The sequence below is a fragment of the Myotis yumanensis genome, unplaced genomic scaffold (assembly GCF_028538775.1).
Source record: "Myotis yumanensis isolate MYYU_CA2020_CCGP unplaced genomic scaffold, mMyoYum1.0.hap1 SCAF_11, whole genome shotgun sequence".
NCBI classification, from domain to species: Eukaryota; Metazoa; Chordata; class Mammalia; order Chiroptera; family Vespertilionidae; genus Myotis; species Myotis yumanensis.
The window spans coordinates 6,586,083-6,658,171 of NW_027223762.1; positions in this window are offsets into that span (position 1 = coordinate 6,586,083).

Here is a 72,089-nt window from a genome sequence, read left to right on the forward strand (position 1 = left end):
ACTCACCTACAGTCCCAAACAACCAAATGTGCAAACCTGGCAGCATCCTCCATCGCCAGTATAACTCTTTCCAACTGAGAGCTGGAAAGTCAGCTGACATGTCAACCTAAACCCCATCAACCTTCACAAGAAGGCCTGGTGTCCTCCAAAGGGGAGTCACTCCTGCCTAGACACACCTGCTCTGCTCCTGCCCAGGCCACTGAAATGACCCCATGAGCTCTCACAGCCAGAGTGTTACCTTTACATGCCCTGACTTTCTAGACAAGAACTCTCAGAAAAGTGAAAATATATCTTGGTCACTTTGCAATCTCCATACATTCAGGACTAGCTCATAGTTGTGACCAGCAAATTTTGTGGAATGAATGAGGAGCCATGTGGGCCATGTTCCTCCCTCACACAGATTTCTTACTTCCTCTACCTTACGAGCCCTTCAAACTCATGCTCTGCAAGCCATGACTGGCTTCTTGTCCTACCCTCTCCCCATTCTGCTCTCACTGCCTGCTGTAATAATATTTGTGAACTACAAGTTACCCCTCCAGGATTTAAACTAAGCAGTACCAATTTCTTTTGCCTTTCTTCACAAAACTTGCCTTTTCACCATTATCTCCCTTCTATTTGGACTGTCTCCAAATGGTCCACCTCCCTTCTGAGTTGTAAAGCTGAGATAGAGGTTAGGTTTATAAGGCCAACCCATTAGGTGTTATCTACTCAGATGGGAGCTCCTGAGAGTTTGGCTTTTTGCTCCCGGAGGGTATCATAAGTTTTAATTAGCCAGAATGACAAAATTACCCCAAGAACAGCCACTCTGGGCACTGGCCATAGTTGCAGTGGGGTGTGAACACTGCTCATGGCTGCATGGGCATATTCTAGGAGGTCTGTGTCTTTACCATCAAGGGGGGGATTAATTGGCAAGAGCATGATGATCCAGGATACTCTTGTGGTCTCTGCACTTCCACTGGGAAGCTTATCATCCTCTTCTGTTTACCAAGGCCTTTTAAAAATTATTATTATTATTAAACACCTAGGATTGTAGGGTTCATGAGCTGCATGATAGGAAGGCTTAAGCTCAAGTTGTCTGAGTTGCTCTTGGAAGAGGATCAAAACCCAGACTGAAGCTCCTTCCCGCCTGACTCACAAGGCCATTGTTATTGTATTTAGCTTTGGATAAACTTTCCTATGGAAGGTGATTGCTCACAGCAGTTCATTTTCAACGTGCGGGCTTAGATCTGGCTTCATGTGTGAGCGCGGGCCTGTCATCGTGCATTCCAGGTCACTCTCCGAAATGAATTTGTCTTTCCTCAGTGTTTCTCTGAGCCGGGGAGCAGACATTCCTTCGGCTCTGCATTAATCCAATTACTAAACACCTGCAGACATGCAATAACAGTTTGGGTGCCAAGAGCCTTAGAAATGGTTTTATAGACGAATGTAATCGGCTGTCCTGCTATCAGGAGTCACGTTACACACCTGCCAAGATCCAAGCCGAAAAAATAACATTCACGCTTCTCACTCCGGGCAGGAATGTTCGGAGCACATTAGAGAGACCAAGTGACAGGCATGTTAGCCTGACTGCCACAGAGCCCATTAAACATGTTCAACTTCTTAGTAACAGTATTCGAAGTCATTTTAGCACTAAAATATTTACAAGAAAAGTACGACAAAACAGGACTTTTTTCCTCCCAGGGACTGTTAAGGCAGACCCCTTTCCCACCCAAAACCCTTGAGCACGAGGATGCGTGCTGATCCCCTGAGCCTCAGACACGTCAGAGGGGGCTTCCCAGGGGATAATCCCCAGGATGCCCCGTGGCCAGGAGGATGCCTGAAAGGGGAAAATAATCCCCTCCGACCTACTCCTTCTACCTCGCAGCATAGCTTCTCAGTAACTGAGATATTCAGAAACCACAGACTTGCTTTTCCTCGAGATCCTGAGCTTGGGCCTAAAACAGTGATGTGTGGAGAGCCATGCTAACACCTTTCTCCAAAGACAGCCCCTCTAAGAGCAACAAAAGGAGACTGGGGGGCTCCTCTCCCCCCCCCCCCATATTAGAGCAGGAAGTATGTTTATTTTTTGATTGTTTCTTTTTCCTTTTTTTCCCTCTTTTAATTGAATTTATCAGGGGTGACATTGGCTCACAAAACCATATAGGTTTCAAGTGTACAACTCAACAAAATAGCATCTGTACACTGCATGGTGCATCCATCACCCCAAGCAAAGTCTCTTTCCGTCCCCTTTCCCCCCTTTTTCCAACTCCTCTTTCCCTCTGATATATATATATAGCTTCATTTTTAATTTTTTTAAATTAGTTTATGTTCAATATTATTTTGTATTAGTTTCAGGTGTATGCACAGTGGTTAGACGGCCGGATGGAAGAGCTCTTTTTGAGAGATTATCAGAACAACCCAACTCAAGCTTGATAGAGAATTACTCTTTTGTGTGTGTGTGTCCTGAATTGGCATTAGGAAAGTCTATTGCTGCCTAGGGTGGGAGTTAAAGAAATCAGCAGAAATCCCTTAGTTCAGTATTTTCATGAGAAGTCAATTTCTCTACAACCGGGCCGCCATGTTAGTTAAATTGCACCCACCTGCTCAGAAAGGTGGAGCCGAACTCTCCTTTCTGTGGGCGCAGGGCCTGCAGAGACCCCCCCGAGGTGCAGTGGGCCCTGGGGGTGGTTGGCCGAATTAATCCTGGGTGATGGGTCACCTCCCAGGATGCCCGCGCTGGGCCGTGCACGCTCCAGGTAAACGCAGGGAGCCCTTTCCCTCTGCCGTTCACTACATTTGCAAAAGGAACCTCTGGAAACGTGGGTGACGGCGAGTAGGAGGGGTCCGGGCAGGAGAGCACGCTGCCCTCCACAGGCCTCCTCTGCGCTGACCACATTGCCTTTGAACAGCCTCACTTTGTGTGTGTGTTTTTCATCTTTGGAAAAATGTATTGAGACCTCATATAATATAGGATACACAAATCCCTTTAATTTACCACAGAGCTTTCCATGTAACAATTGCTCATTAAAATTATTCTAAACAAATGAGGGCACATTGTATTTCTGCTGTACCATGAACCAAAGTCAAATTGCACACCTAGACATGTGTAACAGCAAGCGAGTGACTTGACAAGGGATGCCTTCTGCAATAAGAAGAGCTTCTCTTATTAAGAAAAGAGAAATCTTACTTTGAAGCAGGATTTCCAAACCGCCTCGGACAGCCCGCTGCTTCGCACGGCCCAGCGCTCGCAGTTGGTACCCCGCGTGGGCGCTTCAGCAGCAATGAGCTCGAACACCTGATTGATGGCTGCCTGCGTGGGTCCTGTCTTCCCGACAACCCCTGCGAGCCTGAGCTCTCCAGGGCAGGCGGTGGCATTAGATTTCTCCTCCTCTCAGGTTTTGTCCCACGCAGCGCCAAGGCCCAGGACGCAGCATAGAGAGAGGGCCCCTTGGAGTTTACGCTCCTTGGATTTTCTTTCTAAAAAAATACGCCGCTTAGAGGCCTCCTCCAACCCGGCTTCCAGCTGAGCGCCTGCTGGCCAAATGTGGCCCCTGCACCAGCAGCATTAGCATCACCTGGGAGCTGGTTAACACTACAGAAGCTGAAGCCTCATATTAAACCCACTGACTCAGCACCTGCATTTTAGGGAGATTCCCCGGGACATTCAAACGCAGAGTCAAGGTTGGGCGCCTTTAAGCGATGACCCTTCTCAGAAGGAGGCCCTGAGCGCCCTGAGAATTCGCTAGCTCTGGCAGAGATCTCAAAGCAGACTTGCCTGTGTGCCCCATGAGCCACACAGTTCAATGCAGCCCCTATAATGGACAAGATGCTGAGGATCCCAGAGGTCTGTGTGGGAAGAGGAGGGGACAAACGGCAGCATCACCACCAGGTGCTGGAGAGGACGATGGGGCCCAGAGCGAGGGATCCCCCAGCCAGAGGCAGGGCAGCCAGAAGCTAGTTCCCGGGGAGCCTCGGGAGGCTGGGGCTCCTTCTGCCAGCCCCTCCCACAGCCCAGCGTCGTCAGGGCCCACATGTAACCTTCAGCCCCGGCCCAGAGCAGTCAGCATGACAGTAATAACAGTAGTCACAAGAAAATGCAACCTCTGTCACGCTAACAGCTTTTGAAAAGTAAAATGCTGGGGATATGATTTCAATTAAAACTCACATTGTCTGACTTGTCTCTCTGCATAGCAAAGGTTCACCTCCTTTCGCCCTCTTAGCTCCTCTTTTCAAAACTAAGGCAGACAGGAGGAGCTGGGCCAATGCCTGCTCTCACATGGAGGTGCGGGGTCTGTGTGCCTGGCATCACTTCCCGTGCCCAGTTTGTGCTAACTCACCCCAAATAAATCCGAAGGGTTACAAGCAAAGTCCGAGCCCCCCCGCCCCCCCTCTCTCCTTCTCCCTCTGTCTTGGTTTAGGAATAAGCAATTCTGAACTTAAAAGGAAATTGCTCTTGCACAAATGGAAGGAGCCTAAATTCCTTCCCAGAGCTTGTCTCATGCAGACAGCCTAAATCAGTGATGGCGAACCTTTTGAGCTCAGCGTGTCAGCATTTTGAAAAACCCTAACTTAACTCTGGTGCCGTGTCACATATAGAAATTTTTTTATATTTGCCACCATAGTAAAACAAAGACTTATATTTTTGATATTTATTTTATATATTTAAATGCCATTTAACAAAGAAAAATCCACCAAAAAAATGAGTTCGCGTGTCACCTCTGACATGCGTGTCATAGGTTCGCCATCACTGGCCTAAATGATCTACTTCATTTGTGCTGAAAGTGGCTTTTTCTAAATCACTTCTCCTCACCTAGCAGGTGAGGGCTAGAGAGCCAAGTGGAGATGGGGAGACACTGGCCTGGTGCATAATCTCCCCAAGGAAAGGATTGCTGTCGTCCTGGAGGAGGTCTCCAGTGCTCCCAACAAGATGCTAAATGACTACAACAAACAAGGAAGCATCAAAGCCATTTGGCTGTGAGCAGACAAACGTATGCTTCCTATGAAATTCATGAACCAATGCAACAAGTATCTGTTGAGTGTTGGAGCCTCTTTCTGAATCTTCATTTCATTCTTTCTTACCTAAGTCATGCCTGTTCATTTCTTCCAATTACATCAAATGCAATCTACACCAAAACTTTTCCAAATCCTTCCAAATTTCCTAAATGCTCTCCCATTCTGCTTGAGATCAGTATCCTCCTCTGATGGGACTTTTCAGGAAAAACAAAATTGGCCATTATTATTGAAACAGTATCTGTCTATTACTGTGAGGTGGATTAACTGTGGCTTTGAAATGCAAATGAAGCTATTTCTGTTATAATGTCACATATATGTTCCTGATAGACTCACATTTCAGAAAACCACACATTAAAAGCAGCAGGGCTTTGGGGAAAATAGGTTAAGGGCAGACCACTCAAAACGTGAAATTTTAACCAGAGAACTGACAAAAATAGTAACAATTAGTTACTATTATACAAATAGAGTTGTTAAATTGCCACTGGTATTTGCTACTGGCATCAAAGCATTCCATCCTTTCCATCTTAAATTTTTAATTTAATTTCTGCTTTTGAGATATAGATTGCATCTAAACAGAGATCAGTTTCATCAAAATGAAATTCATAATCCAAGATGTAAACTCTCTTCATCAGTTAATATGTTGTTTTTAACAGTAGGGGAAATCTGCTTGCAGGTTCTCTATTTGACCTTACAGCTCCCCAAAAGAGCTTAAAACAAAATAAAGTGTATTGGTATTTACAGCCCTCATATTGGTCACATTTTGCTCTAAAATAAAGCATTCTGTGGGAATTTCAGTTTTTTAATTAAAGTCTTCATATTTCACAAAGTTTTTCTCTTTACTTTGGGACAAGCTTGCCCCCCTTAAAAAAAAACACACACTAAAATGTTCAGTTAAAAATCATCATTACATTAATGCCACTTTTCCTATTGAAAGAAACATGTAGCAGAACAGACTGTATAAACACTTGCCACTAATACTATGTGAGAATAATGTCCCTTAAATAGCAAGAGCCTTGACTTCACAGGTGTAATTAAGTTAATGATCTTACAATGGAAAGATTATCCTGGATTATCTAGGTCGGCCCGAGGTATCAACAACGATCCTCATAAGAGAGAGACGTGATGACAGCAGCAGAGGCTGGAGTGATGTGCGACCACAAGCCAAGGAGTGCAGGCAGCCTTATCAGCTGGAAAAGACAGCGATGGATTCTTCTCTAGGGCCTCCATGGGAGCACATTCCTGCTGACCCATTTTATACTTCTGACTTCCAGAACTATATGAGAATAAGTTTGTGCTGTTTTAAGCCACTACATTAATGATAATTTGTGATAGCAGCAATGGGAAACTAATACAAGCAGTAAGACCGCCACAGTAAGGTCAACATTAGTCAGTATTACTTCATCTATCTTATTTACAACCATCACCTCCCCAATTTTTCAACTGGGGAACCATTATAAAACTTTACTGTGGGTATACCACCTTAAGAATTCTGCAAGTATTGTTTCATAGCAGGTCTTCATGCACTCAAAGATTGAGATATTGAAGTGATAATCAAAAAGTCCTTTGTCACCTGGCCAGTGTGGTTCAGTGGTTAAGCATAGACCTATGAACTAGGAAGTCAAGGTTCAATTCCCAGTCAGGGCACATGCTAGTGTTGCGGGCTCAGTCCCCAGTAAGCGGGGGGGGGGGGGGGGGGGGGGGGGGGGGGGGGGGTGCATGAGGCAACCAATCAATGATTCTCTCTCATCACTGATGTTTCTAACTCTCTCTCCCTCTCCCTTCCTGAACTCTGAAATATATTTTTAAAGGCCTTTGTCAAATATTCAACATAAACTAAATAAATTCTTACACTTACTTTATAAAGCCCCAAATTCAATAATTCCTCAAAGTACTGCACTGAACAATATTTAAACCAAAAGAGTTTATCTAGTTATTGATTTCAAGGTCTTGGAATCAATTATGTGAATAATAGTATAATGAGGCTTGAACTTGATGTAATCCAGTCTGGGAGAACTATGTATTACACATGCAAATGCATTGCTGTTACCAAGAAGCCTGTAAAGCAGGCATAAGTGGGAGCCTCATCCCCAGACTAGGGACACAGGAGACCCCATGCCCTGAGCCAACACCAGGGAGCAGTGCCTCAACCTCTCCTCCTTCCTCCAAGCCTAGCCCACATCTTCAGATGCCTTTTTCCCCCCAAGACCAGAAGCAAACAGTTTAGAAAAGTATATAAAATGCCATGCACACCACAAAATATAATTCTCAAAGCAACCCCAGCAATTCTCTACCGGACCTCTTCCCAATGAACAGAGAGAAAAGAGAAATGGCCAGAGACCTTTAGCACCTCCGCAGGGAGCTCCAAGGCCACCCTGACTGAGGGCAGATTTCACAGCATTCACAGCCTGTGCTGCTCCAGGGTTTCAGCATGGAGTTTCCTCTCCGGTCTTTCTACCACTCTTTCCAGTCCAAGTATCATGCTCATGTTATCACCTCTCAATGTGGGACAGAAAAGCCTCAGTGCTTCATGTTTCCTGTGCTCATTCAACACATTTCCAGATCAAAAATAGACTTAGGGAGATATGGCAACCAATAGTCACTCAACAAACATAAAAAGCAGCCCCGGGATTTTTAGCAAAATCCAAATAGAAACATGAACTTGGCTTATTTGATAGGTCAGAGTGGTGCCTGGCAGAACTCAAAATACATGTCCCCTTCTCATCTCACCCCAATTTCTCATCTCTGCTCCCCTCTCACTTCCTAATATTTTCAGATTAGTCTTAAAGGGAACTTCAATTCTTTCCTCAAAAGTAGGAAAAGTGGGTGATTTCCTTCTGGGAGCAGGAGCCCCAACCATGTTGCCAATTCATTGGGTCACTCGTTGTTACAGGAGCCCAATCGCAGCTCTGTCCAGTATGGAGTGTGGTGGGTCATCTGTGAGATGGTGCCACTCATCTCCTCCATTCCTGCAACCTCATGCACTCCTCCCACCAAGAGATGAAGTCTGCTTCCTCTCCTTTAAATTGCCCAGCTGCCCTCTGACTTGCTTTAACCAACAGAATACTTTGTCTCTCAGAAGCCAGCTTGCATACAGACACTGAGGTTGACAATGAAATGGTGAGTGACCATATGGGGAGAGAATGGCCACATGGAGGGGAACCCAGGCTCCCAGCCAAACCCACCTGGCACAGAAAGCGACACATCACCACATGCCACTACATCGCACAATCATGAGTGAATAAATGTTGGTGATTATTTAGCCAACACCTTCTGGGGAGATGGGTGATGTAGCAATGGAAAACTGAAATAGGGAGTCTGGAGTGGGTGATGGCTAAGACCTCTTCTTGTCCTAAAATCCTTTGCTTTTCATTGTTTCCCTGAAGTTGCCCAAACTAAGATGTGAGAAGTTGAGAGGACATTATTTCAGGAGACATCCTCCTACCTCTACCCCAGAGGGGCTCTGCAATTATCCCCCCAGTCACAGCTGAGAGTTCAGAGGCTAAGCTGGCCTCCACCAGGCTTTGGCCCCTGGAATCTTACCAGGAACCGGGATCTGGAGATGAGATGCCCACGCCTTGATGCCAGAGCCCCTGACAGCGAAAGGGAGGAAGAAGTGAACCTGTTAGGAACGGTTGGGAGGGTAACTGAAAGAGGATTACACTATAACAACAATGAGGATTGGATTTCATACAATCCTCAGTTCGTAAGTTCATGGCTGGGAACAAGGTCTCCCACCGCCGAAGCAGTTGGTTCAGCAGTCTCAAAGAGGAGCGCAGCGCAGCGTTTACATCTCTGCTCCCTCCACTCCGCTAATGAGACCTGGTCTCCAACTGCAGTCCAGCCGGACAACAGGTGAGAAAACACGGGTTGGCCGGATGATGTGGAAAAATAGCTGCCCACCTGGTGTGGCTTAGACACACCATGCAAAGAGAGGAGGCAGAGGGTGCGACCTATCCTGGGCGCCTGTGACAGAGGAGATAAAGGGGGGAGGCCAGTCAGATGCTGGGGAAGGGGGGGAGAGAAACAAAATGAGCCTTGACAAAAAGAGGTCATGAGAGCGTTCCAGAAAACCCCCCAATGCACGCTTACGGTTCAGTGATTTCTGCGTTTAATGATGTCAGAGGTTGTTTCACAGGTTACCTGGCAGAGGTGGGAAGCCTGTGATTTGGGTAATAACAACCACATTGCTCAGGCTCTCCTCACAAGAGGAGCAGAGGCCAGCAGCCGAGGAGTCCCCTGGGAGCAGGCAGCCTCGGCTCTGCAGGCGAGTGAGCACACCAGGGTCACTCCAGCTGGAACCGAGCCCACAGCCCACACGTGCAATGTCAGCCCCAGGACTTGCTTTAGGAGAAACTTGGAGAGCAGCAGAAAGGCACAGAGCTGTGGCCCTACCAGGAGACTCAGGCCCCAGCCAGATTTTGTTTGCTGCACAACCTGGAACAAATCCACAGGAATTCTTTTTTGTTTTTAAATATATTTTTACTAGAGGTCCAGTGCACAAATTCATGCACAGGTGAAGTCCCTCTGGCCTGGCCAGCAATCAAGGCCTGTCTCACAGTCCTGATCGGGCTGATTGGGGTAGGGAGGTTGGCTGGTCAGCCTTGATTGTGGCCAATCGGGCCGTTGGCCAGGGGGAGGGAGAGCGGGAGGTTTGCTGTGGGAGAGCACTGACCACCTCAGGGGGCAGCTCCTGCATTAAGCGTCTGCCCCCTGGTGGTCAGTGCATCATCATAGCGACCAGTCGACCAGTCATAATGGCCACTTAGGCTTTTATATATATAGGTTGATTTCAGACAAGGGAGAGAGAAATATCAATGATGAGAGAGAATCATTGATCAGCTGCCTCCTGCAGGCCCCCTACTGGAGATAAACCCCCCAACTGGGGCATGTGCCCTGACCAGGAATTGAACCATGACCTCCAGATTCATAGGTTGATGCTCAACCACTGAGCCACACCAGCTGGGCTCCACAGGAATTCTTACTGGAGATCTATGTCCCTGTTCTCCATTCCTTCATCTGTAAGAGGAGAGAGTTAGGCAGGATGATGGCTGAAGAATCTTTCTAACTCCATTGTTCTTGTTCTTTTCTTTGTCATTTGATTGATCTCTTTCTTTCCAAAAACTAACATGAAGTTGCCTGCAGTAAATTTCGATGGTCCCCTGCTGGGGGATATTATTTCATGTTGATCCTCTTGTTGTGGAAAGTCTAACAGCACAGAATACATACTGCCTGTCTTCAAAGGCAAGGCCGTGATTGTCTGAGTGGAAAGGCTGGGGGTTCACATAGGGCCCCATCCAATGACTGAACATTGATTAGTTACCTTTTATTACAGCTTTTTGGTCAGACACTGTGGTCAGTACAATGTTTTCTATTGAGATATTCTTTGCAGCATAGAAGAGGAATAACTCAATGCAGAACATGTCCCAAAGATACTTGCAAAGAAGGGATTTTATCTGTAAAGACATAAAGGGGATTGCTAATGTAGAATTTCAAGGTTGTTTATTAACCCAGACCTCTTTGTCCTAATTCATGGCTTCCTGTTATATTTTTTATTATTTCCTAAACTATTAGACATTGGTAGGGTTATGTCTAAGAGCACAATTGTCTTATTGTTGATGTTTCCTCAGGTTTATAAGTATTAGCAATATCTATGTGAATGCTATGTTATTGATAACACACACATTCATGACTGCATGTTTTCATTATGAATTGGTCCATTGGCCAATATAGAATTACCCTTTGGGACACACACACACCCCACCACCCTAAATGCTTTTGGCCTTAATTTCTACTTTATCTGATATCAATGTCAGACACCTGATTTCTTTTGGTTTATTTCCCTGATACATTGTTGCTTACCATTTTAATTTTTAAATCCTTTCTTGTTATTTTTGCCTTGAATGGTCTCTTATTAACATTCAGTTTAATTTAAACCAATCTGAGTGATTTTTCCCCTGGTAATACAAATCTGTTATATTCTTTCTTATTTCTGTCATACTATTGCATACTTTTTTTTCTTTTTCTTGCCATCTCTTTCAACCAAGGAGTTTCTTCTATTTCTTTATTTTCTTCCCTGCTACATACTTACTGTTTCTCCTTTAAGAATTCTTACTGTGCAGAGTTTCGTCTCCACAATCTATTTCCCACATCTTTTCATCAATCTCTTATCATTTTCTTTTCAGTTTTTCCTTAGTGTTCCAGAAGACTTGTTCCAGCTCTTGTCTTCTCATTAATTGTATTCTACAACATCAGGCTAACTACTTGCTGTGGCAAAATTAATTTTAAATTTTTGATAAAGTACTTCCCCCAGATAAGGTACATACCTGGACTTGCTCCTTTCCTGATGTAGTCCACAGCCCCTGATCCCCACTGAGTTTAAGAATATTCACCAAATACTCTCTCAAATGCTCTTGTTTTCTTACAGTGGAGTTATATCAGAGCAAGCAGTTCTGAATTGCCAGGGACTTTGGCAGCCGCCTCCTGACATGCAGAAAGCTCTCGAAGGTCTGCGGTGTTTCCCTGTCTCATGACCTCAGAGAAATCTCTCATTTCCTCTTGTGGATGGTACTCACTTCTCCACCTGAAGCATTCAGGGAGGTCTTCCCAGGTCTCCTCCTAGTTGCTCCTTAGTCAAGACTTATTGGTTCAAAGTGGAAAGTGGCCAAAAATTCAGCTCAGACTGCATTAAGGAGGGCAGCAGAATGGGAAGGCAGCAGAATGGACGAGGTTAGCATGGAGGCTTTGGGGATGACGAAGCCCCCGAATCTCAGGGCTCTCTTGGGACCATTGTCTCCTCCTTTATTCATAGTGTTGCCCACAGTTAGAAGTCAGGCTGCCTGGGTTCAAATGCTTTCTCCACCACTTGTTTGCTCCATGACCTCTTCTCACCTCAGTTTCTGTATCCATGAAATAGTTGGAAAACCTCATAAACTTGTTGCATGGATTACATGAGGTGACATGAGCACATTACAGTGTCTAGCACACAATTAGTGTGATTACGTGTCCTGGCATTGGCTCCTCCCATTCAGGTAGGATAGAAGTTGGGATTTGTGAGAAACTGGTCTGCACTCTCTTGGTGGAAAATTTAACAGGAAAAACTCCATACAGGTTCAAGAGACCAAAACAGAAAAAAAGCTCAACTTTTGAACAATAATAGATACAGAGGCAGAGCTGCCTCAAACAGATTGTCAAACTGCAGCGGGAAGGCCGGGGAGGGCTGGGGGGCAGGAGGGAGGGGAGTAAGAGATCAACCGAAGGACTTGTATGCATGCATATGAGCATAACCAATGGACATAAGACACTGGGGGTTAGGGGAGGCCAGGGGATTGTCAAGGGCAGGGGGGAAAAAAGGACACATATGTAATACCCTTTGTAATACTTTAATCAATAAAAAAAAAAGAAAAAAGCTCAACCAAACAATGGATTGAGCACCCTGAGCAGGTGGAGTCAGGAAGTAGATAGAGTCACACCTGAATGATAGCTGGGACCTTCATCTCAGCACAGATGGTGAAGACAGGATGCCCTGGCCAGGTGTCGGGTGGGTGTGACCACTTCCGCCAGGAACTACAGAAGCTCTGGGCTTTCTTCTACTGCTAATGAGGAACCAACACCATCTCCCCAAGGAGTGCTCGCTGCTCTGTTCCCTCTCCACCCAGACTACTCACGGGATTAGCTCTCATTTACTTCCTGTCTTAAATCAAGACTCTGGTTGAAAGTAACAATAATCCAAATTACACCCTATCAAGGGGATAGTAAAGAGCAAAAAGGATGAGATAGATGGGGAGCTTCATAAGCAAATGGACTCAGGGACTCAGCACCCTGAGGACTTCCACAGGATCTCTATCTGTCTCTGCTACCCCTTCTGTACTTTTCTTTCTCTTAGACAAGTTCCCCCATGTGGCAGGGGCATGTTGTGGAAACTTCTACTTTCTAACTTAAGAGTGTCAACTCCCAATAAAAAAAATAATAGTCCAGCTGGCATGGCTTAGTGATTGAGCATCAACCTATGAACCAGGAGATCAGAGTTCAAATCCTGGTCAGGGCATATGCCCAGGTTGCAGCTCAATTCCCGGTTGTAGGTGAGAATCAATGATTCTCTCTCATCATTCATGCTTCTGCGTCTCTCTCCCTCTTCCTTCATCTCTGAAATCAATAAAAATATATATATAAAAATAATCTATATATATAAAAGCCTAAGCAACCAGCCGACCGGGCTACTGGCCAGTAGCTATGATGCACACTGACCATCAGGGGGCAGACGTTCAATGCAGGAGCTGCTGAGATGCAGTCACTTGGCAGCAGTGGTTCTCGGGTGATGTACCCGAAACCAGAGAGGAGGGAGCCTGATTCCAAGGTGCATCACCTGAGAACCGCCCTCTCGCAATCCAGGACCCCTTGGGGGATGTCAGAGAGCCAGTTTCAACCCAATTCCTGCAGGCCAGGCCAAGGGACCCTACCAGTGCATGAATCCGTGCACCGGGCCTCTAGTAATAATAATAATAAACGATCTGACTGACATGGCTTGAGGTACCTGTTCATCCCCGAACCAATCTCTAAAGCCAAGGCAATGAGTGTTCTTTTTCATCCCTCATCAGAACCACATGGTTGTTGTAGGAAAGGAGCAGGTCCCAAAAAGAAAGGAATTCTATTTTGAGAAGATAAACACTAAATGACAATAATACTTTCCTCATACACCATCTCAGCTGACAAATCAACAATGCTGGCATTCTAAATATTTAACAAGCAAGTCAGTGTCTAGCACACAATTAGTGGCTATCACAATGGCTACTGAGGTCAGATTCTGGAGACCCCTCCCGGCCCCCATTATCCTAGCATCTGCTGAATTATGGGGAAACTGAAGGGTTCCCAGAGGAGGGATCCACCTGGACAGCATGAGAGCACTCAAGAGGCTCTGGGAAGTGGCTTTCTACCAATCAACATGGAAGTATTTCAACATTTTCACAGTTGGTTTGGTCATTCCACCGTATGCTTGCTGCATTCGGTCCCATGGACGTGGCCTCTAACAAAATTCTCCAAGTGTCTAGCATGTTCATTATCTCAATGGAGATTTCTTCTCCATTTTTAATATATTCTGTTGCTTGTTCCAAAGTGAATTTGAGAGGGAATAGTTAAATGTCAGTTCTCATGTTAACAGCTTGCCTAGAAATCTCTGGAATTTTTAAGATAATCATTTTCATTAAAAACCAAACCTCGTGGAAGCCTGGAAACTCAGGAAACTGGTCTGGTCCCTGCAGCTGAATGTGTCTCTGCTCCCAGGATACCCAGGGACACCAGAGAGAAATATAAATTCAACATTTGAGAGCAAGTGTTCTTTGCATCATGAGTCAGAAAATTGAGTCCCAAATATTTGATGTTTCTGCCTCTAAAGTCTAGTAAAAACACAGATATGGGTTTTTTTTTAAGGTTTTGTTATGTTTATGTTGTCATTGTTAGTTCATGATTTTGCTTAAGATTTACCAAAACTGACAACCAGAACTAAATATTCCTCACATCCCACTAATTGTTCTACAGACAAACCTTTCTGTTCCTTTCTAATCTCAATTGGACTCAGCCCAACTGGACTGGAGTATTGAGCTATCAAGCCGATTGGACCCTCCTGCCACACACAGATGTTCCCTCTTCATTCCCCAAATGACCACATACTTTCAAGAAAAAACACCACAACTGATATCTCTGAGATATTTCAACTTGTTTAAAAACATATAATATCCTTTCCAGGAGTCATTATTTTTCTGTTTCTCTTTCTCTTTCAGAGCTATCAGAATTCTCTGAATTTTTTCCCATAAAGACACCTTTAGTATGAATAAGCGTTTTTTTTCTCCCCTACTGAGCCATAGACTGTAGAATCAGTCCAATTTTAAAGTAATAAAAAGTAGTCTTTGTTAGCAAATCATTGAGGTGCCTGGAGGTTATTTCAGGCATATTGTGGAATTCCTATTTAAAAGTCGAGGAAGTCCAGATGCTTTAGGAAACATGTGGATTATAGTGGAAAAGAATTCCTCATCTGAGAAAGCATCACCCTTGTCTTCCTTGGTCCATGATGCACTGGCCATCCTTTGTTAATGATGCCTGCTGGGCCCGCACCAAATTCATCTTTCCTGGAGTCATCAAAAGCCTAGGTTCAAGGCCTCTCCTTCATAAACCTCAGGAGAAAGTTCTGCTGCAGGCCATGCAGTTCCAGAGAATGTGTCCCAGGGTTTAAGAGGAGAGGTGCACATACCACAGGCCTGTCCTGCTAAGCTTAATGGGGTCAGCTTCCCACACAAGTATCCAGAGAGCTTTAGGTGTGACTCGGAGAGAATTTGGAGCTCTTTGCTCATGTGATCCCTGCTCCTCTTCCTATCTTCCCTCTACTGCAGCCCTCCATGTAACCCTGGGCCTTGAACACACTATTCTGCACACGCAAACACATGTTTCTTCTCAGGCTTTTTTTGCCATCTGAAATCCCCTCCTTCCACTTTACCCACTGAAACATTAACACAGAGTCTGTTTGGCAAATAATATAGAGTCAGGTAAACCATCAGCATTCAAGAACTGGGAACTCTCTTCTTTATCTTCAGAGTCATCTGTCATCACCATCATCATCACCACCACAACTACCCACCATCATGCTTACAAGTATTATCCTCAAAGATGTAGTTCAAATGCCTCCTTTTCTGGAAAAAAAAAAGCAAACAAACAACGTTTCTGATTCTCTTTCCAGAATTAAACCACCTCTTCATACTCGGTGCTTCTTTGTCTCAGCTCATTACTTATTTCATTTTATTTTGTATTATAGTCAGTCTATTGTTGTCCCTGATATTGTTATCTTTATAAATAAGCTCACCCATCAATGTCTACTCTCCCTGGGAACAGGAATCATGTCTGATTTCTTAGAACATCCACCCACATCCCTGTCATGCTTTATGCTTTCCCTTAATGAGCACTTGGTAAACATTAGTTTAAATAAATTGTTTTCAGTAAGATTATCTTATTTTGTTGATGTTAATTCTTGTTCTGGGTTCATAGTTTTGCTGTACTACATCACATATTCTGTAACTTGCAAAGTTAAACATGCTTATCTTTTCAAATATTTACTTCAGAAATTGATTCTGAGATTGGTACATCAATGTTCTCAATCAATAATATAATTGGGATACTCTAAAAATGAGCTTCATGCTGTGAAAATGTGATTTCCTTTTGGATCTATGTAGAAATAAAGGCGAGGCTGTTCTCAATATTTTCACAGGATATCCTCTGACCCCTAAATTAATTTAAGTGTACTGTAGGAAGCAGCAAAAGGTTTGTTTGGGTTTCAAATCCCAAAACCTGACCCCCTAATGCTCAGCACCAAACTACACAGGAAATTTCTAACAGTAAATCAAGAGGCAAAAGTGCATTTATGACAGCCAAAAAGAAGGAAACCGAAGACTGGGATGACCAATAGGATCATTTTTATTAGCGTTTAAAGATAACCTGTCAGCATAGCAGAAATCTAGTCATTGGCTGCACAGTGTAACTATGTAATTCTTTACAAGAAAACTCAGTTGCCCACCTTTATCCTCAGCCACTTCAGCAAGGACTCATACTCCCTAGAGTTGGAGGTACAGAGAATACACAGATCACATGGGCCATTTCCTAACCAAAGAATTCATCACCCAAGGTCCAGATATCAGTTCTTTGCTTGTATCCACTCTACCTTGATCCAATACCCACAGTTAGATCGTAACTCTATGCAGTTGATTCTCAGATTTGCCGTTTAAATCCGGCCTCATAAAATTTAAGACCATATACTAATTCAATACCTTCTCCTGAATAATCCAGAAGGGTTCACAATCACATGTCCAAAGCCACTGTCCAAAACTCAGTCTTCAAAGTAGCCCCCTCCACTGACTGACTCCATTAACATCATGCCACGTCTCCCAGATGGATGTTGCTAAGCCCCTGCAGAGATGTTTTTCTTCTTCACATCAATTAATTGCCATAAGTTTATAATTCTTGGACTATACTTCTCAAACTCTGCAGCAGTTCTCTACCCACATCTTCAAAATAGCATGTGTGGCTACCCTTAAAACATAGCTCTGGCCATGTTATTCCCCTGCTCAAAAACTTTCCATAGCTCCTCATTCTCTCTTCAGTCTAGCATCCCAGACTCGCCCATCATCCTAATCTCCAACCTAATCTCTATTCACACTAAACACAGGTGCCTTTCATGATAGTTACATACATTGTCTACAAAGGTGTTTGCTTCACACCCTCACACTGAGTACATAGTAGATGTCATTACATATTTATGAACTGAATCACATGCCTATATTGATTCCAGAGCCCTATGTCTGGACTCCATTCAAATGAAACCTTCCTTTCGTCACATACAATTTTGTACCTGATCCAGATTCCCCTAATTGAAATTTCTGATAATTTGGGCATAAGTCAGGCTAGGTTTTATCTTTGTGATAGCTACTTGAAAAGTAAATTAATCATGTAAATTAGCTAGCATGAACATATGTTTCACCTCCATAAAAATAAACATTGTCAAGCATTGAGAAGGACTTTTTACACTCAGGTAGTATTCTTTTTAATATATATTTCACCTATATAACCCTGAATGCATCTTAAATTGATCAAGATGCATTTCTTGTTAAATATTTTATAACCAGACCAATCCCACTCCAGTGACTCAAATCAGTGAGGCTTTACTGCATGTATAACGATTACACAACTGTCCCTATTCCTTGATGTCCTACTTTTCAGTAATAAATGTAACGGGAGTCTCCTCTGCATGACATCAAGATTGACTACCCTTTCTACCTTAAATTCATGTCAAACTATCACTGCAAGACTGTGATGTCCTTCTGGAGGAAAGAGCAGCAGCTGCACGATCACGAGCCCCTATGCTTTGGACACTGGCTGTCCTGTGCCTTGTGGGCTCCTCTGAAAAGGATAATGATGGTTGGTGCTCTGTGTCTAGGCTCCAGCATGGCCTGGCCACATGAAGCGAAGCCATGCTAGCTTTGTCCAAGCAATAAGGACTGGTTAGCTGAGTTGCAAAGAATAAATTCTTACTCCCTGCTTCCTGCCAGGTGGACGGAACTGGCTCTGGAACCAACCTGAAATCAGATTTTACCTTTTTACCCCCCAACTTGCTGTCCATGCCTCCTCCACAGACCAATGAGGTTTCTATTATCCCAACTGCCCCCAGCAAACAGGACTCAATCATTGCTGCATCCAGCACAACATGGGAGTAATTTGGAGAATTCTAGGTTACAATGACCACAGACATCATCGAACCGGGGGAAAATGCTGTGGTTGGATGCTTCATATGGCATTAATTAAAAACAACCTGCATTCTTACAATGCAGCTGTGCTGCCCACTTCACTCCTCTACAGTTTCCAGTTAGCAACCACAAAAAACTTCACAGAAACCACTCATAATTCACTCCAAGGCACAGAATTCCAAAGGATCGGTTTTTAATTCATCTGTGTACGGGAGACATTTTCCCAAGCAAGCATGTGAGTGATAACCCGGTGTTGCAATATCCCACCCCATTTGCCTTCATATTCACACAAGCAAGGAACTTGAGACCTAAGGAGATCAGCAACTCCTTGGAAGACTGCCATCTCCTCTCAGGTTACTTCAGCCCAGAGACTGCCCTTCAGGATATATTACATTAGGAAGGGCTTTCCTGGGAAAGAGGAGGTTCAGGACAAATTATTCAGTGCAGGCTCATGTCTACATACCCAGATACTCAGGCAAGACCTTGATGTGTTAATTTAACTCTCTAGGCCTTTGTTTTCTCATATGCTCCATAGGGATCATCATTTCCACCCACTTCTCAAGGTCATTTTAAAACAAAAGGACATCATTCCTAAACAGCAACTCAATATGTGATGTAAGTCAAGGGAAGCAAGCACAATGCCTTCTTTGAAAACATGAGTACCTCACTATCTACCACCAGAACCCAGTCTTCTTTCTCCCTTCAGACATAAGCATGCAACATAAATGACAAGCGAATGGCACCAGATGCTTCCATAAGAAGAAAATGAAAAATTAAAAGTAATTGCTTTTCAGGCACCCATATGTTTAGCATACTTAAGAGAGAGATAAAGAGGGTCAGCCTACAGATAGGAAAAACATTGTTCTTTCTAAATCAAATCATCAAGGTGGAAATGGTCATATACTTGTACCAACATGATTCAACATTACCTCGAAAAAGATATATATAGTAGGACACATGCACACACAGTGGTAAATGGTTTTACTGGGTAAAAATTGGTTACAGTGAACATTAAGGACAGCTTTAGAAGGTAAAGCAATCAGAAAATGGCAAAATGGCAACCTGAAGGCTGGGCATGGAAGAGTACAGAGCAACTCAGCCTTTATGGTTTATTATGGAAGTTATTAGAGTTTATAGGATTACTGTTGGGGTAGTTTCTGTTACTTTCACTACCTAACTATAGGGCCACCTCTTTTGTTCATAATCAGAAGCATCTCTGTGTCCTGCCTTGACTGTCACTTTGGTGGTTTAGGGACTAGTGGTTTCATGATTAAAATGATCCTTGGCTGGTAGAAAGAACAGAAGAGAATGTGACCAACAAAGTTATATGTGAGTGGTTTGGGGATTGATGGTGCATAGGAGTGTTTGAACTCAGAAATGGTAAGAATTATAAGGGTCCTCTCAGAACACATGGTCCAAATCCCTCATTCTGAATTTTAGGGTGGAGGCATTAAAGCTTAAAGAGGCAAAGCAAGTGAAGGAGAAAGATCATTGGATCCCATTGAGTAAGGCTGGCCTCACATCACAGATGAACAGAAGGAATCTCCACAATTTTCCCAAGAATTAATGCACAGCTGGACTAATGCCATTGTTACTCCATTGAGCAACTGATAATTTAATTGAAAGTAAGTACTTCAAAAGGAAAATTGGTAGAAATAAAATTCTTATCACTAGTTTTTCTCTTCTTAGAAATTTTGGCGCATGTATGAGCAATTTCTCAAAATTTCATTTTTTAAAGGCAGTATCATATATTTCATGGAATCCTTGGTTTGAGGTGATAAGGTTTCCTACTTTTTATTTTATATTAGAGGCCTAGTGCACAAATTCATGCATGGGTGGGGTCCAGCTGCCCCGCCCCAATGGGGGCCAATCAGGTCGGGCAGATGGTGGGGGAAGGGAAGCAAAAGGTTGGCCACCAGCCCTGCCCCCGATAGGGGTAGGGGGCTAATAGGGGGTGGGACCAGCTGGGGGGAGGGGCTGCAGGCGATTGACTGGCCATCCTGCCCCCAACTGGGGTGGGGGGGATGGATTAGGGGCCAGGCTGGCTGGGGAGAGGGGCCACAGGCAGTTAGCCAGCTGGCCGTGCCCCCATTCAGGGTTGGAGGGCTGAATGGGGGCTGGTCCAGCCAGGGGGAGGGGCCATAGGAGGTTGGCCGGCCAGCCCCGCCCCCGACCCGGTCAGGGCTGGCCAGGGGGAGGGGCTGCCCCCAGATTGGACTGGTTGGCAGGCCGCAGTATGCATCATAGTGACCGGTCGTTCCAGTCATTCTGGTCCTTCCAGCGTTCCAGTTGCTTGGCTTTTATATATAGACTAGAGGCCCATTGCACGAAGAGATTCGTGCAATAGGCCTTCCCTTCCCCTCGCTGCCGGCACCAGTTTTCCTCCAGCACCCAGGACCCAGGCCTTCGCTCTGGCTGGAGCCTTCAGTCATTGTCGCTCCACTGCTTCGGCCTATGTATGCAAATTAAACGCCATCTTCGTTGGGTTAATTTGCATACTCTCCTGATTGGCTGGTGCGTGTAGCGGAGGGATGGTCAATCTACATGTTTGTCTATTATTAGGTAAGATGTATTTTTCAGACATGCATTCCTGTTATTCTTGCCTACCAGTGTGTGTGTGTGTGTTTAATATAGCTTCTTTGTCCAAATGAATCATCTAAAACAAATTTGTCAGAAATGAATGTTTGTAATCATCACTTCACACTCTTTAATTCTGTATGCAATGAGGAGTAATCTGCCAATCTTGTCATACATTTCTGGCAATTCTATTCATTCCCTCAGTAATTTTGCCTTTTTCCTAAATTTAAATTAATTCCTGTCAGTATGTCCTACTTTACAACATTAGTGATTTTATCACCTTGCTTTTATGCTTTAGAAGCTCTCATTTGACCCACTGCAGCATTAACTATGATCACTGGATGTACTGGTGTTTTCTATGTTTTATTTCTTAAAACTCGAGGCTTTGAGGAAAAGTGAGCAAAACCTCACTAAATATTTAGGGACTCGCCCTATATGAGCTTTAGGATTTGTTGGCATTAACAAACAAAGGCAGAGGAGTGTGATGTGCCCAGCCAGCTGTCCTCTGAGTGGAGGGCAGGTCAACAGCGAGGATCCTAAAGACTCCCATTGTCACCAGCCTGGGCCCAGAAATCTACATGGGACATTTGCTGTGAACCTAAAACTGCTCTTAATAAGTAAAATCTATTACAAAAAACCCACATTGATTCTCTTTATTAATAGTAACAGCTAACACTGAGTGTTCACTCAGTGCCAGACATCACTTAGTCCTTTGTATGTCAATCCTCAAAAGAACCCTAAAAGGTAAGTACTAGTAGGACCTGCAAGTCACTGATGAAGAAGCTTAGTGACTCACACAAGGTCACATGGCTAGTTTTCACATGCAGGGGGTCAGGCTCCAGATTCCAGTGTCTTCCCTTGTCTCCAAGGTAGTATACTGAACCTCATGTCCAAATAGCAGTTGTAATATGAATGGGAATGAGGGAATCATGCAAAGCCTGGATTGTGAAATCTGTCCAGAGCAGAGATGAGGAGACCCCCCCACCCCCCCACCCCCCACCAGTCATAGCTGCACTGTGGCCTGTGCTAAGGGCCCTGATCCCTCTCCCCACACAGCATGGCTACAGGAGGAGCCCTATACAAGTACGCTGCCCATGGGAACCTGCTCGCAGCCCATGGTGAACTCTGCAATTATGTGCAGGTCCTTGCCCCTGCAGAAGGACCTGATTCAAGTCGGGGCATGCACGGGAAGCTCATGGCGATTTCACGGCCCCCTCTTCCAACTTGGGCAAAGGGCACCACTGTTTGTTTTCATGAGAACTGAGCTGGAGGAGCAGAAGGTGTTTCCAATGAAGGCCCACCTGCATCATGTTAAGGAACACACAGGAACCATGGCTTTGAACTTCGGCACTGATGACTATTTGTTTTTCATGCAAGAAAAGGAAGAGCAGCCTGAGAGTATCCACAGGACCCTAGTGGGCTGAGGATCACTGCTGCCCCCCGACCCTTCAGACATACCCATCATGCTGGCTCCAGACAGACCTTGCCATGCTGGGGACCTGTCCTTCGGCACAGGAGGCCATCCTTTCCCAAATCAAGAGGGATTGCTTCCCCCAGAGTAACCACACACCACGCAGCCCAGCATCCCTCTCCCACAGCATGCCTCAGCTACACTCTTTCCTGCCTGCCTGACACTCCCCTTCTCAGGAAGGTCAACAGGAAGGAAGCCCTCATCCTGCTTTGCTTCCTCCCAGAGCAGCCTCAGACATGGGGGTGAAGTCTGAGCTGCCCAGGATCAGATGGACCTCAAAGCATCCCAGCCAGAAGCACAAGGATCTAGAGGAGGGGTGGGCAAACTTTTTGACTCGAGGGCCACAATGGGTTCTTAAACTGGACCGGAGGGCCGGAACAAAAGCATGGATGGGGTGTTTGTGTGAACTAATATAAATTGAAAGTAAACATCATTACATAAAAGGGTACGGTCTTTTTTTTTTTTTTTTTTAGTTTTATTCATTTCAAACGGGCCGGATTCGGCCCACGGGCTATAGTTTGCCAACGGCTGATCTAGAGGCAAAGCTTTCCTACGCTCCCCTAGTGTCCCCCTCTGCTTCCTCACCACAGTGAGGCCAACTGGTCTACTCTCCTGAATCACATAGTAGGCATCAAAGTCTTCTATGGCAAACAGGCAAACAAAACAAATTACATCACTTTAGGATTGGAGCCTTTCCCTGAGATCCCAAAGGAGAGTAACTGATAACCCAACCGACACTACAGTGATATTAATTGGTGGCTTCCACTTAATGTCTTCCACTCCTATAGGCATCTCTGGCTTAAACAGAAAACTGAGGCAGGCAATGTTTAGCCTGACAGATGGCTTTGCCATCAGTGGGATTTCTGGCACTGTGATCTTTGACCGGTGTTTGGCAACATGGAAGTCCTCTCTAGGGCCCTCTGGAGCCCTAATGGCTCCAGACTTGTCAACTTTCCACTCAAGCTGCCCCGAGCCCACAGGCCAAGCTGATGAAAATTGAAGGAGCCCTGCACCAGCTCAGGGCCAAGAGAACTGCTTCTGTGTCATTATCAAGTCACAGTGGACAAGGCTTGAGTTCCAGTCTTCCCAGGGACAGCTCTGCTGTCTTGGATGATTAAATGCCTGAGCTTCAAATGTGTCTGCACTAACATAAAACTGTAATGCTGACACTGATATCTGCCTCCAAATTTCATGGTAAAGATCCAGGGAAGTACTGGTAAATGTTTTGTGAACTATAAATACTGCAAAGATAAGCATTTCTAGGACGTGAAGATGTTAAACAGAACATTAAAAAGGCTATTAGAAATGTAACTTCATGTGTAAATGTCCATTCACAATTTTATTTTAATTCCTCCAGCCAGCGGCACTGCACTTAGATGAAGGCCTCCATGACCAGAATCGTGCTCTGTGCCACGGGAAAGGTATCACGGATGGGAGGCACAGTTCCTGCTCTCTGTGTACTTACTGTCTGGTTGGAGGCCAGGACATGCATGTGAAGTAATGACAACGCAGGACCGGCATCCTCAGTGCTGGTACCTCTTTTACAAATACAGACTTGGAAAGAATTCATACTCAACAGTTGTTGCCCCTCTGACTCTTTCAGCAGCTCAGTTGTCCAGGACTCTGTGCTGCCACCATTGTCCCACCCCTGAGGCAGAGCCCTCTATTCTGCCCCTGCTGCTCCTGCCTCTATGCCAGAGCCCCCCTCCCCACCCTGCACCTGGGACAGACATGTGGGTTTTGAATCATCCTGAATTGGGACTTGGGACATGTTCTTCTAGAGGAGCAATGAGCCCGGGGGTATTAACAGGGCCGTCCCTCCAGGCTGGTCTAGATGCCCCTTGTCTGGGCCTCCAGAGCCCTCTCTCACTGCACTAAGTACACGAACTTGTAACTCCCTGAGGTCAGGATCTGTATCCAATTCATCTTTATACCTACAATGGGTAGTACAGAACTTGAAACAAAATATTTGTGGAAAGAATGAATAAAGAAATAAACCACATCATGGACTAAAAAAGTTTGGAGAGACCAGCATGAGAACCAACCCCATATGCTACCCTGGGAATTCATGTCAAACTGGTAATATACAGAAAAGAGGGTTAAAAATAACACAAAAATAGTAAAAATATATATGGGTATACATGTTTGTATATAAGTATATAGCATAAAGAAAATGGGTGGGTGGGGGGGGGGACATACTGTTATTAACATAGGGGACAAAAAAAGGATGCCCAGAAAGAAGAGAGAGAGCCAAAGATAAAAAAGAACTAAGAGAAAAAATCTCCAGTATTTATAATAGAACCACATATATGTATCCATATAAAATAAGGGGAATGATAATTCTCCAGTAGAAGCCAAATAAGAACTAATCCAAGTAAGGAGTTGAGATAAATATTCCCAAACACACATGAGAAGAAATGAGAACTGAGGCCAGGAACCCAATGGGCACCTTCAGAGCAGCAATGCTTGGACCAGGGGGCTTCCTAAAAGATACAGGCCCCCAGACTACAGGCCCCAGGCTTTCCCAATAGCATGTCCAACTCCAGCCAAGGATGGGTCCAAGTAAAATGGTCCACATAGCTATTCCTGCATCATATGAGCTGAACTAATATCAACAATTACATCAGGAAAAATGTGTTTACCTTGGTTTTCCGCCATAGGAAATGGGTCCAAAATGATGTTAAACATACGCCTTTCATTCCTGCTTCTATTAGAAGGACAAATAATTTAACAGGTGGGACTCAGAATTTCATGGTTCTGTTTTTTCTTTATTCCTTTTTTTTTTTTACTATGGAATATTAAACATTCCATTTTTGGTCAATGGAATCTGGAACCCTTCTTAGCAGACCTTGGAAAGCTCTATTTATTTTGCAAAAGCCCTCCTAATGCTCACATGAGCAGTGAGTTGGAAAGGCCTGGTGAGTCCAATCAGACTCTACTTTCACATGTTATCAGTACAATATGTTGCTTCAATTGAGAGACCAAATTCTCTAACTCCTCCAAGAATTGATCCAGACAGCAAAAAGAGAGGAAATCCATTCTCCTTTAATAAGGCAATCGGTCCAGACTGCATACAGTATCGTTTCAGTCTAGAATTTTCATCATCACTGCCAAAAACATCAAACAGAAACATTGCAGGACTCACTCAGCTTTCATTCTCTGAAGAATAGCCATCTTGTTCTAGGCCTGAGTGGTAAGAAAGGAATTCAAGGGAGATGGTGGGGGTAGTCACAGGGAGCATTGAACTCTTTCTCACTGCCTGATTTCTAAGCTTCACAGTTATGAATAAAAGTTCATGAAGTATGGCAATTAAGGACAACCCGAAGTTTCCCCAAATCTCAAATGCTCAGCCTCTTAAAGACTCTCCGACCATACTCATCAGATTATCTAACTCACCTTTCTCTTTTACTCATCTATCCTATATAATCCTTTAAGAGGTTACTCAAAGAACTGTAATGTTTATGCTATGTATTAGTTGGAAAGTATCCCAATGATACTCCCAAATTAGAGTGCATTAGTTAAGGTAATCCTAACTACTATAATGAACAAGCCCAAAAATACACAAGGTGTTAAGCATAACATGCAAAAATAATGTGTTCACATAAAATCCAAAACAGGCAGTAGAGACTGGAGGTGGGTCTTCGCATGACCTTTCTGCCATGCTAGTTCTCTGCTAGGACCATGGAATCCTCTGTGTTTAGCCAGCAGACGGGGGACCAAGAAGTAGAAAAGCTAAATTCGCTTCCTAAAAACATCAGCCCTGAATGATACCTAACTATGAAGAAAGTTGAGGAATATTGTCTAGCTGTGTGTTCTGAAAAAAGAAGAAACACGTTTCATAAAAAGCCAGCCAATGTCTGCCATAGACAACCAAATAATACATACTCTAAATTCTGCTGTGTTAAAATTACCATAGTAATTGGGGAATCATATTTCAGGAGACAGAGAGAGAGAGAGAACCAGATAGCTGGACTATAATGACCTACCTTCAGAATCAGACATAAAGTTCAATACCTGCTACCTGCCACAGATAATCCTGGAGTGGTGCCTTACTGTAAAATTCAAGTCCAAAGTGACTCAGATACACTTATGAGAATCCAAACTGTGAGGCAGAGGGATTGTCTAAGCGAGAATTTGGGGAGTGATACAGAAGTATGCCAAGCACTGTGCCTTCACTGTACACATGAGCCAGACTGGACACTCCTGGGCTCTGGGTCTACTGTTCAGACTCCAGAGGCTTTGCGTGACCAGGTACAATAGCTGCTGTATTCTAGCTTGCTACAGGTCACAAAGCGTATCAATAATTCTCCTTTGATTTAAAAACAAAACAAAACACAAAACCTTTCTGTAATAATCAGAGCAGGTATTACTGTTTTGTGTTTTTATTATTATTATCAAGCTGGAAATGGAAAGCCTGAGTGACCTAAAGCTAAATCAGAGGTGGGACTTAAACTCAAAACACAAAGGCCATTCTCCCCCACACACAGAAGCCCCCATCAACCCTCACATCAGCCCCCACAAGTTTCCCTAGAAAGACTTTGACTGCAGTCATCCCAACAGGTACCCCTTCCTTCTAATTTTCACACAGATCACTTTCATCCGGTTGTGTCTAGTGCTTTTATTTATCAAGAGAAAAACCTACCACACATTGTTCCTTGCACATGATGGAATCTTGCCAAACAAAACTCATAAATCCTAAACTTTGTTACTCAAAGTATGGGGTGTGGACCAGCAGCACTGGACGCCCCTGGGAGTTTGTTAGAAATGCAGATCCTTGGGCCCATTCCATGACCCAACCACTGAATCAGATTCTCTGTTCAAATAAGATCCCCAAGTGATACTTAAGAGCCATTAAAATCTGAGCAATACTGCTCCAGAATACCCTTTAGTATATTAACTTGAATGCTCAGGAGAGGGAGAATGACCTAATATAAAAAGAGTTTCTACAAATCAACAAGAAAAATAAAAATAGATCAAACATAAGAACAGTTAATTCACAGAAGAAATACAAATGGACAATAAACAAACATAAAATGCTCATCTTCTCTAGCGATTTGGGAAATGCAAATTAAAACAACAACATATTATCATTTTTTTAACAATCAGATTGTCAACACTTTTAAAGTCTGATAATCTCAAAATTGAAAATATATTGGGGGAAATTCATTTTCTTACACATTGGAAGCTTAAATGATTATAATCTCTTTGGAAGACAATTTTTCAATACCTTTTTTTTAAGATTAAAAGATTTTGACCAAAATATTCCATTTCTAAGAGTCCAGTCTATAGAAATAACTGTTAAAGTGTCAAAGACTAATATAAAGGATCTTCATTACTCCATTTGAATTGTGAAACATGAAGGAAATCTAAATATGCATATATAAGAAAATAGTTCAATAAATTAGTGGTACCTTTACCGGGGAACTATGTAATAATTAAAAAATTTGGTGTCATAAAAATTGCCCATGGCACATCATTGAATACAGAAACAAGTTACAGAGTAGCATATAAAGTATGATCTCATTCCTCTATTTTAAAACCATATAGGACAGAGGTGTACTAGTATATATTTGTTAAAACTCATCAAACACTGAACTCAAAATCGATGCATTTTATTTTATAGAAATGATACCTCAACAAAATTGATTAAAAGAACTGTATGCATAGATATTAGTCGATGTTATGTACATGTTTACAAACCTACAAAAATGGTCTGCAGGGAAACACAACAAACCTTTAGAAGTGGCAGAAGCCTAGGAGAGGAGAATGTGCGTGAGAACTTTCTGTAGCATTAGTATTTGTTCAACAAGCATGTATACTTCTTGTATTTTAATATGCACAAGTTAAAAACCTAAATGAAATAAATGGAGTCATTTGCAGTAAGCCTGAATCAATATGGAAACCCATTCCAGCCTGGCCTTATTAATTGCATCCATTGACTGGTTTTGGTCCTTATGTGAGGTTCTATCATCATGAGGGCTGTTAACATCACACACACCATTGCCAAACTTGCCCTTTATAGACACCTATTTATTACTTCATGCACAGCTACTGCACATCCATAAACATCAAGCTCTATGATAAAAACTGTATGGAAATTTGATACAAAAATGAAGACGCAACTCCAGCCCCAGCTCTATCGCTCTTCTACTGGAAAAGCTGAAAGCATTCTGTACAAGGGAGCGCAATAAGTCTAAATTTGTTCGTTCAGCTTTAAAGCCTCCTCTCCCTGCCTCACCCCATTAAGCACTGGATATCATTATTTCTCTTTGTTTTCCTGTCCACTCTGGTCAGACTAGCCTTGTTGCTGTCCTGCAACCAACCCAGACTTTTCTTCACTGTTCCTCCCTCCTGGATCCCTGTCTCACCCATTATAACACACTCTCATCCACCCAACAAGCTTTATCCCCATCCTCAATGAAGTTGTTGCTAAGCCCAGAAACACTCAATCGCCTCCCTCCCCACATGCTGCATTATTTGTTGGATAGGCTTGTCTCTATCAGGAGAACGGGGGCCAAGTCTCTCTCCTCCCTGTCCTTCCCATTGTCATGTACAATGCCAAGTACAGGAACTAACAACTATCAATGATTTATCACTTTATAATTTTTACATGTTGGACAAAGGAGAGAAAGTAGGAAATAAGTATTTTTCCAAAAACCTGGAGAGGTAGGTATTTTTTCCCATCGGTAGGTGGGTAAACTGAGGCTTAGTGATATCGAGAGGTTTGGTGGGGCTCATACATCTCAGAAATAATAGGGCCAGTCTTCAAACCTACTTCTGAATGTCTCCAAAGCCCAGTCTTTTCCCTGAACCATGCTGCCTTCCTGACTTGTCACTTAGGTGATCTTGTTGAATTCTCACATTACTGTCTCAAGAAGTACTTGTTGACGGATTGACGACATTTTCAGTAGCAATGTGGTCCTGTTGCAGTGTTTCCCGCAGCTGAATTTGATGAAAAGCCCCTGCTGTGCTCAGAGTGGTTTAACCTTTTTCAAACTCTAGCTTTGCCACAATATCATCAGTCTCAATCCCAAGACCTGTGCAATATATAGCATGGAGTCCTACATACTCTCAGAGCTCGCAAGGAAAGTCTCAGGTGAGAGAGTCCAAACTCCAGCCCTGGCATCTGGGCAGGGGTTCATTGCTGGGGAGCCCACCTCATGCTGCTTCCCTAGGTTCTCTCAGGCAGTTGCTTGGTCATGGGTGGGCTGGGCTGTCTTGGACAAACTTCGTTGACGTCATCTCCTGAGAAGTGGGTTGTTGACACATTAGCACAGAAGACTGGAGTCCACAGGAGTTCAAGGTCATCACTGGACACTCCAGAGTCAATGAACTGGGTTCCAGGTGCAGTTCTCCATTAACTAGCAGTGTGTTTTTGGGGAAAGTGCTCACCATTTCTGGGCCTGCTCACTCAATATACTATGGGAATAATAGCAGCTTTCCTGCCTACCTTTCAGGAGATTAAGAGAATCAGAAAGATTCTATTTGTAGAAAAACAGTAGAAACCATAAATCCCTGCCTCTATACCATATGCTGAAGAGCAGTTGTCATTGGAAGAGGTGGAACGCTGTTAAGGACAAAGCACTGGGCAAAAAAGGTCAGGAGATCTGGTGTCCACTCCTGACTAAGTTACCAAATCTCTGCTGTAATTATTATGTGTGATTTCCCAAAACTTTAATAACAACTAAATAATGTTCTTCCTGGAAGCTTATGGAAAACCCCTGGAAACATCTGATCACTGGGTAACCTTTACTTGTCCACTGAACCAGCACACTCTGAACTGGGCTCTCAGACCTGCCATTTGCACACTGCATCCCTCACTGCACTTGACCCACAATACACTGCGATGCAACAAACAGTAAGCCTCATAAAAGTTTAGATGGCATAATTCCTGATTCTACAAATGAGGAAACTGAGGCTCAGAGAGGTGCACTCACTTATAGAAGGTCACACAGCTAGTAACGGTTAAAGCTGGAATTTTAAACTTGGTTTTCTAAAGCCAAATCCTACAAGTAGATGGTTAGCATCCAATTAAGTAGGGTCAGAGAAGAAAATCTGGGCCTCAAGAACCAGAATCACTGGCAGCCCCTGCACAGGTGTCACTTTGAGCCTCCACAGATCTCTGCAGGAGCCCCTTTCCCCACTGGCCAGAAACTGAAGCTTATCTGTGGTATTTAAAGGCCCAAGGAATTGGGCAAAGTTTCATGATAGGGATGGAAAATGTCTGCTCCTGTCAAATTTCAAACTCTTGCAGTAGTTGTCTCATTTTTTTAATGTCCTTCATTCTAAAAATATTCTTCCCACTTCCCCAAGAAATTCCATTTTGTCATTTACATGGTCAAATAAGACTCTGAAGAGATCAAGAAGTGGCAATTCAAGGTGAAAATATCAGAGCGGCCCCTGTCTTGGATCCCTGAGAATTCTGAGCCCACAGAGGCAGAGCACCCAGCTGAAGTAGCTTATGACTTATTTTTAAAGTCATTCTTAGCCCTGGAAGGGTGGCTCCATTCGTTGGAATGTCATCCCATACACCAAAAGTTTTTGGGCTCCATTTCTGGTCAGGGCACACACCTAGCTTGTGGGTTCAATCCCTTGTCCAGTTATGTGTGGGAGGAGGCCAATTGATGTCTCTCTCTCTGAGAGAGGTGGGAAGAGGGTGACTAAATGAAAGAAGGTGAAGGTATTAACCAAGGAACATATATGCACAACCCATAGACACAGACAACAGTGTGATGATGGCCAGAGGAAGGGGGGACATGGGCTGGGTCAGGGTGGACAAAGGGCAGGCATCTGTAATAGTATCAACAATAAAAATAAAGTTAATAAAAATTTTTTAAATGTTGATTATGCATTTTATGGAACATCTTGGCAAGAAGCTGGTGTGGCTGAGTAATGTCATTTTCTCAATCCAAGACAATTGCAAAAACTGTGAAGTCTTAAGAAAAATGATGCCTGAGGGCATGTCCACAACTCTCTGTAATATTTAGAAAAGCAGACACGAGGGGCCTGCTTCTTGGGCAGACTTCCTTTCTGTCCTCCATGTGAAGAGGTCTAATTCATACAAGATACCTAGGACGCGAGAATTAAATAGTAACCAGCACCATATTCTGCAGAAGAGTGAATTAGTTCTGTCAGTATGAGCATGAGGGCTCTTTATCTTGGGGGGAAAAAATCAACGCAGAGTTAGACCTTGGGGCCAGACTTGCTCACCTTCACTGATGGAAGTTGCCCATTGACCTGGGTTCCATTTTGGTAGGTTACTCTGCAATGCTTCCAAGGTTCACTTCACCAAACTTATGGCAACTAGACTAATAAAGTCATTGTATAATATATGTTGAATTATTCCTTTGGAAGAGGTGATTGGAGAAACCAACCACACACCCTCCCTAGGGCTTCTGAGGGCCACACAATGTAGCTATGGCAGCTGGCATTATGTGGCATCTAGAGGCAAAGAAGAACCCCTCACCCCTTTCTTTCCTGTGAAGGTGACTGATGTTTAATTGGAAATCAGAAATACAACCAAGTACATTGGCCCTAAACTCCCAGCAACTGAGTTAATCTACTGCAGAATGAAGTAGAACCAGACATAGTTTGTTTCATCTTGCCAAAAGAATGGTATGATAAGTCATGTTGCCAATGGCACAATCTGCAATATTACAGTAAAATAAAAATCAATGCCTCTTGGTCCTAGACATAACCACAGTACTTTTATGGATCCAAATTCTGAAAGCTATGATAGTGAACATCTTGTTCACATTGGTTTTGGCAACTTCCAAAGATGTTTTGTATATCTTCCTGCCACCCACTAAATTTCCCACCCTTGCCACTTCATCAGTGACTCCAAATTTATAAAGAAAATCTGCATAAAAAAATTCCCACTCCTCATAAAACCAAGATCTCTATACACAGGAATGTTTTATGGAACAGCACTTTCAAATGAAAGTTCTAAAAAATATTTAAACAAGGATTGTCTCATTGTTTGGGTACCACATAAAGAATAAATGTGTATCATAGTGAATAATTTTCAAGCTCTGTGCTCCATACCAAACCCTGAAAGAGATCCAACTTCAATGTAAGCCCCTTGAGGGACCAGGGTTTAATGAACTCTGTAGCCCCAGAAACTATCAGAGTTCCTGGAACATGTCAGACAATAAATATTTGTTCAAAGACCAAATGTCAGACTTAACCACATTGGGGGCCACATAATAAACTCTGTGTATCAACATTTAAGTAGAACTAACCCTACACCCCATTCTCTCCCTCCCTCCTTCACTACCCATACACACTTACAGCACACACATGATCAACTTATCTAGACTTTACATACAACAACAAAAAAAGATAAAAGATATGATTTTGTATCTGAAAATTATTATTTAGAAGGTCAGGAAAGACCCAAGATTTTGGTTCCCTGCTCCAGAGATATTATAGACCTGTTAGAAGTAAAAGGGATATACACAGTGCTATGCAGCATCCTTTGGTTACAACTGAAAACTTCAAATAAAGTTTTAATTGGAAATAGACATTCAATTCTCTGCTTTTGCACTACCTGTTTTTGTTTATTTGTTATTGTTGTTGTTTAGCATATTAAAGCATAAAATAAACCTGTTTAGACTCTCATGTTTTTCCATAGAGAAAGCATAACAAAAGTTAAGGCAACTTCAGGAGAAATCCCATTTACCAACAGACACCACACACCCTCAAACACAAAGACTCAGTTTCTGATATTTATTTCCCAAACTGGACATTGGCTAACTGAAGACTAGACCCAGGGATCATTTTATGTAATGGATCATTGATTTTATGAGTTCTTAGTGACCACAAAGGTCTTGAATTCCTTTGCAAACAGCAAAAAAGCAAATTTCCTCTTTTGGGGGTACCAAGAATTCATACCAAAGTCTACAGTGAGACATTCTTGGTCTGTGTCTATGAGTAATCGAAGACCACTACTCCACGGACATAAAGACAGTCAGGCATTAGTAAAAGCAAAGTTTCTCTTTCAAAGAGAAAGATACATGTAGTTTGAATGTGGTTGATCTTGGAAATCACTGTTTCTAATGAATTGCTTCAATGACTAAAAATGCTAAACAATACCACTAAAGATACAGCAAATTTATTTTAAAGCCGTGGTTCTCAACCTTCTGGCCCTTTAAATACAGTTCCTCATGTTGTGACCCAACCATAAAATTATTTTCGTTGCTACTTCATAACTAATGTTGCTACTGTTATGAATCATAATGTAAATATCTGATATGCAGGATGGTCTTAGGCGACCCCTGTGAAAGGGTCGTTCGACTGCCAAAGGGGTCACGACCCACAGGCTGTTTTAAAGGATAGAAATATATATATATATATATATATATATATATTGAATATATATATATATATTCAAATATATATATATATATTCAAATGTTTATATATATATATATATATATATATTCAAATGTTTTTTACTTACATGATGTTAAGAATAATGCCCAACATTTCATTTTTTTAAGATTTTTTAAATTGATTTTTTTTAGAAAGAGAGGAAGAGAAAGGGGAGAGAGAGAGAGAGAGAGAGAGGGAGAGAGAGAGAAACATACATCAGCTGCCTCCTGCATATCCCCCACTGAGGATCGAATCCAGCATCCCGGGCATGTGCCCTGACCAGGAATACTAGTAGAACCAGCAACCCTTTGGTGTCTGGGGCAAGAGCCAACCAAGCCACAGTGGCCAGGGCAACGCCCAACATTTCTATAGGATGTTTGTGTTTACAAAGCTTCTTTCCTTCCATGGCCCCTTTTTAAATTCACTACATCTATTTTGCTAGGCAAACAAGACAGGCTCTGCTGTGATTTGTCTGCACCTCAAATGGAAGGTTAACAGGAGTTAAAATGGAGCTCTTCCTAGTAGCACATTATAAAATGAACTGCCCACCATCGCAGGACTTGCAAAGGAAATGTTTCCGAAATCATACTTGCAATGCGTAGCCCAACATCCACTCTAAAAATCTCTGAGGTTGAAGAGATCTAGAGGAAGCTATTTCTTTGGCAAAAATAGTAAGTATTATCAGCACCCCTCCGCACACTCCATGAGAAAGGGAGAGGGGGTACATCCCTTCACCTGGGGGAGGCTTCAGGATTACAGTTTGGAGAGCCTGGTCTGTCTGAAGGCACAGAGACTGGGGTTGGTTCCAAGCTTGAAAAAACCCAGAAGAAAGAGGAAGTGATGGGTAGTTACCTAAAAGCAGAGGAAGGAGAGGCGGCTGCCCTGGAAATGGCTGTGTTGGAGTTTCCCTTGGTTTCATGTGGACATCGTGGAAAGATACCAGTATAGATCGTGTTATGAAAAATGTTACTTGTGTTATGAAAAAAGGTCCTCCTGGGAGCTGAGTAGCAGAATAACCCCAAGAAAGGATGGGCATTGATATCTGCAGTAGTAAGTGGCCAATGTGAAGGGACATCATCTGTGTTCAGGGAACAGCACTTGATCCCCAAATATAAAGGTGTCTAGCTCCCAACACACGCAGAGGGCAGTAATATTTTATCATGATAGGCCCGTCAAGCAGCACCTTTTTCACTCCCTAATTCTCCCTCACCAATCCTCTTCACCCTAGAAGACCAGAGCAGACTAGGGGCAGGTAAGAGGAGGAAAAGTTGCATAAGATGGGAGACAGAGAAGACCACTGTAGACCCCACCTCCAATTGCAGGCTTCTGGTCCGATGTATTATTGAGTTGGGGGAGGGGAGAAGCTTCCATATAAAATGGAATTCAAAGCATCAAACATTTGAAATATCTAGTGGCTACCCCATAAAAGCTCAAAAATCAGCAACTGCTGATTACATTTTACAGCATAGTCTCTGAGATGCCTGAATCTGGGACTCTTGGGGGCTGGGGCTAGGCTATCCACAAGTCCATTATGGAGAACCAACCTGGGATAAGCAGAAAATTGTTCCAGCCTTGTTCTCCAGAGCCCTTACTATTATGGAAAAAGACACATAATGTACATGGACCCCTCCTGGACCAGGACCCTCACCTAAAGGCCAGTCCTTCTCAGAGGCCGGCCTGACCTCAGGCACATCCTCTTCCTCCAAATGGGGAAACAGGCATCGATCTGCTCATAAGTGACCAGGTAACCAGCTACTCAAGGCCCCGTGTGCTGAGAGTACCAAAAGTTCACAGTCAGGTGTTAGTTTAGAAGATGAGACAGGAACCTTGAACACTGTGCTTCCCTAAGGGGATGGAGCTTGTATGATCTGGAAAGTGAACAGATTTCAGACAGAGCCAAGAAAGTCAGCATGGCCTCACAATTGCCTTCTTTTGACACCCTCGCCTGATTCTCCTTGAATATCATTGTTTCATATCACCTGAAGCTGTTTCATTTGAACTCACACATTATTGATAAGGTGCCTTCTCTATATAAGACATTGAACAAAAGCACCTAAGGGGAGTCAGGTCCCCTAGTTCCAACTTTGATCCTGGGCAAGTCCCTTCCTCTGCCTCTCTCCTTCAGGTTCCCGTACATAAAATGAGAGCACTGGATGAGATGTCCTCTAAGACCATCATTGCTCTAACACAGTGGTCCTCAACCTTGGCTGCACATTAGAATCACCTGGGAATCTTTTTAAAATCCTGATTTCTGGGCCTCATCCCGGTGATTCCAATGTGCAGCCAAGGTTGAGAACCACTGCTCTAACACATTATACCATGTGTGGAGTCTGAAAGGATTTAAATGTGACTAAAGCATTGAGAATTAATTAGCCCTTGAATTTGTAGAACATTTTGTAATCTTTGCAAAATTCTTTCACATCCATTACCTCATCGGTTTGTATCTCCACCTGCGATTCTAAGGCATTGGTATTATTAGCCTTATTAAACAAGTGAGGAGCCAGACTCAGAGAAGTTAAATGAGTTATTCCAGGTCACACAAACAGCAGAAGTTGGACCAGGAGCTGAGCATCTTGATTCCCAGCCTGGCCGCCTTTCCATGCCCCACAAATTCTGGTGTTTGTCATTAATAGTGACACAGGCAGCTCCTGGGAACCAGTCAGGGTCCCTTCTCACTGATGTCAGGTAACAACATTGCACTGGTTTTTGTCAAAGTCCCAGTGGCTGGTCTGATTAAGTAGGTTCTTCCCAGAGGGTCTTGTGAACCCCCAATAACCTCCTTTCTAAGTTTCTTTCAGTAACTCTGACCATTTGGAGAGAAAACAAATCCATACACAGAGGAGTTTTAGGTGTTATTTTAACTTTGTATACCATGCATAAAAAGTTGCCCTTTAACTTCAATTTTTGAATATAAGTTAGGGAAAAAGAAAAGTTTTTGGCACATGTTCTCCAGGTGAATGCCCCAGAGCCTGGAGTTTAACTCCAGGACCCCCAACAAAACTCCAGAGTAACCCCTGTTTCTACCCCCTCCCACTTCCCCATGAAGCCCAGGTCCCTTCCCTCACCACTGTAACTCACCAGCTACCTGTGAGGTTCCAGACCATCTTTCAGGCAATATGGACTTACAGCAAAAACTTTGCCCCAACACTCAGAATTTCTTCTTGACTTTGTCTTATTCACTGAAAGAAAAAAAAAATCACTGCATTGTTTAAAGAGAAATAAAAATCAAGATTATATTGTCATTACAAGAGCACAGAATATTCTCGTGGCACAAAATGGCCACATAAATTACTCAATAGTTTTTCAGCAGGTCAGAATATTAATTTGTATACATATCTGCTAATAAATCAGAGCAAGTTTTAAAGATTTCTACTAAAAATAATTAAAACACAAAAAGTTTTGGTTCCCTGAGAAATAATCATCAATATGTGGGGGGAGTCACTCTGGGGAAGAGTTCACTCCTTGACCATGCGCATGTCCCTATATTTCTTTTTTCGCACACACAGATTCAACTCTGATTTTTGTTCTTTAAGCTCTTACATGGATAGGTCTATCTATCCCATTTGATGCATAATAACCTGTTAGAACCACACAAAGAGAGGGGAGAATTATACAGAAGCATGAATAAGATCATGTTCCTAAAATGTTATTTAGAGAAACTCATTTGAGGTTTCCAAAATGTGTTGTCAGAATCAGACCCACTGCCTCTCTGCTCAGAATTAACTTCCACGTTGCCCAGTCCTATAACCCTGACTTCTGGGGAGAAAAAAAGAAGTCCGCTAGCTACCTAGAAACCAATGCAGGTCTTCTGGAAGCTTTGACCGCCACCCTAAATAATCCTTGGATGACCTGCAAATGGTACGAATAGTATTTGCTAATTCTATCACTGCTCAGTTCCCCAAATTTGCCACTGCAGTAAGAGGGAGCGTTACTGGCAAGTGAGTAGTATCCCGCAGGGCTGAGGGTGTGCCCTGCTCAATGTCAGCCTTTTCAGCTGAGTGGACAATCTGCTTTAACAGTGGGATGCTGGGAGCACGGACACCGGACGCCAAAGCCCTCCTGGTCCCGGTGGTAACTTCATTTCCCAAATGTTCATAATTAAACAGCTTTTATTGAAGTAATCAGCATGAGCTCCTTAGCTTTGTTTTTGCAAACGGTATTGTGTTTATGGAGCCAAATATGAGAGACTTTGATACTGAATACCTCCTCGGATGTGTTAACGTTGGCAGGGTCTCTAGATTCTGAAGATGCCGGGCTGCCTCAGCACAGCCTCCCCTCCAACCGCCAGCTCATCAGCCCCCCAAACCACAAAGCACCAGTTCTCCTGTAAGGCTCACTTAGCTATTTCTCCTGAAAGTCCCAGGGAATGGTGTGCAATCGAAACAGGGTGAAATACGATCTCAAAGTGTCTGTCGGACCAGAAGTTTTCAAAGAAAACATTTCTTAAGTCTTGTGTTCACTGCTGTTTCAGCAGGCCAATTAGATTGGATGGGACTTAGGGGGAGCTGTCGCCAGTCACTGCAGCAGGAATAGCAAACAAGACTTAAAGCAAATAAACGAGCCCAAAACTGGCATCCCAGGGGCCCCTGGCCATCGACCTCCTTCATTCCCCCTGCAGGATGGCCAGCCCACCCTCTGGGACCGAGGACCAACCTATAGGTTAATCAGATGAGACATTAGTTAGCAGCCTCGATTACTAGAAAGCAATTAATCAGGGAAAGTCTCCAAACAGGAGGAGAATAAATAAACAGGCGGGCACATGCAGTCCCATTTCGGCTCTAGATAAGGCCGCCATCCAGGTGTCCTGCTGGGGTAGAGCCCATCTGTCTTGTTCAGTTCCTCTTGGGAAATGTGGTGACATTTCTCACATCTGCCTAGAAAATGCAAAGCCAAGAGGGCTCTGAATGGGAAGAAGGTGGGAGACTTTGGAAGAACTATTTTAGCACCCAAGAGGGATTTTGTGGAGAGCTTTCCCCTATCCTGGTCATCCTTTCGCATTGTATGTAGACTCATTTTGACACAGCAAAAAAACAAAAACAAAAACAGGTTCTGCATGGGTCTCCAAACTCCTATCCATTTGGAGACAACCAGGGGCTTGGGTGGTGGCCTTGGGTCTATCCATAGGAACCCATAGGTTCATTAGCCCTTTGAGACTCTGGCTTCAGAGACTCTCCAGACAAGCTACAAAGGATTCAGATCAACGGAAAGAACTGGTTTCCTCTGATTTGGGGTGAGAAAGATTGGAAAAGCAGGGAAGAAAGTGTAGTTAATGCAAGTGGAAAGTATCAACCATTGGTCCTGCTTGACCTGACATATCACTTCAAATAGGGTCACTCATCTGTGTTGTCTTTTTGCTTCTGGAACAAAAAGATGTCAGCAACTAGAGAATATGTGTAATGTAAACACGGCTGTGTTAGCTCAGCGTCAGGGAAAGCACACCCAACGTAAGTCAGCACAAGACATCCTCTGCTCAGAGGACAAGCGCAATGATTTTAACCTAATGACCCGCTCTTAAACAGCTCTACAGCAAATCACAATTGAATAAATAACACTTAATAGCAGAGATTTGTTTTACAGCCAGATTATTTGTGGGGAGAGAAAGAGAAGGTAGGGTGAGTCACTTAAGTTTTTAATTATAAAATTAAGGTGGTTTCCAAATACTGCTATGAATGTAACCTCAAGCTAAATTTACAAAATGCCACAACAGTGAGTTACAGGCACTCTGGAACAAAACGGAGAGGCAGCGGGTGAGAGGTGTGGCAGTGTACCAGCAACTGAGGCTTTGTTTTGTTGACTTAAACTAAAGTTGAGTCTAGGGCCTTCCTTCAGCCCAATGATGAGGAATATCTGACCAGAGTTATATAAAATCATGGCATATACAACAGTGAATGAGTGGAAAATGCAGCCATGTGTGTCTCTGTGAAAAACTACAGAACTGAGGGTAGGAAAGCCAAAGTCAAGGTCTAGGTCTGACAATTTCTGGGGTAGCAAGAAGGACCTGGCTGCAATGAAGGTGGGAGAGCTATTATAGCTCATGGCAGACACTGAGAAATCACAAAAGCATGTGCAGAACTGGTGAGCTGATCAGTCTTCCCCAATGACAGCATTCAAGCTAAAGTGATGCCCTTCACTGAAAGCTTATTCACCCTCCTCGTTCATCCCTTCTTTTCTTTCTGTCTCATTATTTAACTCTGATATTTCCAGTGTGTCTAATTTTTTCACACAATCATCCACATACATATCTTTGATTTGGTGACCTGGTGATGGCTTTGTGACCTCTAGAGAGTCCAATGACACTTTTACCTCGCCCCCCACATATCTTTATAGCCTCAAAAAACAATGATTGTGCCCCCAGGGAATATTAGGGCTCAACCAGAAGCCAAGTCCTGCAAAACCTTTTCCTCTTCATGCCTTTCATGCCTTGAATGATGACTAAAAACCTAGACTTTCCAGAAGCAGCCGCAAGTTCATCTTCGCTGACTGTGTGCCGTGGTCACGATTGTAAAAGGCACTTATGTTGCTGGTAGGACCACTGGGATACAGCCCAGCCCATGAGATTTTGAGCGTCACTCAGGAGCACTGCCTCCCCAAATCAGCTTCTCAGGATTCACACTTAGTCACTCACTGATCATGCCATGAGAAATCCAGGTAATAGTCTCTGTGAGAGCAGATGTCGTGTTTTCTCCATTATGACACCCCCCCTTCCCCCCGCCCAAGCTCCTAGAATGATGCGTGAACATGGTACTTGCCATTTGTTTCATATTAACCAAGCAGCTACCTGGGCTGGGCACTCTGCTGTCTGTGAAGATGCACAAAAATCAAACTCAGCCCCTCCTATAAAGAAGCTAATGAGGTACACAAAGACATGAATGGACAGTTATAATCCTGAAGGGCACATGCCAGATGTAGCCAAAGGGTGGGTATCTCCTTCCCTTCACCATCCATGTCAAGTCATCTCCAAGTCTGATTGATCTCTAGAAATCACTCACTAAAGCAAAACCTTAGCAAATGGCTCTTCGTAAGGGTTATGTGATAGGCCCAGATCACTCAGATGTAGTCAGAAAGTACTTGGAGCGCCCATATTTGCAGAGGGAGCCTGACAGATAAGAACCTATCTGGGAAGGCAGAACAAGATGATGAGTAAACTCAAGCCATGACTATGACTAAGAAGGAATCATTGAAAGAAAGCCAAAAAGGCTGAGCTGGGCAAAGAAGACCCTGAGTAACCTGTGAGGCCTCAAGGGCAAATACAGAACCATGTTCATGCAGGACAGCCCTATAGGACCCCACAGGCTGTATGAACAGAGCTCCCCAAAGATGGGCAGCACACAACATAAAACCACACACAGTCGCCCTATGCTCATCTTTCCACCTACTGTGTGCAGGACAGCAGCCTCTTGATAAATGTTTGATGAATGAGACCCATTGCTGCTAGAATAAATGAAAAACTGCTGTGTGAAAGATGGAGCAAATTTTATTGTGTTAGTTTTTGCCCAAGATGACAAAAGAAAGTCCAGTAGATGCAAAAGCAAGAGAGAGGTAAACATTTTGTAAATTTCGAAGAGCTTTCTATGACGCAACGTAGTCTAATGATGAAAGGGAGTGACAGGCAGGCAGCTGTAAGCTCCCTCTCACAGACACTAACACGCAGAGAGTAGATGAGTGGCCCTCAGGGCTTGGGGCAAATATTCCATTCTTAGAAGAGGAAGTGGAGGTTGGGTCAAATCCAAGGCTGCCTTTGGGTCCTGATACAGAGCAAAAATGCAGTGAGCAGACCCCTGGAAGGTCCCAGAGCCGGGCAGGAGGTAGCACAAGGGGGGCCCAAAAGAGTTAAATTTCTATTCAGCTCCAGACCATTTCAAAGTTATTTCTTGTGAAATCAAAATGTTTCCAAGTGACTCCAAGTCGGAAAATGCCAGGCATTACAATGTGGGTTTACTCAGCAGGCAGAGGGGCCTGCAATGTTGTCTGACTGCATTGTACACAGTGGAAGAAAGACCGTGTCATCCTTCCTAATCTGATGAATCCTTGTCATAAATCCTGCCCGGGCTGTCAGCAGGGCGGCTGCTGGCACAGGGCGAGGGCTGGGGGTGCACTTTATGAGGGCCAGTGGAGACATCAGGCCGCCCAGCCTCTGCGAAAAGCTAGTAAATCAGCACTCAGCACAAGCTCTGTGCAGAGACAGCCGCCGCCAGGGCCCTGCAGGGGCCCAGAACACAGGTGAACTTGCAGGAGAGGTGGAGAGTGCTCTAAGTGGACCTGGAGCTGTGGGATCCTGGGGTGCAAGGTAGTGAGGGTGCAATGAGGCACCATGCCACAGACTTCCCGAGAGCCTCACTGTCAATCAGTGAGCACCGAGCTGGATGTGGGAATACAGGGCCACCAACAGAGAGGATCTCTGCCAATTAGTAGCTCACATTCCAGAAAGGGAGACCCCATCAGGAAAGAAAGAGCTTCTATTCATCTACTCGAGCTGCCATAACAAAATACCATAGACCTGGTGGCTTACACAACAGAAATGTACTTTCTCACAGTTCTGGGGCCGGGAAGTCTCAGATCAAGATCCCACAGAGTCACTTTCTGATCAGGGCTCTTGGGGAAAGTTGAGCTAAGCTAGTCCACGGCATTGCTGCCTTGACATCCAGGGCCTTAAACTGACACCAGCGCCCTCATGCAAGCACATGCCCTAGATTTCTACTCTAGCTGCACAGAGTCACAGGCAAATGAAAGTTCCTGACAGGACTCCCCAACAGCCCTGTGATCAACAGCCCCAGCTGCTTCCCAGTGTCTGTCTTATTCATCTCTTAGGTAAGACCCCTGGGGGGGGGGGGAGGGTCTGGTTTGAATCAACCAATCTGTTCTTAGCCAGATACTACTCCCCCCACCCCAAAGCACTGCATCCATGGATGCCCTAATAAAAGCATAGCCCCATGTACTCCCTTTCTCTCTGTCTGCACTCTGCCTTGATCTTCTCATGTAACCTCCCAAGGCCTTCTGGGTATTTCCTCTAGAACTACTGAGTAACAAACTTCTTTATTTCAATTTCTACTCTAGCCCATTGTTGAACTTTGACTCACCATCCACACCCTGTGCTCTACTTAACAAATGTAAATGTAACAGTCATAGCAGCACTCTTCATGGCTTGCAGGTGGCTGCTGCCTTCTTGCTGGGTCCTCCTATGACAAAAAGAAAGAGAGTGAGCTATCTGGTGTCCTTCTTATAGGGACACTAATCCTATGGGAACAGGGCACCAAACATATTATTTCATTTAATCTTAATTATCTCCATAAAGACCCTATCTCTAAATATAGTCACACTGAGGACTGGGCCTACCATTCAACATAGGAATTTGGGGAAGGACACAAACATTCAGTCCATAACAGAGCTCTAGAAAACAATTCTAATAAGAGTTGGTAAATTCTGTTATAGATTAAACAAAGCTCTGTGGAGTGATTCATCTAACTGAGCAGCTTGGAGGTGAGAAAGTAATCAAAGAAAATTCCATAAAAGAGGCATCTGATCAGACCACGTAGAATAAGAAAATACCCACGCAGTGAAAAAGTAAAGGGAGGCCACCTAGGATGGTGGTGACGAGTACAGGCCTTGGAGTCAAGCTGTCTGGGTTGAAATCCCTCCTCTAATCCTATTAGTTCTGTGACTCTGGACAAGCATTTTAACCTCTCTAAACCTTGGTTTACTCATCTATAAAATGGAAAGAAAAGAATCTGGTTGACAAGGTTGTGGAGGCTAGCAACTTAATTCCTAAAAGGGACTTAACCAATAATGCCAGCTCATAAATTCCAGGCAGAATGGGGTGAAAACCTGTCAATCACCTGGAGACTCAAAAATAGATGTTTAGGGAAGGGTGAGCAGTTCAATGTAGTAGCTTCAGGAACATGAAGGAGAAGACAGAACAGAAGGATTGGACACAGATCGGAAGTTTATTTAATGCTGCACTATGGAGTTTGAACTTGTTCTGAGAGAGTTAGAGAGCTGTTGGGGGACTTGAAGCAGAAGAGTGACATGAAGAAGCCTAGATTTTAGGAAGATCACTCTGGTATCCACATGAAGCTAAAGATAAAAGGAGAGTTGGGCCAAGACCAAGGCTAGGGTATCCAAGATGGCAGCCAAGAAAATGTCCCCACACCCTTTCTTCCTGGAAACTAAATCCCTTTTCACTTCAAAAAGCATCAGCTGAACCTTCACAACATTCAAGGTCCAGTGCCAAGGACTGTAACTGAGACTCTGGCCCCACCCCCAAACTCCTCAGCATCCAGGACCCTCCACAGTCTTTTCCCAGCACACCTCTCCAGTCTTTCCCCCAGCACTCCTCGGTAGGCATGCTGGGCTCCAGCCAAACAGACTGAGAGCCTTTCCAGATGCAGTGAGCTCAAACTATTTCTTCCCTTCGTGCCCTTGCTCCTGTTGGGGGAACCTTCATCCCTGGGTTTGAATCACTCCTTTGCTACTTACTAGCACTCTGTGACCTATGGCAAATCACTTAACCTTTCTGAGCATCCATGCTTCATGTGCATAATTTAGATAGTGATAAACACTTAACTCACAGGCTTAGAGTAAGGGGTAATAAAAGCATTTAGCACAAAAACGGGCATATTTGCTGCTATTCACCTGCAAGGTCCTCCCCCAGAATCTCTTTGTCAATGAGCCTGTTCAGATCCACCAGACTTTGGGACCTACCACTGATCTCTACAGCCTGTCCCTTCACTCTGCTCTCACAAGCTAACATACACTCCAGGCTTCTGGGCACTTTGTTTCCTTCACTCCCAAACCACTCCCTGCTGGAAAGGTCTCACAAGGACCATATATTTTTTACCTGTGTCTTTTCAGCACTAAGAGACTGTGATTGTGTATAGATCCGAACTGGGCCGATATCCGTATGAAGTTAGGCTATGAGAGATAAACAGCACAAGACCCACCATCCAACATGACATGCCCAAACTCCATTGCATGTTGTTTTCCTGACAATCGTCCCTGATGATTGGATCAGAAAAGGGCACAGACCCAATAGAACCCTGCTAATACCAAGGCCAGTCACATATGACATGGCTCAACCAAAAACATCAGCCAAGACAACAACGTTCTCTGTTAAGAACGTTGTTGGATACAAGATGATCAGGCAAGGGCAACAAGAGATAAAATTGAAAGGAGTTTGAAAGCCTAAAGTCAAGGCAGAGACATTGAGGGGAATTTAGAGTTCAAGTTACAGGAACCCCCAGTAAGTAAAAGTTATGAGAAACCAGAAATTATTAGTAAAAATGAAGATTTACATATATTGAAGAGCTACTATTGCCACTCACTGAACTAAGCAATACACAGATTTTTTTCCTCAAAAACTCTTAGTGGGCACTATTATTAATCCCATTAGAAGAAACTGAGTCACAGATAGGTAAATACCATAAGCTCCCCATTGCCCTTATAGCTCCCTCAGTTCCTTACAATAAACCCTCATGCTATCCCCTATGCTCACCACCCATTAATCAAGTAAATGGCTAAGTTTTTCCTCCTTGTAAGTAACAGGAACAGAAAGTTCAGTGGAGACAAGGACTGAACACAAGACATGGAAGATGTGTAAGGAGAGGACATGAACAAATGCCCCTTAAACATGGCCCAAGAGCAGCCTCAGTGTCCTGAGTGGCTTCCCAGCCCTCCAGCTTGTAGAATCGCTCCTTCTCCTGGGCCCTGGAGGTCTGTGCCATGCATGACTACATGCTGTGTAGTGTCTTTAATGATCTTGTACATATCATGCCTTTTCTTCCAAGCCAGTACGTGAGCTCCTTGACAACAGAGATCATGCCGCCTTCTCCTTTCATTTGTTCTTTGGCAAATGAACATTTACAGAAATCATCCCCCTGGCTCTGTTCAAAGTGCCAATGATCCCATCCATGGCCATAGAACCCTTCAGTGGGGCTCTCCAGAAGCATCAGAGCCCTTAGGTGTAATCTGAGAACCACCAGCAAAATAAATAAATCCCTGCCCTAGTGGCAAATACTTCCCTTTACTTCTTCCCCTATAAAAGCAAATTCTCCAACCCAGTCTCACAAGTGCTCTCTAATGGGCTCTTTGTTTTGTTTATTCCACTTAGTTCAAGCCAGAAGCAAACAAGAGAAAATGCACAGGGAACCACCTAGCACAACGTGTGGCATAGAGTCAGGAGTTCTGTGCTTCCTCCGATAATGCCTTCTTTGAAGAGCACAAACTTTTGTGTTTTTCGTGGCTGCAAAAATGGTTGGGCCGTGGGCCGTAGGTGCCATTGCCAAGAAGCCTGTTCTCAGCGCAAGTGCAGAGTTGCCACACGCGAGCAAGAGCAATATAAACTTGAGGTGCTCATCTTTGGGGCTGCCAAGTGCCCACTCAGATCGTAATCTGTGAAGAGCTGACTAGTCCACACCTCTCAAGTGGGGATCCAGCCCAGGATCCATCTGTAGGCTCAGCCTCAGAACACGTTCTGCAGGGCTGACGTGGAAATATAAACCCTGACCTCAGAAAATGGCAGAGGTGGGGCTTGCAAAGCTAAAAACCTCACACAAGGTTCAAAAGAGCAAGAAGAGAGTTAAAGAAATCCCAAAATCCACAGGTCAAAGTCCAGCTATGAAGACTGGAGCACAAGCAAGCAGGTGGGGGGTCTACCAAGGTGGGGGTAGTGAAAGTGAGGCGGAAACAAAGGCTTTCACAGTGATTGTCTATACAGTGTATTTCAAACATCTTTAGATGATAAACTCTCTTTTTAACACTTGGAGTGGGGGAAACGAGTTAAGTCGGCTCGCGTGAATTGCGCGTACTCCGCGGGAGCCGTCTTAACTCGGTTCATATAGATTTGCGGTGGAGTGCGGGAAACGTGTAAACTCGGGCCGATTGTAACTGCGTATTACCAAATATTTGTTTGCCGTTCACAAAGATACCTACCTGCGTATGCGAACAGTTTCATACCCATTGGGGTAATAGGTATCATAAAAATCCCTGATTTTGCGCGGGAAACCTAAATAATTGCCCGCGCCATCTTATATTTTGGCGGGAAATTCACCCCACACTGGAGTGTTAAATAAAAGATATGGCTCTAGCCAGTTTTTCTCAGTGGTTAGAGCATCGGCCCTCGAACTAAAGGGTCCTAGGTTTGATTCTAGTCAAGGGCACATACCTCGGTTGCAGGCCCCCTGGCCCTGGTCAGGACGAGTGCAGGAGGTGACTGATGTGTCTCTCTCACATCTATGTTTCTCTCTCCCTCTCTCTTCTACTTTCTCTAAAAAAAAAAAAAAAAAAAAATGGAAAAAATATCTTCAGGTGAGGATTAACAAAAAAAATTAAAAATATAAATGAAAGCTATGCAACCCTAAAAATAACTGATTTTTTAAATCAGTTATTAATAAATTAACACATTTACTAATTATAAAAACAATTGATAAGAACAATAAAATTCATTTTATTAAGATAAAAATTTGAAGTGGAGGATGACAATGGCTGTTTTATATCACCCTCAGCATCCACTTTATTTCAATATTTTGTCTTGATTCTATAGTTTCAAAAGAGAAAAATCCTGATTACAGAGAAAAAAGTGTTGCAAATAATAACAATTACTTTTAACCAATTGCATTTCGATGAAAATAATTTTCAATGAGACATTAGTGGTACAAAATCTTTATTCTGAAATCTTTTTAAAAAATGAGCAAACATGTTGAAGAAAAAATCAAATTTGCGTAATCACAAAAGGAGAGATTCCTTTGGTTTTAAAATCCCCAGCTAAGATCATCTAACCTTTGCCATTCGATTCCATAGATTGGCATGGGCTGGAAGCATGGACCAGTTGGTCTGTCCTAAAAGTTTCTTTCTGTGTGAAGTGGACATAAGCGCCAAAGAGGCCTCTGGTGGGGAACTGGTGAACCACCCAAGAATTCAAGTTAAGAAGAAATTACCAAATCCATTTCATAAAATACCTTAGGAGGGTAATAGAAGCGAAAATGTAAAGTCTGACAGACCCCAGGTGAAACCTCAGATGTATCATGTATTAGCTATGTGGCCTTAGGCAAATTATTTAAAATTTCTGTGCCTCAGTGTACCTATCTATAAAATCAGGATACTAATGTCTTTCACTGGAGTCTTACAACTATTAAATGAGATGCAGTGTGTGCAGGCCTGGTCATTCAGTGACTCCGAACAGGATGGAGCAACAGTGACCTGAAGGAAGGAATGCAGGAGCCTGGTGGTTAGCTGCATTGGGAACCTGACCAAGACCTGGAAGGGGTGAGTGGAGAGTGTCAGGAGCAGGCCCTCCCCAGGTGGAGAGGGGAGGGAAGGAATGGCGAGGCTCATGTGGTTGTTCCTGCCTCCTTGGGGATTGATACAGGGGACACATAGAGCCCAAATGAAACACTGGAGAAGTGAGGGGCTGAGAGCCACAAAGACCAGGAGATGCTGGCAGCTAACAGTGCAACTCCAAGGACCAGGACTGTTGTGCCCCCAGATTGCTCTGCATGCAGATGTCTGCAGATAGACATTTCTATTCACCCTCCTCCCGAGGTCACAGAGGACAGCTGGCAGCTGACCAAGCAGAGAGAGGCACACAGGGCAATGCTGCTCAGAGGTGTCAACCCCAACCCTGCGTCCTGAAGACACCTACACCATGAAGTCACCACTTCATTGATGGAAGTTCTAGGCATCTCTCCCCAGTCAAGTTCAAAGTCTGTGTTGTCTTATTTCTTCCCAAATTAAAGTAGCTGTCTGTCCCCATTCACATATATGATTCTTATGGGACTCTCTTCTGATATTCCACCCACTGGGATCCCTTTACTTAAGCTGGATCTTCTGTTTTGTTTTCCTTTGCCCTGGGCTATTTACCACCACTACAGCTAGCTGTCCCGTCCACCCTGCAGCTCTGCCAGTCTACCTAACCCCTGATTAGAGAGAAGCCGAGATGAGATGAAAGGGCAGATTCTTCAGGGAGAGGAAGAAAGCAAAGCCCCAAACTCTGAGCCTTCCCCACAAGATGCAGGAAGGAAACAACACCCTTCCACTCACTCTGATACCCTCCCTTCAAGCAGAATTTGTTGAATCCCAGAGGTCCTCTTTACTCCCACACTGCCAGTCGGTGACTCAACGCCTCCAGCCCTGTGAGTGAAGGGCCTCATAGGCATGTGGCTTCTTGTTGGAGAAGAGTCCACATCCCCTCCTAACGGCTCTAACAGCTCACGTAAAGATCACCAGTTACAGAGATCACTGTCCCCGTGACAGGGAGCTATAATTGATTAGTGTGACTGAGGTGCTTAGAAAGTGATTCATTTGGGCTCCATCATCTCTGTCGTTTTTTGTACATACAATATTTATTTGCATTATCAAGCATGATATACATATAGGCAAGCCCGATTTGAAAGTAGTGAGTAATTGACCTGTAAATTTCAATAGAACTAGTACTGTTTATATTGTTGGCGCTTCCATTATAATGAAATGATGAAGAGAGATGACTATTGTGACTTAGACGCTTAGAAGTGATTCATTTGGGCCCTATCATCTCTGTCATTTTTAATGGGAAGGGTTGGGTGGTTTGTAAACACGGTCATGACAGGCGAGGAGAGAACAAACAGGCCAGAGGGAGGGAGAACCACAGAGGTGCCTGCAGGGTGAGGCCTTTCTTTCCCAGAAGGATTAGACAATTCTGTGTGAGATGCTCTTCCCACAACTGTGCTGACCCTGTGATACAGCGGGACCTGAGCGGTGAGGGCGAGGCCACCACCTTCCCAGGCACCTCAGAACAGCGAGCACAGAGCCCCACAATAGACACATGAAGTGAGTGACGCAGGAATTATGGTGTTACTATTTCTAAAGTATTCTTGATTTTCCTACAGAATATCCACAGCAGAATTTATGGGCATGCTAATCTTTACTGAGGGTGCACTCCAGGTCAGTAACCAATGCACTAAGGTCCTTATCCTCACTTTATAAATAAGATCACAATGAACCCCAAGGAGTTGACTCCTAGTTACAGGAAAAAATCATTCCATTGTGATCCCTAGGAGAAAGTCATGTCTTAGTCATCTTCAATACATCTCATGTTCTAGCCTAATGCCTGGATCACAATGGGTACTCTAAAACGCACAAGTACTAGAGGTGGGTTGTGTGACCAGTATTACCCACTTACCCAAAACACTCTCACTTTTATTCTTAACATTCAAATTAACCACTAAGTCTCTATCATATCCAAATTATGGGGATATGTTTCTCTTTCTTGGGACTTCCTTTGCCTAGAATTGTCAATGACTCCAATGTTTATTCAAACCAAAGAGGCTTCTCCAACTTTCAAACTCCAAGTAAAGTGAGAACTTGAGAATTATATTTGTCCACAACTAAAATCCCACTTTTCAGCTGCTATGGCTTTTGTTGTTGCCACATAGATCTCTGTCAAAAATAGATATATCTTGGTGCATTGAAGGCTTTTATTTATTTTCTCTGTTGGTTACTCATATCTATGGCCCAATTTTTCACTGAGGTTCTTTTCTTTTCCATACTGATTTATAAGATTTCTACTTATGTCCTAGATATTAATATCTTGTCCATATTAGACACTGCAATATTATCCTATAGTTAAATTGTTACTAACTCTATTCATAATGTGCTTAAATTTGACATAATCAAATTCATTAATGAGTCTGCCTCATGCCTTGTGTTTTAACCGTTTTAAGAATTTCTTCCTCCCTCTTAGGCCTTTGAACTATTCTCCCTTTATTTTCTTCAACTAACATTTATAGTATTTCCTTCAACAATTAAGTCTTTTTTATTTTTATTGATTTCATAAAGTAAGGGAGAGGGAGAGAGAGACAGAGACATCAATGATGAGAGAGAATCATCAATCGACTGCCTCCTGCACTCCCTACTGGGGTCCAGCCCACAACCCAGGCATGTACCCCGACCAGGAATCAAACCTTGACTTCCTGGTTCATAGGTGGATGCTCAACCACTAAGCCATGCCAGCCAAGTGACAAGTCTGTAACCCATCTGAGATTTACTTTTGTATGTTATAAGGTTTATTTTTCTTTGTATTGTGAGGCAGTTTTCCCAGATCCAACTATTAAACTTCTTATTTTTCCCCAACCCCTTCAATGATTTGTTGTGCTAGTTTTCTTGAACATTAAGTCCCCAGACATAGAAATATACATGTAGATAGATATACCTATATAATGCACACATATAGATGATAGACATGCACATAATATATATAGATAATATAGATATAGATACAGATGTTTTACATATAGATATAGAGATAAAGATAGAGATAGAACTAGAGTTAAAGAGATAGGTAGAGATAGAGATGATAGAGATAAAGATAGAGATAGAGATAGAGATAGAGATAGAGATAGAGAGAGGTAGGTAGAGATAGACATAGAGATATATATAGATACATGTCTGTCTCTGAGTTCTCTATTCTGTTCAATTGAGTTATTTATCTCATTTACATGTAACATGTCTTCATATCTGGCAAGAAAAATATTCCTTATTTTCTCTACTTTTTTAATGTTCACTTACCTATCTGTGACCTTATTAGTTCTATATAATTTTTAGAATATATTTATCAAGTCCTTCAAAATATCCCACTGGAATTTTAAATGCAATTGTGTTGAATTTGGAAATTAATCTGGGAGGATACAGCTTGATAATATTGACTCATCCTCTACAAGAACAAGGAATGTCTCCCCATTTAAATAAATCATCTTCTGTGTGTGTTACGTGCCGGTGAGTCAGCTCAGAATCCTGACGACTCTGAATGAGTGATGTTCACAATGCCCTGCCCTCAGCGGCCCTGTGCAGCTCCTGTGGAGTCATACCTGTTTGGTCTTTCTCTTTTCCTGCTGCTTCTATTTTTCTCAGCATTGTCTTTTCCAATAAACCCTGCCTTCTCATGATAGTCCCAAAGTAAGTTGTAGTCTAGTAAAATTTAACATTTTTCTATAGAAATCTCGTGTACCCTTGATTAATTCCTAAATACTTCATTGTTTTATTGATGTTGTAAAAGATACACTATTTTACTTTTGGTTGATGGCTGATTATTGCTGATAAAAATAAGTATATTTAAGTTGATCTGGGATCCAACAATCTTGTTGAACGTTCTTATTCTAAGAGTTTGTCTGGGTTTTTAGTTTAGTTTTTATGGAAGCTTTTTAAAATTTTCTTACCAATTACTTCCTTGAATTCTTCTCGGAATTTTTTTTTTAATTTCTGCTATACAACAATTACAGATTTAAAAGATGAATAAGATAAACATAAGCTAAAGTTGAGAATATATATTTCTCTTGGCTGTTAGAGGATTTGCGAATACTGTTTAGAGTAAACTCTGTTTAATAGTTGTGTAGATAATGTTACACACTGGTGACAAAATTAAAGCATAAAGATTATGCCAAGGCTTACAAAAGCAGGTCTTTCAGTAGCTTGTGTTAAGAAAAGTGTGAAAAGAAGTGGGGGGAACTTTTGTTATGCAGTAACACTGACAGCTGTAAGCATAGGAGAGCCACTCGGCCTGAGTGGCCAGGAGGGACCCTCCCAGCATATGTCAGGTGCTACACTGCTTCCTCTTCCCAGGTCCCCAGCTCTACACCCTTCCTCCCTGACCTCTTGGCTCCTTTGGCTACAGCACGTACAGGTCCAAGTCATCCCAACTGGGAACATTTGTGAGAAATGTTCCCTGTGCGCTGAACTTTTGTCAGCCTTGCTGTGCACATTCCAGGCAGTGGCAGATGTTTCCGCTGTGCTATTCGTAGCCTTCCTCGTGTTTCCACAAGCAGGAAGGGCCCTGGAGTAAATGAGAGCTATCTCTAGGTAAAGGCACGAATATCGTATGCTCAAAGCAAATCCAGTTTGGAAGGGATATGTCACAAGTTGCAAAATCCTCCTGTGGTTTTTAAAATGACAGCAGTGGTCCTGATCACACGGAGGTCACTTGGCAGCACCATGTTCTTTCACACCAGGGAGACCGCTTCCTGATTCTTTTCCTACAGCCTATCAGAGAGCAGCTGGAAGACCTCCACGGCTCCACCCAACAGCCAACATGAGATGGCAGTCCCATCTGGGACAAGGGGCCCAGAGGGAGCAGAGGGGTCCACCATCAGCAAAGCCAGCTCCCCAGGAAGGAGCTGGGTCAGGAGGCCAGGAGTGACTGGGACCAGGGCATGAATCTTGCTCAGCTCTTTTCAAACAGGCACATGCTGTCACCTGGTTCCCATTACAGCCTCGATGCAGCGAGACTTGCCCACTGAGGCACCCAGGTGGAAGAATGAGGCTGAGGCGCTGTGTGCTTGGAGCCCAGAGAATGTTCCCAGCATATCACAATTACAGAAACATCTGTGCCCAACAGCTTTCAGTTGAACTGCTGTGAAAATTTACAGTGTTCGATTGCTTTCAGAATTTCTCACTTCTCAGCCCGAGGCAGGGTGGTCTCGAGGCTGCCAGTGAGCTGCTGCAGGAAGTGAGAGAGGTCACAGTTTCCAGGGTTTGGATGAAATGTGGCATAAGGGTGTGAGGGGTGAGCCTGGAGCCCTGAGTGCTGTGGACTTCCATCAGCTGGTCATTTTTTCTTCCTTTTGTATTCAATCAACATGTGCTTGCTGGGCATGGTGTGAACTGACTTGACAATGGATCAAAATCTCTAAGAGTTGGTCCTCAAAGAGCCAATAACTTAGTGAGAAATAACCAATTGTTGAAAATAATCCAAATAATATGAAACATTATTTATTTTGAAACCACAGACAGCAATGGAAAAGCTATCATGTATTATACTAACTGCAAACAGGTTTGAAAGTACCATCTAGGACAGCACTGCTCTAAGGTCTCCCAAGCAAGCATGCTGGATGCTTAATAAGTGGCCAAGCCTTGAACTTTCCAACTTCCCATGACATCACATTTCTCCTCTTTGTTTTTTCCCAGCTTTAATGTGGTATAATCGACAAACAAAAATTGTACATATTTAAAGTACAGTCAAACCTCACTACTCGAATGTCTCCCATCTCCAACAATTCAGTTATCCACCAAGCTGTTCACAGCTTGTTCTGGTGTCGACCAAAACTTCAACCTGACAATTCTTTCATGCTGATACCTCAGCAAGGCTAAAAGCATCTGGCAGGCAACAAGCAAAGGAGAGAATGCTTTTGTTGCTGGCAATTAGCACAGTTTTAAAATAAAAGAGGCCACCAAGAGTGCTAATGTTATTAAGGGTGTGAAAATGCTCACAAAACAGTAATCACAGGCAATTGAATAGGCAGAAAAACTGTTGCTGATTTGGATAAAGGAAAAGCAGTTAGCCTGTGACACCATTTCAGGAGGCAGTGATATATATGAAAAATTTATGTAAGGCCAGTAGGGGGTGGTTCGATAAGTTTAAGAAATGTTTATTTATAAATTAAACAGAACATTAGGCATGTACTGTATATAGGGAAGGTTGAAACAGGGAATCATCTGGGGGTCCAGAACTAATTAATTCAATTTACATTCTTTCTAATGGGGAAAAATGATTCCGTTTTCATACAAATTGCTTCTTAAACAGCCTCCTGGAACAAATTAAGTTCGAGAAACGAGGACCCACTGTATACAGCATGATGTCTGGTATATGTATACACTGTGAAATGATTACCACAAATAAGCTTAATTAACACATCTATCACTTCACACAGTTGCCATGTTTAGTTTGTGATGAGAACACTTAAGATCTACTCTTGAGCAAATTTCAAATAGACAATAGAGTATTATTTATATATATATAAAAACCCGTGGCCCTAACGCCATAAGGACCAAAGACCGGTGAGGCTTGCGCGGGTGGGTGGGGCTGCAAGTGCGGCCAGGCGTGTGAGGGTGGGCAGGGCTGGGCCTCTCGGTAACTATAATAGTTGCCGTGCTAATTTAAAAAGATTTGTCTTCTTTCTCCTACATGTTCAAGTCTATTGTTGAAACTCTCTGCGTTTTTTCAGTTCAGTCACTATATTTTTCAGCTTTGAAATTTGTTTGGTTCTTTTTTACGGTCTCTATTTATCAAATTTCATATTTTGTCCACATATTGTTTTCTTGTTTCTTTAAGATGGTTTTGAATTCTCTGTCAGGAAATTTGCAGATTGCTACCCCATTCCTTGGAGATTGGCTACGGGAGCTTTACTCTTTTCTTTGATGGTATCACGTTTTCCTGATTCATGATCCAGGAAGCCTTGCATTGGTGCCTTTGTTGTGCATTTGCAGGAGCCAAGATTGCTTTCCGTCTTTATTGACTGGTTTTGTCAGGGAAAGCTTTTCTCCTATTGTACCTCCAGGTGATGGAATTGTCTCTGGTACTGCAGTTGGGCAGGGTTAAAGCCAAGTCTCATGGCTGCTGCTAGGTCCACAGTGAGGTCCACAATTAGCAGGCCTGGTACCAGGAGCTTAGGTGGGTGTGGATCCTGCCTAGTCCCTACACAGTGATGGCGAACCTTTTGAGCTCGGCGTGTCAGCATTTTGAAAAACCCTAACTTAACTCTGGTGCCATGTCACATATAGAAATTTTTTGATATTTGCAACCATAGTAAAACAAAGACTTATATTTTTGATATTTATTTTATATATTTAAATGCCATTTAACAAAGAAAAATCCACCAAAAAAATGAGTTCGCGTGTCACCGCTGACACGCGTGTCATAGGTTCGCCATCACTATCCTAGGAAGATGGGACTGCCTTCAGGACCTTGGTTAGTAGGGCTGGTGCTGGGACAAAAGTCCACTTCAAGGTCTGCAGTTGGCTCCAAGACAGTGGGAGTGCTCCAGGGGTATGAAAGGTATGTTCCCACTGGGAGGGCTCCTGCTGCATCACTGGGCAGATCCCTGGGTGGGCAGGACTGGGTCCCAGACCATGGTTGGGTTTTCTTGAACCAAGTCAGAGAGCTCCTTCAGGATCCACAGCCAGGACCAAGGTCAGCAGGCCTGCCTCTAGGGACACAGAGGAAGAGTGTTTCGCCCGCTGGGTTCTGACTAGGCAGGACTGATCCCAGACCATGGCTGAGAGGAGCTAGAGCCAGGTCATGGGCAGGCATATGGCACTAGCAGGACCAAGGACAACTGAAGCTATAGTCAAGTCTACAAGGGAACAGGACTGTTTCCAAGTCTGTAACCATGACCATGGCTGGTGAGCCTGCCATGTGGATGTGCAACCACTTCTCTAAATGGCTCTCCTCAGTCTTGGGCTCCACTGGGGTTTCACAGCCTCCTACCTGCATCCCAAAGTTCCCACAAAGGTTCCCAAATTATTGTTGCTGTGGGGAAATAGGAGAGAGGGACAGCCATTGCACCACATTTCTGACATCCATCCCATTTTCCTTCTTTGGTGGAGGGATCCTTATTCTAATAAAAGAGAAGGTGAGGTGGGGGCAGACATTGGCAATTGTGCAAGAAATTGTAGCCCCACCGTGCAGTTCCTGAGCTAAACCAAAGGGTAGTATTAGATTTGCTAATGCCGGCTGGGGATTTTTGTGCTTGTTTGGATTTGGGTTTTTGTTGGTTGGTTCATTGGTTTGGGAGGATTTGGTTTTGTTTTGATTTGTTGTTTCTTTTAAAATCATTGATCTGCAGGAAAACATGATTTAGAAAGAGAGCGAGGAAGAGGCATGTAATAAATTATCCTAAAAATAAACTATGATCATGGAACTAACTTTGTAGAAACAGGAAGAATTAATCTCCTCACTTTTCAATGTTTTTCTTGATTCTACCAGTGAGCAACACCAGAATAATCTGGATTCTGGCCCATCATAAATATGTGCTCAACTTGTAAACATTTGACAGAATATGAACAAGGAAAAGGAGATCTTATATTTAGTTGTCAATGGGAATTTTAAAATAATCAATGAAAGTCAGGAAATTCTCCTGTCCTTGATCCAGGAGACAGGGCCATGAGTTGGCATCAATCCCTACGACATGCAAGCAGGTTTCAGAGAGAGGAAGACAACGTGTGAACTCAGAGAGTTAGAGGCATCCACATATCAGCCTTTGAGTCACAGAACACAAAGCTGTAAGGCCATTAGAGAGCTTCCAGAACAGTCCCCCACTTAATAAAGAGGGAATATAAGACTAAAGAGGAGAAATGGGCAAAAATTAAGCAAACGTGAAGCACTTTACCTAAGAGACAAAGCAAATAACTATAAACTGTGTAAAGTTGCTCAATTTCATTGGAAATGAAAGTTGCCAATTAAAACAATAAGATATATTTTGCACTCACTATATTGGCAAAACATTTAAAATCTGATAATACCAAGTGTGGGCAAAGTAGTAGAGAAATGGAAACTCTATTCCACCAGAAAGTAAATGGGTTACAACAAATTCAGAAAGCAGTTGGGCATAAACCCGAGCATACACACGATGACCATCCCAAACGTCAGCAGAGGTGCCCCAGGAGAAAAGTCTAATAATATGCCTTACAGAACTGTTTCTAGTATTAAAAAGATACAACAGCTGAAATGTCCATTGAGAAGAGACTAACTGAGATAAAGTCATATAACTGTATTTCATTTAGCACTGAAAATAAATGAATTATAACTACATGGTGGAATTACACAAATAGAGTTAAAAGTTTTAAAAAAATAAGTCAAAGAAAAATACTTTGTTTCTCAGTTTAATAAAATACAAAAATAAGCAATGCTGATCAATATATTGTTTAAGAATGTGATGTGTATATATGGATATAGTACATGTACGCAAAAAAACAAAATAAAAAAATAGCATAAAACTCAAATCTAAGGCAATGGTTACTCTGGGGTTCAGGAAGATGGGGGTTGCCACAGAAGAGGAACACATAGAAGACTCCATAGGCATGGGCAAGGTTCTATTTCTTAATCTGGTTGAAAGGTATCCAGGTATGTGTTTCATTAGTCTATAAACTATATATGTGCACTTCTGTATTTACAGTCATCATCATTAAAAATAGAATTAAACTTGTAATTTTAAGACAATCAACATAGACTAATGAGTGGTCCAAAGATGAAGTAATTTTCCTAGATCATCCGCAAATAAATGCCCAAACCTGGACTTGAACTCACATGATCTAGGTTCAGTATCCAAGCTCATAAATGACTGTTCTTCAGACTATCATTCCACTACACAATTTATACTCTGCTCCTTACTTAGCCTTGCTAAGTCTTGGTTCCTTCTTCTGTAAAATGGAAGTTAAATATGTTTGTAAAGCTGCAAGCACATTGCTTAGCCTATGTTCTGTACTCAAAGGTAACCCTAGGGAGGAGGAGGAGGAGTGGGATGTAGAGAGGAAGGCAGGGAGGGAGAAAAAGGAAGACAGACAGAAATGGAGAAAGGGGGGGAGTGGCAAGAAGGAAAAAGAAGGAAACACCGACGAGGAATGGCATCCTTCAAAGAACTGCACATGCTCAATTTAGAAAATGCACCAAGTGGAAGTGTAAACTAGAAAATCTGTTTTCTCTTCATTGCTGCAGGCCCCACAGCATCTGGTCTCATTAAAGGTGCAAAAGTCGAATAGCCTATTGAAAATTCTCTTTGGTGTAGGAAATTAAGTTAAATTAAAAACATGACCTTTCTCTCAAACTGGCAAAAGTGATCTCGTTCTGGGAGCATGATCGTCTCCATCAGCAATACATCAAAACCAGACGTCGCTGTGGGACTTCTATGGCTGAGCCATCAACCTCCTCAGAGACTCCCGTTTATTTGGCTGCGTTCAGGCAAAGAGGATCAGGTTCTTTATAAAATCCAAGGGAAGAAGGTGATATCCACCCAGGGAGGAGGGTTGCAGCTCTTCTCTAACATTTCACAGGCCATTCACTGGAAGACAGAGCTGCTAACAACCTGGAGGGTTGCTGCCCCACTCTTCACTTCAGATACAACACTGGGGAGAGGGGGGGAGTTGGGGGGCAGTGCAGACAGAACTGCTCTCTCTGGAAGCAATGGAGTTGTGAATTCAATTGTAATCCTATAAGGCCCAGCTGGGAGAGCCCTGGGGACCCTGACTGGGGTTCTGGGCAGGAACAAGTACATGCCCTCCCTCTCCTTCTCTCTGTTTTGCCCATCCCATCCCTAGTCAGAGCCTATTTTTTGTCTAAGAAGATCCTCCATAGCAAAGGGGCATTATGAGTCCAGTTCACCATCCAACAAACACAAAAGCCATTCTCTTTTATATATATATTATTGATTTCAGAGAGGAAGGGAGAGGGAGAGAGAGAGAGAGAGAAAGAAACATCAATGATGAGAGAGAATCATTGATCGGCTGCCTCCTGCATGCCCCACACTGGGGATCAAGCCCACAACCCAGGCATGTGCCCTGACCAGGAATCGAACCGAGACCTCCTGGTTCATAGGTTGATGCTTAACTACTGAGCCATGCCAGCTGGGCAAAGCCATCCTCTTGCATTGCCACTCATGCCCAGAGTAATTGGAGGCCCTTCTGGGAACCAGGGGCATTGTGAGGGAAAAGGACCTCTCCCAAGAGTCGAGCAGTAGCGCCAACAAGACGGGAGCCCAGAGCAATGGAAGCCCTGGAAGAAAGGGACTGGCCTTCTGCAGCCAAACTCCAGAGAGAGATTCAGAAATGAAGAGCAATTGTTTATGCAGGAGCATGCCAACTGCAGTGTTCTTCACAGGCCCAACTGTCTAAGACTATGTAATTGTCCAGTTTGGAAGATGGTTACATCAAAGATGGTCTAACCATAACATATCATGTAAAATAGACTGTCATGTGAAAAATTAGTCCACAGGATGATTTTTTCAAATTAAAGCATTACTATTATAATTTATATATTAATATCAAATAGAACCTTACAATTTACAATGAGCTTTTCTTCTATCAAATTTATCCCATTTAATTAGCACAAATAATAGGCCAGATATTATTAGCCACATTTTATAGATAAGAAAACAGACACCCAGAAAGATGAAATGATTTGCTTGAAGTCATACACCTAATAACTGGTATAAAAGGATTCAAATGCAGGTTCTCAAATTCTACCCCCAGAGCTATTCCCACATTATGCACAAGCCATCCATGGTAGTAGAGGGGTCTGCTGAATACATCAAAAATAAATTAATTAACAATAATGAAGAAGAGGTAAAAAGAAAGCAAGAGGAGAAAGGAAGGAAGAAGAGAAAATAATGGTGCTAAAATATATTTTTTTTCATTTTCATAACAAGCATCTAACAACTCCCAAAAACCCCTTGCAGTGGTTCTCAACCTTCCTAATGCCGCAACCCTTTAATACAGTTCCTCATGTTGTGGTGACCCCCAACCTTAAAATTATTTTCGTTGCTACTCCATAACTGTAATTTTGCTACTGTTATGAATCATAATGTAAATATCTGATATGCAGGATGTATTTTCAGGGGCCGCGACCCACAGGTTGAGAACCGCTGCTTTTAAGGGTTACATAACGGGAAACTAGAATCACACAGAGCATATTTATTTCCTTGATGGTTTTTATTGTTTTTATCGCCAAAACCTTTTCAAAATAAAACTAAGTACAAAAAAACCCTTAAAAAAATAAACTGTGGAGTGCAGTGTTACTTTCCCCACACTCCACCTTGTTAGTTAGCTATCTTCTGGTCTTAATCCTGGGCTAGCAGGGGTGTGAAGTCCAAGGCACTTATTTGGAGGAATGTTAAAAATCACACAATAGCATCATCCGTGATAGCCAAGATATGGAAATAACCTATGGGTCCATCAAAGGATGAATGCATAAAGAGAATGTGCTTTACGTAGGCAATGGAATATTATCCAGCCATAAAAAAAGAAAATCTTGTCATTTGCAACAACATGGATGAAACTGGAGAACATTATACTAAGTGAAATAAGCCCGACACAGAAAGACAAATGCTGTATGATCTCACCTATATGTGGAATCTAAAAAAGTCAAACTCATAGCCCTAGCTGGTTTGGCTCAGTGGATAGAGCGTCGGACTGCAGGATGAAGAGTCCCAGGTTTGATTCCGGTCAAGGGCACATGCCTGGGTTGCAGGCTGGATCCCTACTGGGGGAGTGCAAGAGGCAACTGATCAATGATTCTCTCTCATCACTGATGTTTCTATCTCTCTCTCTCTCCCTCTCCCTTCCTCTCTGAAATCAATAGAAATGTATTAAAAATAAAATTAAAAAGTCAAACTCATAGAAACAGAGTAGAATGGTGGTTGCCAGGAGTTGGGGAGTAGGGGTGATGTGGAGATGTCAGACAAAGGTACTCACTGCCAATTAGAAGATGAATATGTTCTCTGGACCTAACATACAGCATGGAGACTATAGTTATTGCATATTGAAATTTGCTAAGAGAGTGACTCTTTTTTAAAACATATTTTTATTTATTTTTTAAAATATATTTCTTTATTGATTTCAGAAAAAAAGGGAGAGGGAGAGATAGAAATATCAATGATGAGAGAGAATTGGCTGCCTCCTGCCTGCCTCCTACTGGAGATCAAGCCCGGAACCTGGGCATGTGCCCTTGGTAGGAATCGAAACTGGGACCCCCCTACCCTCCACCCCCCACCCCCCAGTCCACAGGCCAATGCTCTATCCACTGAGCCAAACTGGTGAGGGCAAGAGAGTGATTCTTAAGTGTCTTATCACACATATACTGATGGTCACTAAGTGAGATGATGGATGTGTTAATTAGTTTGAATGTTGTAATTGATATGTATATGTATAGCAAATCATCACTTTGTACACCCTAAATATATACACTTTTATTTCTCAATTATACCTTAAAGCTGGGGAAAACACTCAATACCTACAGATGCATTTCCATTAATAATAACAACAACAGGGTAAAAACAAGTAAACAAAAACATGCATTGAAATATGAGTGAAGACAAAATGATAGAATGAGAATAGATAAGAAATTTTGTGTGTATATGCATATAAAATAAGGAGAAAATGGTAGTAAGAAAGAAAAAAGAAAATGAGTCCTTAATTCCATCCAAAGAGAAAAAGATTAAAGCTACTACACAAAATACTATTACACTAACAGGTTTCAAACAGACCCCTAATTTCTGGAGGTCATGGTCAATTCGTATTTGTTCATCCGGCCTTTTCAAGAGATCCAGCTGCTACTCAAGGAAACCTACAATTGTTGTTAATGAATCCAATATTCTCCAAGTTTTCCATAAAAGGCTCTTTTAAATAAATGGAACTTGAGTAGCTAAATTGTTTTTAAAGGAATAGGCTGTGGAGTGCAGTGTTACTTTCCCCACACTCCACCATGCACTGAAGTCTTAATTAGAGCCGTAGCTATCTGAACTATTTTGGCCTTTGACTTTATAGCACAACATGTAATTCCTATCGGTGTAGTAAACCACTAACTTCGGTATTTGTTAAAACTAAATAAAGTTTATAAGCCTATCAAAATACCTCTTGTTTCTTGTAAATGTTTAGGAAACATTTCTGAAATGTTTCTGAAAGTTAAAGTCTTACGAGTTAGCAGGATCCAGTGACCTCACTTTGCACTTTGCTTCCTTCCGAATGAAGCAAGCTCTTCACTCTTCAAGGGGCCAGGAGAGCCACAGATATGGAAGCGGGGAGTCAAACAGGACATGGACCACAACAAAGACAGATCTCTGCCACAACCACACTAGGCCCCTGATGGCAAGCTTTGTCTGTTAATGGCCCAGCTGCATCTATTAAAAATGGCACCTGTATTTCCAAGAGATAGGAGTGGGAAATGAAGTGGGAAGGAAGAGTGCAGTCTCAATGCACACAACTGCCTTGGGGAAAACTGCCTTTGCTTATTCCCTCTATCAATTCTGAATAATCATTTCACATCATTGCTCTTCAGCAGTGTTTAGAAAAAAATGCTTCCACGGAAAAAGTAATAAAAGTCGGAGTCTGCCAAATATTCCAAAGGACTACACCTCTGCCTATATGTTTCTAAGTCTGTAAAACAGAAATAACTAATACCAAGCTCATTGGGTATGAGCATTAAATGAGATGATCCATGGCGTATACTTAGTATAATGCTTATTAGCACAGAGAACTCAAATGTCCTATTATTCGCTCTTGCTATTACTGTTATTGCTGTTGTTGTTTTGTTTATTTTATTTTAAGAGGCTGTATAACAAGCCTTGAGTTACTGCTAGAGGAGTTATAGGTGGTGCAGCCTTTTGCTGACTCCTTCCTAGCCAGTTTAGAGCGATACCCATACCTTGATGCCTATCTCTCTTTAGGCCAAGGCAGTATTTAGAAAGCTACCTTCTTTGTCTAAAACACAAAACAGAACACCAGAGAGTATATTATGCAACAGATGCTCAATAATTGCATGCTTGGTAATGGTTAATTGGCAGATAGAAGAATGGAAGGAAAGAAGGAAGGAAGGGAAGGAAAGAAGGAAAGAAAGAAGGGAGGGAGGGAGGGAGGGAGGGAGGGAGGGAGGGAGGGAGGGAGGAAGGAAGGAAGGAAGGAAGGAAGGAAGGAAGGAAGGAAGGAAGGAAGGAAGGGTTGACTAATAGGTAGACTTAAAAGGCAGAATAGCCAATCTGCTCCAGAAGCTTGGGCCTTTGTGAGAAAAAGAGGACCCAGAGAAAGCAATGTACCCAGAATCATCACCGGAGTACCCAATAAAAGGAATGGGAGAGACACTTGCCCTTAAAAACTTCCAACTATCAAAAAACTTACTACATTCAAAAGTGTGCTTAAATTTTCAATTTACTTAAAATATACCACATACATTATAAAGTGATAGTTTTATTTGTTCTGTGACATTATGAAAATTACATATATTTTATTGGACCAAAACTTTTAAGTATCTATTGAAACACTGTTTTATCCCAACTGATAATGATACCCCACTTACACAAATCCCTACCCCTCTAGGATTCTGATAATTACCCCAAATCATTACTCATATTACTATTTGCACAGCCCTCCTTCACATAACACATGTCTTACTTTCATCAGCAATTTCAGCCATGTCTGGATGTATTCTTAAACATCTGAGACTAAGATGTCTCTTTTTCTTGCCATAGAAATTTCTTAGTGACTTGCCCAAAAGCCTCTGTTAGTTTGCTTCTCCTCATTCAGCATGCCTGGCTCAGAATTCCTGGGAGAGACAGAACAGCCATCAACAATGGCCTGGGTTAGAAGTGACAGCCATGACCTGTGCAATGATAATTCAGCACTATGGACAGCAATGTGCATGCTGTGTCCCACACCCCCAAAGATTTTAATTATGTTTTAACTTAATATGGGTACCCAGGGGTACCCATATTACATCAGATTATATAAAAAACAGCAATAATAATAACAGGTGAGATATATGGAACACCTAATATGTGCCAAGCATTGTACGAATCTATTTTATGTGTTACTATGTTTAGTCCTCTCAATAACTCTGCAAGATAGGTATTGTTATTTCCAGTTATGGATGAAGAATCTAAGGTTCAGAATGAGTAAGTAGCTTGCCAAATGTCAACAACTAATAAGCCCCCAAGTGGGTCCTTGATCCCTTTGCTATGCCATCTGCACTCCCACATACACACGAGATATCCTCCCAAGAGTCTGATAAGGCCTGAGTTTAATGTGCCACCAATTCATTTCCTGATATCAACCAATGAGAGGAAGGCCCTACCTCTGAAAGGAAAACATGATAACCATCAGGTGCCATCCAAAGAGAGCCATCACTGTGCAAGGAAGATAACGGGGGCCTCCAAAGGCATGTTGTCCACAGCCATATCTACAGGTGGCTCACAAGGTCTCCCAGACACTTAAACCACAATGATAGGCGCAGTCCATTTACAAACACTTGCATGTTTTCCTTTTCTTGTCTCTGATGTCTACATTTTTCCCCAAGCATATCAGTCTTCTAATCAGTCCCGCATGTCTGTTCCCAAGCATGTTGCTGGGAGCCAGCCAGACAAACTGCAAAAGTCCTTGGCCACAGAAGCACCTGGCTCCCCAAGGATGTGTGCCTCACTATCTTAAATCTGGTGAAGGCCCTTTGATCTCCCCGCTTAGACAAGATTGCAGCCAGGCCTTTATACAAGCATCCTTCCAGACCCAGCATTTCCCCTTTTCCCTGATCCCTCCCTTTGCTCTTCACTGACTCTAAACTCTTCCTCCCGTTCCTCAACCCCCATAACTCTGGGCAGCCATATCTCTCTCTGGGTCCTCCTCTTGCCTATAAAACACATCCCATAGAGTGCACTCTCTGCTATCCACTCTCTGATAGTCATATGACTATCTCTCTGACTAAACTGTAAACTTATTGAAGACAAGAACTACTTCTTAAGGAGGCAGCCTTGATTCTGGAACTATCACAAATTTAAGCATCATTCTGTTTACTTTCAATGGATCTATGTTCTTATTAGTCCATGGATTCTAATTTTGACATATAAATCATAGTCACCACACTCACAACTTTGGATTTCTCACACTGTGTGTCTCCCCTTACTCTAAGACACTACCTCCCAAAACACACACACACACACATATAAGCACATACATATATGCATACATGCATGTGTATGTGTGTGTGTGTATTTCTGTCTATATAGCACTTTTTCTGATACTTAACTGTTGACTTACTAAACTGTTGTCTTTCTCTAATTCTTTCCTGAACTTAGAATGTTGCTGTTCCAGGAACATAGAATGTGGCCAGGTATTTGAAAGGTGGATTCAAAAGCAGAACATAGATATTGATCTGTAATTTTCTTTTTTCTTTCTTTCTTTTTTTTGTAGTATCTTTATCTGGTTTTGGTGTCTGGGTAATGCTGGCCCAGTAGAATGAGTTTAGATTCTTTCCATTTCAATTTTTTGGAATAGTTTGAGAAGGATAGATATTAATTCTTCTTTGACACTGGTCTCAGCAACAACTTTTTGGACATGTCACCTTGAGTAATAGCAACAAAAGTAAAAATAAACAAATGGAACTATGTCTATCTAAAAAGTGTGTGCATAGCAAAAGAAACCATCAACAAAATAAAAAGGAAATCTAAGTGGGAGAAGATATTTGCAAATGATATATCTGCTAAGGGGTTAATATCCAAATTATATAAAGAACTCATACAACTCAACATCAAAGAAAGCAAACAATTCGATTTTAAAAAATGGGCAGAAGACCTGAATAGACATTTCTCCAAAGAAGACATACAGATGGCCAACAGATATATAAAAATATGTTCAACATCACTAGTCATTAGGGAAATGCAAATCAAAACCACAGTGAGATATCACCTCACACCTGTCAGAATGGATATTATCAAAAAGACAATAAATAACAAGTGTTGGCAAGGATGTGGAGAAAAAGAGAACCCTTGTGCACTTTTAGATGGGTTTGTAAGTTGGTGCAGTCATTTTAAAACAGTATAGAGGACCCCTCAAAAAATTAAAAATCGAACTACCATACAACCCAACAATTTTACTTATGGGTATTTGTCCAAAGGTAATGAAAATACGAATTCAAAAAGATATATGCACCCCTATTTTCATTGCAGCATTATTTATAATAGCCAAGACATGAATCAACTTATCAACCTAAGCATCCATCATTAGATGAATGGAGATATACATATACATATACGCATACACATATATTCTTTATACACACACACATACATACAATGAAATTTTACTCAGCCAAAAAAAAAAAGAGAATGAAATCTTGTCATTTACAACAACATGGATGGACCTAGAGGGAATTATGCTAAGTTAAGTAAGTCAGACAGAGAAAGACAAATACCGTATTCCACTTATATGTTAAATCTAAACACACACACACACCTACACACGCAAAACAGAAATAGACTCTTAGAAGAGAGAAGAACCTGAGGGTTACCAGAAGGAAGGAAGGTCGGGGGGAGGGGTGAAATGTGTGAAGGGGGTTAAGAGGTACAAACTTCCAGGTGTAAACTAACCAAATATAGCATAGGAAATATAGTCAATAATATCATAACTTTGTACAATGACTGATGGTACTAGACTCGTGGTGATCACTTTGTAAGTTATATAAATACTGAGTCACTATGTTGTACACCTAAAATTAATGTAATATTGTATGTCAACTCTAATTTAAAAAATGCCAGAAGAAATAGAAATTAATTAATTAATTAAAGGCAGAGCATTGGATTAAATGGCTTACATATGAAAATGAGAGAAATTGTCCCATGAGCCTTATCTGGAAGAGCATAACCAGCTAAGTGTAACCTGTCTGTGTGTGCTGCTCCAGAGCTCAGAGACAGCGATGAATGGTCAAACCCACCCCCACTGCTGCCAACAAGGGACTTGGACAGGAAACACCTTTACACCCATCACCACAAACAACCCACCCACAAACTCCCACTGATCACCTTCTACATGCTAGACCCTCCAGAATAAGAAAGTAATGAGGTTTAATTTATAACTGCTTTTAAAAAAACATACTGAGGAAAGCTGAATTCATACGCAGGAAATGAAAAAGGAGAGTAAACTATTTTTGCTGAATACCTACTATGTGTCAGGTTTATTGCACATAATATCTCATTTAGGCACCACAACCAACCTCAGAAAGACAAATCATTTTCTCCATCTCAGGAAGCTCGAGAAAGATCCGAGCCCCGATCTGAGCGCTGACATGCATGCTGCAGGCCTATAACCCCCGAGGGATGCAAGACTGATCACACGCAAGCATCCCTGCTCCATTTGCTGTATGTTTCCATTTCTTCAACAGGCCATCAGAGATGGTGAGCCAATTTGAGCACACAGCACAGTATAGCCTAGTAATGTTTCTTTATGATAGTAATGATTTCCTGTCATAACATTAAATGCCACTTAAAGGAGTACAGATGCTGAGTCTGAGCAGATTAGGCAAATTGTGGTCTAAACTCCAACTCTCAGAGTTGTATCCCCAGGGCAAAGTAAAATGCCCAGTAGCGATTACCCCATTCCTCAACAAAAAGCAGCTTTCTAAAATGTGACCCATATAAAATATTACATATCTTAAACTATGTTGGCTTTGGGCTGGTTGCATGTTTTCTATTGGAGTTCATACCGGAGTTCATATGGAGGTGTGGGAACTTAAGACAAGCATCTAATACCGTGAGCCATTTAGGCAAACCAATCTAAAACAACAATGCACTCCACACAGTATAACTCATGGTGCATTGCGTTTGGTCCTCACTGATCCCTTGCTTTGCAGGGTGGAGTCCTTCACCTCTGGCCTCAGCTCTGGGTGAGCAGAGCAGAGAAGCATAAGTTGGAGGAGCAGATGAACTTGGTGTGTGTCCTCCAGGCCTTGCTCTTTGGGAGGCCCTGCCACTACCCTCATGACACCATCGTATCCCAGCTTTGTGTTTCAATCCCAGACCTGGAAAGGGCATGCTTCCAAGGCTCCAGACTACCACCTTCCCCTGGATGATTCAGCATGCCCTCCCCATGTCAGAGAATTGCAGATCCAAAAGAGACAAGGGTTAGCTCACTTCCCACTGTGTATGATCTCTATATTAATAGCTCATACTTGTTAAACATTATGATGTGACTGGCACTGGGCTAAGCTTATTATCTGAATTATTTTATTCACTCTTCACAGCTTATCGGGTATATAGTTTTTCTTACTCCTACTTCACAAATAATGAACAGATACAATTCTAGAAGACAAATTCCACAAGGACTTAATCTTATGTTGCTATAACTCTGGGGCCTAGAATCGTGCCTGGCAAATAAGTGCTCAGTAAATAATCATTGAGAAGAGTGAGATCAACAATATGGTGGAATACAAGTTTTCTACCCAACCCCCAAAGAATACCAATATAGACGATCACTCATAATAACAGTGCCTTTATGGAAGTCCAAGAGTCCAGTGGAGAAGTTCCAGCACACCACTGGAACAAAATAAAACCTGAGATTGATGCATTAAAGAGGGTTACAGGAACATTTCACTTTACCTATGTGACGCCTTCCCCAAGATGGCACAGCTCAGTGCCAAAAGAAACCTTGACCCATGATTTCTCCCACAAGGGAGAGTGAGAGAATGTGAGTGATTGCTCAGCTTCCCCAGCTATGTGGGGCACCATCAAAGAGACCCAGTTCTTTCTCACCCCACTCAAGATACTGGAGTGTGTTGCATGACTGGGGAGTGGGAAGCAGCTGGGAAAACAGCAGCCAGGGCTCTTGGAGCCCTCAAAGAGGGACATGGGGATCCTACAAAGGGACATGGATCCTACAAACTGTGCTGCAGACTCCATCGTGAGTCACTGGGAAACCCACCGATGAATCCTCCCAACTGGTCTGAAGGCACACCCAATGCTCTGCAAGCTCACCCACACATACCCCACGATGGCCAGCTCCCTGAACACGTCCCCTATGGCAGCAGGTATAAGCCTTGGCAGACAGCTAGGGAATGCATATAGAAAGTGAGCCCAACTCTGCAGGATTGGGAGAAAGCACACCAATTTGAGCATTCACACAGTCCTAGGGAAAGCAAATGGGAAGCTGTCAGCACCTGGCTTTGCAGGATTAAGAGAAGGCGTAAAATCGTAAGAATTCCCCCTGGAGAGGTAACAAGAAGTGTGGGGCAGGAGCATCAGTAGAAGGTCTGAGAAAGCCTGGGATCCCTAACAAGGATGGGAGGTAGTTCTCTCCCCAAGTCAGTCAGTAAAGACTGGAGGAGGTAAATGCTTCTTCAAATGTGAAGACAGCAACACTAAACTTCAGAAATAGAGAAACAATCAAGGAAATGTGATACCACCAAAGGAACACAGTAATTTTCTGGTAACCAACCTCAAAAAATGGAGATTGAAGTTTGACCAATAAAAAATACAAAATAGTCATTTTAAGGAAGCTCAGTAAACTATAAGGGAACACAGAAAGATGAGAATAAAATCAGAAAAATAATAATAAAATGAGAAGTTTAACAAAGAGCTAGAAATAATTTAAAATAGCAAACAAATTCTGGAGCTGAAGAATACAAGGAATAAGATGAAAAATGTAATAAAGAACATCAGCAACAGAAGACTGGATTGTGTAGAAGAAACAATCTTTGAGGTAGAAGATAGATCTTTCAGAAATATCCGGTAAGAAGAAAACAAACAAACAAAAAAAGAGTAAAAAGGACTGAAGAAATCATGTATTTTTGGAGTCCCAGAAGAAGAAAGGCAGAAAAGCACAAAAAGCTTATTTAAAGAAATGATGGCTAGAAACTTCCCAAAACCGGAGAAAACTTGGACATCTAAGTTCATGAAACAGGTATCCAAACAATTTCAACACAAAAAGGTCTTCTCCTAAAATCCACGACAAAAAAATAATCTAAAAATAAGCAAGAGAAAAAAATTCTTCACATACGAGGGAATATCAAGTTAACAGGGCATTTCTCAGCAGAAATCTAGCAAGTCAGGAAAAAGTGTGATGATATATTCATAGTGCTGGGAAAAAAACTACCAATAAAAATATTTTACCCAGAAAATTTGTCCTTCAGAAATAAAGGATAGATATCAGCTATGCCCATGCTAACCTTGTCTAGGCAGGTCAACTTGATAGCATAGTGAGAGGCAGCTCACAAAACCAGGAAGGTCACAGGCCTGAGTCCCAGGCCCAGTTCCATAGCTTACAAAGTGCCAGTAGACAAATCGCTGAACCTTTTCTTAGCTTTAATTTCCTCATCTGTAAAATGAAATACTTAATGGTATCTACTCTTTAATGTGCTGGCAGTTATTCTATAACTAGAGGTCCAGTGCATGAAATTCGTGCACTGGAGGGGGGGTCCCTCAGCCTGGCCTGCGCCTTCGTGCAGTCTGGGACCCCTCGCTCCTTACTGCCTGCCTGCTGGCTGCTCCTTACCACTTGGCTCACTGCTCCTCAGCACTGCCACAGAGGTGGGAGAGGCTCCCACCACCGCCGCTGTGCTCACCAGCCATGAGCCCGGCTTCTGGCTGAGCAGTGCTCCCCCTGTGGGAGCACACTGACCACCAGGGGGCAGCTCTGCATTGAGCGTCTGCCCCCTGGTGGTCAGTGTGCATCATAGTGACCGGTCGTCCTGGTCGTTCCGCCATAACGGTCGCTTAGGCTTTTATTATATAAACAGATAGGTAATACTTAACTTCACCATACATAGAAGGAAATAGTTTCAACTTCACATGGTTGATACAAAAATTAGGGAGACTGAAAACTGTGAGACCACTCTCATAACTAAAAAGAACTATGCAAATATAACTCAATAGCAAAAGCAATTATCCTCACAATACAGAAAGACTGAGAAGGGGAAGACAGATTTTCCAACATTACACATACTCACAGCTTCCATGACCTCTTGCCAGGGAAGGCTCAGTCCTCTCTGCCCTTTGTCTGTGGCACCAGCTCATTGAGCCTTGGGGCCACTAGCCAACACTCACACAAAAGATTTTGCACCAGGAAATTTCAGGCATGGCCTTCCCACCAGGCTATCTGTGTCCCTGTACTCCTGTCTGCAGGAGTTAGCAGTCAAACCTGGCATAGTGCTCCCGCCCCACTAGCATGTTACCCCACAACCCAGCCAAATTTTCCCATCTTTGCTAAAATAACTACACTTGTGTCATCTGCTTCGGTTCCAGGCCAATGACCAAGGGATATTATTCAAGTGGGCCTGACCTGATCAAATGAGCCCTTCAAAAGAAGAATGTTCTCTCCAGCTGATCAAAGAAGCAGCCAGAGATTCCAAACACAGTAAGGGTTGCCTGGCCGGTGTGGCTCAGTGGTTGAGCATCAACCTATGACCCAGGAGGTCACAGTCCAATTCCGGTCAGGGCACTTGACCAAGATGCAGCTCAATCCCCAGTGTGGGGTGCGCAGGAGGCAGCCAATCAATGATTCTCTCTTATCATTGATCTCTCTCTCTCTCTCTTTCTCTCTCTCTTCCTCTCTGAAATCAATAAAAATATTTTTAAAAACACACAGTAAGGGCTCAGTGCATCAATGCTGGCTTGCAGTGAGGGGGTCACATGTCGAGGAGGACAGGCAGCCTCTAGCTGCTAAGAGCATCCCCAGCTAACGACCAGCAAGGACATGAGGACCTCAGCCTATAGCCTGGAAAACTGAATTCTGCCAACAAGATGGAGCTTGGACGTGATTCTTCCCAGAGCCCCCCGAAGAGAACCCAGACCAGCTGACACTGATTTTGGCCTTGTGAGTCCTCAGCAGTGATGCACAACATGCCATATGCAGGGCTTCTGACCCACGGAACCGGGAGCTAATCAACAAGTATGTTTTAAGTTGCTGAGTTTGTGGTAATATTTTAAACATCAATGAAAAATTAATGCAGTGGTGGGGATGGTCGGGGAGGGGGGGGGGGGAGGAGACTTATGTAATACTTTAACCAATAAAGACTTTAAATTTATAAAAATAAATAAGTAAATAAAATTAATGGATATATAGTCACCTAAAATATTTCATAGATGTTTTCATTAAAAGTACAAGAAATTTGGGAAATAAAAAAAAGAAGCATAAAGTGTTCATGT